The sequence below is a fragment of the Pleurodeles waltl genome, chromosome 5, assembly GCF_031143425.1.
Source record: "Pleurodeles waltl isolate 20211129_DDA chromosome 5, aPleWal1.hap1.20221129, whole genome shotgun sequence".
NCBI classification, from domain to species: Eukaryota; Metazoa; Chordata; class Amphibia; order Caudata; family Salamandridae; genus Pleurodeles; species Pleurodeles waltl.
The window spans coordinates 64,087,555-64,159,643 of record NC_090444.1 but is presented as its reverse complement, the minus strand read 5'-3'; positions in this window follow the sequence as shown (position 1 = coordinate 64,159,643).

Sequence of the window (72,089 nt, the reverse complement as noted above, 5' to 3'; positions counted from 1 at the left end):
GGGGCACCTCTGCACACAGGTACTTGCACCCTGCCTCTGGGCTAGGAGGGCCTGCTATAGGGGTGACTTACAGTGACCTGGTGCAGTGACCTGAAGTGAAAGGGTGCATGCACCTTTTCACGTAGGCTGCAAAGGCAGGCCTGCAGACAGTTTGCATGGGCTCCCAGGGGTGGCATAATAAATGCTGCAGCCCATGGGGATCCCCTGGTGCCCCAATGCCCTGGGTACCTACGTACCATATACTAGGGACTTATATGGGGGCACCGTTATGCCAATTGGGGGGTATACAAAGTCAGGAACAACCAAATTTACAGGGAGAGAGCACAGACACTGGGGTCCTGGTTAGCAGGATCCTAATGAACACCGTCAAAACACACTGACAGCAGGCAAAAAGTTGGGGTAACCATGCAAAAAAGAATGTGCTTTCCTACACACCCTGGCAAAGGTCTTGTCTACCCTTGATCCTGCAGTCTGGATGGTAAAGCTGGACCTACAGGACTCATATTTCTATAGACAAGCACCCACCTCCAGACTGTGGTGAACCTCCTCATTTCAGTGGCTTTGCTATCAATGTGCCAAAGTCGCACCTGACTTCTCCACAGGTGCTCCCATTTATCTGAGCCATTCTGGACACACTGACGCTTCAGTTCTTCCTCCCAGAATGGGATCTTCATGACATTCCAGCTATGATCCCAATGTTTCAGCCTCTGTCCTGTAACTCACTAATAACAACTCTGTGTCAGAGTCACCAGATCCTCGGGGTCTGCGCACGTTCCCAACACATCCTCTAATGAACAGCTCCAAGACTCTGATAGACAATTTACAGAGACTGTGAGAGTTCAAGAGGGGAAGAGGGGATTAGGAAGGGTACTGCTGGGAAGGAGACCTTTAATAGGAAAAAAGGTTAGAACACACAATATAACCTGAAGTAAATATTAATAAACATAGTCTTTCTGAAAATATGAGCAATCTTTAATTGCAGTTTAAAGATGAACAGATTTTGTGATGATCAGATACCTGTAATGGAATCAAGATTAATTGAAATAAAACTTTTCTTATTCAAGCATGAATTAGAATAGCAAGAATATGCATTATAGGAGCATATAATATTGCATCTAGAACTTCTGATCCTATATATATATTTTCCTTGAAATGTTTTCAACACATATTACACTTTTAAAACACTAGAGAAGAAATATGTTTCAATGGGTTCAATAGTTCAAGAAATATTTCCCATACTTGTCAACTCGAATTGTACCAAGCGTTTATCCTGGAATGGTAATATGCAGTTCACAACATAAATAAACTCTAGTAGAAAAATTGCATGTCCTGCTGACTCGAATGCCACCATGCAAAGTCAAGAAATGGTTGCAAAATAAATAGCAACAAGTTTTGAAATTATCTTGAATTTAATTATACATCGTGCCACTTCAAAACCTTCTTTTAAATGTCAATAAATAGTAGCACACAATGTACCAGAAGCTTTCAAAGCTTCATAAATGAACCGTGCCTCTTTCCGATTCGTGATCATTCATGTATGTGTCAATAAATGCCAGCGCGCAATGCAACTCAAGATTTCCAAGCTCTTCAAACGAATCGCGCCTCCTGCTGATTCATAAATATCCACGCGTGTGTCAACAAACACTGGCTCGCAATGTAACACAGTTTTTTTTTTTTTAAGCTTTTCAAACGAATTGCGCATCCTGTCGATTTGTAAACCTCAACGCGTATGTCAATAAATGCTGGCGCGCAATGTAACACAAGTTTCAAAACTATAAACGAATTGCGCTTCTTGCCAATTCATAAACATCCATGTACACACTTTAACAAAAATACTTGAGTGCACTTTTTATGACCTTAAAACAATTTGTTAACATAAATAAACGATCAGATCTTAGAATGAGATAATTCTAGAAAAAATAAACGGTGTTGGGAATAAACCCAACTACCGTCTTACCACCCAGGAACAAGATGCATCAATGAAGTTTTCAAAGCAGAGAACTGGGAGATCAAAAAGGCCACCGAAACAGGTATCTGGAAATAGCTGCTCTTCTGCACCGGGACCTCTGAATAGTGAGCACTGGGAGTTGGGCTGACTCTCCTTATATAGAGTCTTGGCCCAGCCCAGAACCACACCCAGGCATGTTGCAGGAAAAGTCTCTGGAAGGCCCTGGAAAGGGGCCACACCCTAACCCACTCTGAAAACCTGTAGCAATACCTTGCAAAGAAACAGTATTTGTAAACATATTAAGAATAAGGGGGTCATTCAGATCCCGGTGGGCGGCGGGAGCCGCCCGCCTGGAGGGAACCGCCATATGGCCGCTTCGCGGTCGAAAGACCGCGGAGGCCATTCTGGCTTTCCCGCTGGGCTGGCGGGCGGGCGACCGCCAGAAGGCCGCCCGCCAGCCCAGCGGGAAACCCCTTCCCACGAGGAAGCCGGCTCCGAATGGAGCCGGCGGAGTGGGAAGGTGCGACGGGTGCAGTTGCACCCGTCGCGAATTCCAGTGTCTGCTGAGCAGACACTGGAATTCAAAGGGAGGCCCTCTTACGGGGGACCCTGCAGTGCCCATGCCATTGGCATGGGCACTGCAGGGGCCCCCAGGGGCCCCACGACACCCCTCACCGCCATCCTGTTCCTGGCGGTCGGAACCGCCAGGAACAGGATGGCGGTGAGGGGGTCGGAAACCCCCATGGCGGAGCAGCAAGCTGCGCCGCCATGGGGGATTCCCAGGGCAGCGGAAAACCGGCGGGAGACCGCCGGTTTTCCTGGTCTGACCGCGGCCAAACCGCCGCGGTCAGAATGCCCTGCGGGGCACCGCCAGCCTGTTGGCGGTGCTCCCGCATCCCCGGCCCCGGCGGTCCATGACCGCCGGGGTCGGAATGACCCCCTAAGTGTTTAGGATTGAACTCTGCAATGCAAAAGGGTAAAATACAACATATCAGCACAATGCATGAATCATGTTGTTTTGAAAGTGATGTTTTTTTTGCATTTTTTGATGCCAATAGAGCGCGTACTGTTCTGGTGTTGACACTCTGGGACTGTTGGCTGTAGGAAGCTGGCTCTGTATATGATATATCAAAATGAGATATATTGTGCAAAGAGTCCAGGGGTTCCCTTAGTAGTGGACCGAGGTTTGCTCTAGCAATCCCACGGTGCGCTTTTAGGGGGATGTGCGGTTGAGCGTCCTTAGGCTTATCAGAGAGGAGTGGGAGACACTTGCATTTACACAGTCAATAAATGAGGCACATGATTCAAGGCAATCCACACCAATTTACAAAAATAACAAGTATCTTTATATATGTTTTGGCACCAGAATCTATACAATCAGGTGAGTACATTTTGCAAGAGAAATCTTTACAGTTGTCAAAAGTCGACAGTGCAATTTCTGAAAATCTGCAATGTTATCCTATGGAGAGAAAAACAAGTACTGCATTCAGGTTTAATAAAGAGACCTATGGGTCCAGTCTCCTGGGCTTAAGGCAAGTATCAGGCAAGGGTCAGGACCACACCAACAGGTCACCCCAGGCGTCATTGGGACAGCCAGGTGCAGAGGTGTAGTACGGGGTTGGGTGCCCAATGTTAGTCAATGGGGATCAGTAAACTGTAAACTTCGTACTTGTATAGCACGCTACTCACCCGTTAGGGTCTCAAAGCGCTGTACGCATACCACTGTGGAACCCCTCCTGTGAGGTGCCCACTCCTGGGCAACCTCCAAGATGAAGCCAGGCATCCCAGCGCTGTTGTGGAGATTAAGCAAGCTATTGCCCAGAGTCACAGAGTGGGACCCATGAATTAGATTAGGCACCGATGCGAGAATTATCAGGTCCGAGGAAATTGAGCCCAAGACCCACCGAGGCATGGAATGTAACCCTGGTCCCGGGCCAGATTTCTGCATCAGGGTCTGCCGCTCTAACCATTGAGCCACACTTCTCAGTCCGTTTGAAAAGAGGCTGCAGGTCTGGACAGAAATAACCCACAAGTTGGTTCCAATCTTGAGATGTCCAGGGACGTGGGGACACCTTCAGTCCTCTTCTCCATGGGCCAAGTGCGACAAGTGCAGAGGTGTCCTGAGGCATTGGGTTTTCTCTACCAGAGCACTCGTGGTTGAGGGGGCCTGTGTGCAGAGGATGCAGGCCATGTCAGTGGGTCCACAGTGGGCAAGTCCAAGGTGGGCTTTGTCTCTGGAGGGCTGGGGGCCACCCTGGTCTACTTTACCTCGGGCTGTGCGGCACAGATGCAGTGGACCTTTCAATTGTCAGTTTTCAGTAGACCAGAGTCCTCACTGTTCTCTTGGGGTGCCTAGAAGATGCAGGGAAGCAGCTCCACTGCTCCACAGGATTTCCTGGGTCTTTGATGAAGGTGGCAGTCCTCGTAGGCTTTTGGAGGCACAGCAGCTTGCAGGACAAGTTGACTTTGGGTCAAATCGGAGGGAACAGCAGACAGGCCAGCAGGGTTGGGACTAAGTCAGGTACTTCTTCCTCAGGCTTTGCTTTTCTGGCTCCTGAATGTCGTCCTTCTTCATATGTCAGCAGGAATCTGCTTTTCTAGTGCTTGGGGCTCTTCTAAATACTGCATTTAGGGGTCTTTCGGGGAGTGTAGGGCAGTAGACACCGGGCTACATATCCCTGGGGTCACTACACCCCCTATATGATGAACACTTCCTATGGAAAGTGGGCATAACCCTGTCCCAGATTTCCTAAATCTGCCAACACCAAGATGGCAGGTTTCTAAAAGTTGCATCCACCTTGGGGGTGGGCATACCTCCCTGAATATTAAATTTCCCACCAGTCTGGGTGCCAAATGGGCCCTGTGGCAGAGGGTTGGCATCTCTCCTGTGAGTGAAGCCAGATCTGCATACAAAGGGTGGTGGGCTTCTTTGAAGCCCCCATTGCCTTGGAATGCAAAATCACAGATCATCCTGTCGGGTGCTGTGTGTAAATACATCTCACAGAGCAGGCTTTGTGATTGACTGCCCAAGAGCACAGTCTCTCATCCTGGGGCATCGGACTCGTGTCTGGTGGTGGCAGGTTAGCTAAAACTGGTCAGTCCGTACACAGGTTTTTGGTAGGTTTTCAGAGGCAATCTTTAAGGTGCCCTCGTGGTGCATGTAATAATAAATCCATCACTGGCATCAGTGAGGGTTTTATTAATACGAGATGTTTGATACCAAACTTCCTTATTTTCAGTGAAGCCATCATGTAGTTGGGGAACTTGTATTGACCAGTGTCAAGCACTTATGCTTAAAATGGCTTCCCTATCCACTCACGATATCTTTGAATTGACAAAGACATAGCGGGGCATATCTGCTCATGCAGATCTGCCCTCACATGTAATATAAAACACTCTGCCTGAGGGCCGTAAGGCCTGCCGTAGGGGTGACATATATTACAACCAGTGTTAGGAGACATGGCACACAGGCTTTGTGCTATGTTGTGTTTTCACTTTAAGCTGCACCAAGACACACAGCCTGGAATGGCAGTCTGCATGTGCTAGGTGAGGGGTCCCTGAGGGTGGCACAATACATGCTGCAGCTCTTGTGGAACCTCTTTGGTACCCATGCCATAGGTGATTTGGGTACCACTTACTAGGGACTTACAGGGGGATCAAAAGTTTTTCCAATTGGGGAACAATTGTACAGTTTTAACGAAAGAGATCTGTGAGAAAGTAGCCTCTTTCTAGCCTTGTTACCCTCACTTTTGGCCTGTTTGTGAGTGTATGTCAGGGTGTTTTCACTGTCTCACTGGGATCCTGCCAGCCAGGGCCCAGTGCTCATAGTGAAAACCCTATGTTTTCAGTATGTTTGTTATGTGTCACTGGGATCCTGCTAGTCAGGACCCCAGTGCTCATAAGTTTGTGACCTATATGTATGTGTTCCCTGTGTGATGCCTAACTGTCTCACTGAGGCTCTGCTAACCAGAACCTCAGTGGTTATGCTCTCTCTTTCCAAATTGTCACTAACAGGCTAGTGACCAATTTCACCAATTCACATACTGGAACATCCTTTTCATTCCCTAGTATATGGTACTGAGGTACCCAGGGTATTGGGGTTCCAGGGCTGCAGCATTTCTTTTGCCACCCATAGGGAGCTCTGACAATTCTTACACAGGCCTGCCACTGCAGCCTGAGTGAAATAATGCAGACATTATTTCACAGCCATTTTCACTGCACTTAAGTAACTTATAAGTCACCTATATGTCTAACCTTTACCTGGTAAAGGCTGGGTGCTAAGTTACCTAGTGTGTGGACACCCTGGCACTAGCCAAGGTGCCCCCACATCGTTCAGGGCAAATTCCCCGGACTTTGTGAGTGCGGGGACACCATTACACGCGTGCACTACACATAGGTCACTACCTATGTGTAGCTTCACAATGGTAACTCCGAATATGGCCATGTAACAGGTCCAAGATCATGGAATTGCCCCCTCTATGCCATCCTGGCATTGTTGGTACAATCCTATGATCCCACGGGTCTGTAGCTCAGACCCGGGTACTGCCAAACTGCCTTTTCAGGGGTTTTCACTGCAGCTGCTGCTGCTGCCAACCCCTCAGACAGGTTTCTGCCCTCCTGGGGTCCAGCCAGGCTTGGCCCAGGAAGGCAGAACAAAGGCCTCCCCCAGCCTCTGGAAATGCTTTCATGGGCACAGATGGTGCCCATTTCTGCATAAGCCAGTCTACACCGGTTCAGGGACCCCTTAGCCCTGCTCTGGCGCGAAACTGGACAAACGAAAGGGGAGTGACCACTCGCCTGACCTGCACCTCCCCTGGGAGGTGCCCAGAGCTCCTCCGGTGAGCTCCAGACCTCTGCCATCTTGGAAACAGAGGTGCTGCTGGCACACTGGACTGCTCTGAGTGGCCAGGGCCAGCAGGTGACGTCAGAGACTCCTTCTGATAGGCTCCTTCAGGTGTTGCTAGCCTATCCTCTCTCCTAGGTAGCCAAACCCTCTTTTCTGGCTATTTAGGGTCTCTGCTTTGGGGAATTCCTTAGATAACGAATGCAAGAGCTCATCAGAGTTCCTCTGCATCTCTCTCTTCACCTTCTGCCAAGGAATCAACTGCTGACCGCGCTGGAAGCCTGCAAAACTGCAACAAAGTAGCGAAGACGACTACTGCAAGTCTGTAACGCTGATCCTGCCGCCTTCTCGACTGTTTTCCTGGTGGTGCATGCTGTGGGGGTAGTCTGCCTCCTCTCTGCACTAGAAGCTCCGAAGAAATCTCCCGTGGGCCAACGGAATTGTCCCCCTGCAACCGCAGGCACCAAAGAACTGCATTACCGGTACCCTGGGTCTCCTCTCAGCACGACGAGCGAGGTCCCTTGAATCCAACAACTCTGTCCAAGTGACTCCCACAGTCCAGTGACTCTTCAGTCCAAGTTTGGTGGAGGTAAGTCCTTGCCTCCCCATGTCAGACTGCATTGCTGGGAACTGCGACTTTTGCAGCTACTCCGGCCTCTGTGCACTTCTGGCGGAAATCCTTTGTGCACAGCCAAGCCTGTAACCTGCATTGCACGACTTCCTAAGTTGTCCTCCGGCGACGTGGGACTCCTTTGTGCGACTTCGGTGAGCACCGTTTCACTCCTCTTTGTAGTGCCTGTTCTGGCACTTCTGCGGGTGCTGCCTGCTTCTGAGAGGACTCCTTGTCTTGCTCTATGCCCCCTCTGTTCCCAGACGCAATTGGCAACATCCTGGTCCATCCTGGGCCACTGCAGCATCCAAAAACCCTAACTGCACGATTTGCAGCTAGCAAGGCTTGTTGGCGGTCTTTCGGCGGGAAAACACTTCTGCACGACTCTCCACGGCGTGCGGAATCCATCCTCCAAAGGGGAAGTTTCTAGCCCTTGTCGTTCCTGCAGAATCCTCAGCTTCTACTGTCCAGTAGCAGCTTCTTTGCACCCACCGTTGGCATTTCCTGGGCATCTGCCCATCTCCGACTTGCTTGTGACTTTTGGACTTGGTCCCCTTGTTCCACAGGTACCCTCGACTGGAAATCCATTGTTGTTGCATTGCTGGTTTGTGTCTTTCCTGCAGAATTCCCCTATCACGACTTCTGTGCTCTTTGGGGAACTTTAGTGCACTTTGCACTCACTTTTCAGGGTCTTGGGGTGGGCTATTTTTCTAACCCTTACTATTTTCTAATAGTCCCAGCGACCCTCTACAAGGTCACATAGGTTTGGGGTCCATTCGTGGTTCGCATTCCACTTTTGGAGTATATGGTTTGTGTTGCCCCTATCCGTATGTGTCCCCATTGCATCCTATTGTAACTATACATTGTTTGCACTGTTTTCTAAGACTATACTGCATATTTTTGGTATAGTGTACATATATCTTGTGTATATTTGCTATCCTCATACTGAGGGTACTCACTGAGATACTTTGGCATATTGTCATAAAAGTAAAGTACCTTTATTTTTAGTATATCTGTGTATTGTGTTTTCTTATGATATTGTGCAAGTGACACTAGTGGTACTGTAGGAGCTTCACTCGTCTCCTAGTTCAGCCTAAGCTGCTCTGCTAAGCTACCATTATCTATCAGCCTAAGCTGCTAGACACTCTATACACTAATAAGGGATACCTGGGCCTGGTGCAAGGTGTAAGTACCCCTTGGTACTCACTACAAGCCACTCCAGCCTCCTACAATCTGGCACTGGGAACCTGGTTAACAGAAACCTAGTGCATGTTCAGTCAGAATTGCATCAAAAAACAGGCAAAAAGTGAGGGTGACCATTTCAAAAAGGGGCACTTTCCAACAATGGCATTTTGTATCCTATTGGTCAAGCACACAAAGTGGTATTTACGGGTTCTGCAGTGGGATCTGAAGTCACAGTGGGCAAAGCATTAGGGAGACCTTTGATTACGTCCAGATTTCAGAGTAGACTGCAAAAGACTTGAAGTGGTTTGTGCTGGGCTGCAATTGGATCAGCAGGAAACCCCCTCTCTATCCCTGCCCTCAACAGAGTTAACAGTGGTGACCAATGTGTTGCTTCTGTTTTGGTGTGGCCACTTGGGAGAGGTGGATGCCTTCTGGAGCTGCAGGCCATCTCCTTGGTGCCAAAAACCTTTCTATTGTTGATCAAAGAGAGGCTTGTGCAGGTTTTCGTGGAAAACCCCTACCATGTGGTATTGCAACAAACAGGGCAGAGTGGGGCCATAGACCCTAAGCCAGGAAGCACAATGGCCCTCATTATGACATTGGGGGTAAATTCCAAATACCGCTGCGGTGACTGCCCCAACATACCACCACGGAGGTGAACATCCGTCCACCAGATTATGACACATACACACAAAACCGACAGCAAACAGCCACAAATCTTCCACACCCACTGAATGTGATAAACTGTTGGAACTACCACCCATACGGTTACGCCACCAAAACAATGCCCACCAAATAACGACCCACTTATCACCATAGCGGACATTTAACGGCGGTAGACCATTGGCGGTGCACACCGCAGTGGCGGATATGGCCACCCAAAAACAAAACAAGACAACATTGGACAGAACTACCTGACACAAATACACACACCCCAAACACCCATCAACAGCACTATAAAACACCCCCCCACATCACCCACAATCCTTTGCAATCCCATCCCCCCACTCCATCTCACACAGTGCACCACCCATTTACCAAACCTAAATGCCAAGCCCTGCATGTCATACCGACTGCATGCACATCCCTTCCATCTCTGGATGCACACCCACCACCAATGCATGCACAGCATGGAGAACTGACAATTCCCACAATCCATCACCATACTCAACCAAAGGTGGAGGACAACAGCAATAACATTGGGAAAGCTAGAAATGCAAAATATGTCACAGACATGTACCAAAATACATCACTTGCATCCCCACAGGTGCCCCAGCCAATGTCAGCGGCGAGGAGGTGCCACAGCTACCCAGTCCCCCACCAGAAGATGCCCCCAGTGAAGACAGCAACTCAGGAGCTCTGGATCTAGATGAACTCCCTGGCCCATCTGGGACCACTGGTCAGTCGGCTACCCCAACCCACAGCCAGCCCACCACAGACCCCCCCCCCTCAGAATCTAACAGCACAGCAGCCAGCCAACATCCCCAGGACACGTCAATCAGTAGTGTGCCCACCTGTACAGGGACACGAGTCTACACCACACAGGCAAGACACTGAGGGTCCTGGTGTCAGTGGGAGTAGGCACGCAGTTCAGGGGACACAGGCACAGGAGGCCAGAGACACTCGGAGGACAGCTGCGCACCAGGGGGCAGACAGGCCCAGGGAACTGACTTCTCAAGAGGCACTCACTAATGTCCTGGGGGCATACCAACAAACCCAGGACAGGAAGGGTCAGGTGATCAACATCATGCAGGAGTACCAGTGGCTGCAGGGGGTATGCCAGCAGGAGGTAATTCAGTAGTTGCAGGGCCTAAATACCAATATGTCCTCCATTGTAGGGGTGCTGGGTGACATGGCCAGCACCAGCGGGCTACTTCCACTAGCCACTCCGCCTAGAAGCCATCAACATCTGCTGCAGCTAGTGGATAGGAGGCCCTGCCACAGGACTCACAGGCCACCAGCACCCCTCCCCCTGCAGAAGGTGAACCACCACGTGAACGGTCCCTGTGACCTAGGCAGACACCAGAGACAGTTGCCAAGACCACCACCAGGAAATGAGCCCCTCCAGAATGCCCCCTTGTGTTCCACTGTGTCACCTTGTCCACTTTCAACTGCCATTGCTCCCCTTCCTGTGGCCCTTTGGACACTGGACCTGTGCAACAAACAGACTGGCCCACTACACTGGACTTCTCCCGTCCATCACCCCCACTCTATTGCACTTTGCATTGTATAATTGATCCATTAATGAACACCCTTGGACACAACTTGAGTAATAGTGATTTATCTTAAAGTAATGTACAATGTATTGAACTGTACTGAACTGCATGAACCTGAGCAAATGTCCTGTAATATGTTGATCCATGCTACATATGTGTCTCAGCATTCTGTACACATCACAGCATTACACTGTTGTAACCACACCAACATATGCAATAAGGGAAGGCATAGGTGGCAGTCAGTTGGGATGCAAAGTTAGTGACTGGCATTATGCCACAGCCACACAGCACAACACTTAAATGGAGAAATGTTTAGTTCAACAGTCTTACCTGAATGCCATTGGAAATACTGCAGGATAATATGTGTCCTGTTGTCCACATCGTCATCCTCTTCCTCTTCCTCCTCACTGTCCTCAGTGTCCACTGCTGCTACAGGTGCATTGTCACCCCGTCCTGCAGGTAGGGCACATGGTGTCTGCGGGCCAAATTGTGCAACATGCAGCACACAACAATCTTGCAGACCTTCTCAGGGGAGTAGCATAGGGATCCACCTGTCAGATAGAGGCACCTGAACATTATGAGTGTGGCGGGTTGGCCGCAGCCAACCCGCCACATCACCACTCATTCCACTATGGCGGTGTGAACTGCTGGGCCGGAGATGTGCATCTCCGACCTGGCGGACCACATATGACCGCCACCGGTATAATGAGCCGGCCTACCACCAGCAGCGCCCCGCCAACAGGACACCACTAAGCCGTCTTTTTGGTTAAAATATGTCTGGCTGTGTCCTACTGGTGGGGCCTCGACCGCCAGCATGGCTACTGCCGTATTTCCGCCCTTATTGTGGTCATATTATGGTGGGCAGAAGACTGCCAGCACTGGTGGTCTTCTGGTGCCCTTGGCATCAGCAGTTTCCTAAGGGAAACTGCCAATGTCCTAATGAGGGCCACACTGACATACATTGGGTGGGGACTCAGGCTCACCTATAAGCCACACTCTGTGTCTCTGTAGTTGTGCCGTCAGCTGTGGGACGCTGCTATTCCTGCACCCAGCAGCCCCAGTGCCGCCCGGTGTGACCTGTTGGTGTTGTTCTGATTGGTGCCCAGTACTTACCTTAATTCCCTGATATTGGCTTCATAAGTCGTTGTTAACCCTGTGTTCGCTGAACATTGTTTTTCCTCCATAGGATAATTTTGAGAGAACTCTGAAAAACGGCGCTGTCTATTTTTGAAACTGCAAAGTATTCATGCTTAAAAGTCTACTTACCTGATTTCGACGTTCTTGGGTTTTAAACATAAATAAAAAGATTTTGTATTTGTCTAAATTGGTCTCAGATTTATTCTTTGAGTGTATCTCTCATGTATTGCCTATGTGAGTACAAATGCTTAGCATTACCCTCTGATAAGCCTCTCCGCTTGCCCACACTACCACAAAATAGAGCATTAGTCCTATCTACTTTTGCCTCTGCAAACCCATTAGGGATCCACTGGACTCTCTGCACAGTCTACTTCATTTTAGTGCACTATTTATAGAGCCAGCTTCCTTCAACAGCCATGTCCACGAGATGGGGATTTTGCCTGCTCCATTCTGCAGGACTTCTTGGTTTGATCCCGTTCACAGACCCTCCACCTGGGAGGTTCTGCTTTGGAATCCATTCAAAATGTGAAGAATCTGTGGTTAGAAGTATCTAGTAGAAGAACACATTACTTACATTCAGCATTGCCTTTTCTGGTAGACACTGTATTTAACTGCAGATTCCCCACCCACCCTCCTCTTTCTGCAAACTGAACTCTTTTCTTTTCATTTTTCTTGTGCTCAAGCCTTGTGGATACCTTCCAGCCCTATTCCTTTTTTTGTCAGCACTAGTTGTGCCTGCCATCCTTGAACCTTTCATCCACCTTTTCTGTCCTGGTGACTCTCCTGTATCTGACCATATTGGACTGATAATCACTTATCAGTGTATCAGTTTTTTTTCCTGTACTTCTAAACTTTTCCTCTACTTCTGGAGCCATCTTTATAAAAGAAACTGCTCTCTGAATGTTAAAATAATTGTGTCTGACACATCCAGCCATGGATGCCCTCACTGTGTGAGATGTTCAGGTACATAAGAGAAAAGGCTCTTGGGTATAATACTGTAAAACCATTAAAAATGCTTGCCTTCACTTCGGATGTATGATGGCACTACGATTGCAATTAAAACGGATGACTTTACAACTCAGTCGCAACTACGCATTAAACAGTACCACCGACGTTACTGCCACGCATACAACGCACATAGATTAACATGAACTAAAAGACAGTGACAACGCATGTTATTACCACGCACACTATTACAACGTAAGCATATGTGCCGCATTTATACATAACGTAATAAATATTTTAGAATCCATTTTTGAGAAACAATATAAACAGTGTATTAACAACATAGATACATATAAATTTACAACATTTTTTATAAAACAAAAAAGGCAACAAAAATGTACCTTTGAACTTGAAGAGAGTAACAACAAATTGCCAAAAAAGAAAGAAAAACAGTAAATCACAGGAAAATATGTTAGTAAAATGAAGGCATTCACTTGGTGCTTACATGAGATGCAGATTCATATCAGTCCATTTTCTATTCCAATTACTTTAGACCATTCCCCCCACCAAAATGGCTGTCAAACATACACCAGAAGGTCAAACAATAATTAAATCACTTTCAAAATAAATGTTTAGTCAGGTAATAAAGTTTAAAAAAAATAAGGATTCGAAAACATATTTTAGTTTAATTTAAAAATCTCTTTTGATAAAAACTATTTAAAGTGCTATCCACCATTTTGTGAGCAGTGGTCATTTGAAGTGAGCACAAGCGACTGCAAGAACTCCGGGAAGAAATCTCGAAGAATAGTAAAAAACTGCCACCTATTGGTTTACGTAAGTTTAGTATAAGTCTGCAAACCTTTAAACAATTAATAATTAATTTAAAATGATATATTTGAAATTATTGTTTTATTTTGTCAGAGAATTCAACTCAAACTCAAAGGAAGTATTACAGATATAAAGAAATTATCTTCGTTTAACACTGAGGTAAAAGTACTAAACCATAAGTAGTAAGAACATATAGAAAAATGTTCTATTAATGAAAAAAGATTTGATAAGACAGTATAGTAAAAATCTGTTGATGTTTTTTAATATTGAATGGAGAAGTTAAAATACTATAATTACAACAAAAGACATGAAAAAAATATTCAGAAAGTAATGTTACACAGTGAACAAACAAAAATGACTATTATAAGTTTCTATAGGACTTATATTAGGTAAGGTGAAGCAGAGTAACTAATTTGAAGACATACCTAGTGTAACGTGTACTCACCTTAGTGAACTTCTAAGACAGTGATGTAAGGGTAAAATTACTATAGTAACTGTATAAGTTACTTGGTTCAGAACAGGTGCTGGATAGTGACTAGACATAGAAGGTCAGTATTCCAACTCCGCCGGGTACTTACCCCAGAGCAGGTGATGGACAGTGACTGGGGGCAAAATGAATATTCTAACTCAACCAGGTACCATTCTAAATGCGCCCTCTACTCACTGTCCAGCACCTGCCCTGAGGTAAATAAAGTTAAAAGAGTTAAAATAGTAAATTTGCCCGGTCACTATACAGCCTAACGGATCCAGTGTCTCTACTAGGGTGAAGACCTGGCTTTTCGAGTACTCCCACAGGGCCCTAAGTTTGGCTAGGCTTATACCGGATCAATTCCAAAATACCCTCCTGGGTGATACTGTAGTGTGCTCTACAAATCTGCATAACATAACATAATGCTCGTTAGCTGAAAATGTCCGTCTAGTGAGTGAAATCTTTGTTCTCTGCCAACAGGTCTTCATTATTAAATAACACTGACTTGCCCCAACTACCTGTGGGATTCCTGAGTAATTTGGACTATTATACATATAAAACTATATGTAGGTTTTTAATTTAAAAAAAGCGAATTATTTTGTAAGAAAAGTATTTTAGAACACACTCTGAAAGGCTATATTGGCTAATTTCCACCCAGTTACTTTTCTTAAATCAATTTTAATAAAAGATAGTCACTAGAAATCATATACGTGGTCATTATGACATTGGCGGTAAAAACCGCCTACCGCTGAGTTGACTGCCGCCAAAAATATTGTCACCACAGCTACCATCCATCCGCCATATTATGATCACTGCCCGACTTCTGACACAAGAAGGGCAGAAATCCGGCAGTGATCATGCTGGTGGACGGTGGTAAACTAGTGCTGCTACTACCAGCACCACCACGCCAGTAGAACACCACCAGCCATATTTTGACCAGAAATACGGCCTGGCGGTGCTCTGCTGGCAGGGCGCTGCTGACGGTAGCAGCACCCCTTCCCGTTCCCTGCCGGACGACCTCCTCGCCGGACAAGGTATGTTGGGCGCCCGACAGTAGAGGGGGAGGGAAGGGCGGGGGTGTTGTGTGTGTCTGAGTGTGTGAGTGCATGTGTGAATGCGTCTGTGTTTGTTGTGTAGTTTGCGTGGTTGTATGCATGTGAGTGATTGCATGTATGCAGTGTGTGTATGAATGCATGTATGGCAGTGTTAGTGAATGGGTGTATACGTGGTGCTTGAGTTTGTGCGTGTATGCAGGGAGGGGGGGTGGGGTGACGGGCACTGTGACTGGTGGAGATGGGGGAGGGGGTGATGTGTGCATGTGTGGCTGTGGGGTCAGTTGTGTGGTATGTGCATGTCTGCGGGGGTGATGGTGTGTGTGTGTGTGTATAGGGGAGGGGGGTGTTTGTGGATCGGAGGGGGTGGGGTGTGTTTGTAGATTGGAGGGGGTGGTGGTGTGTTTGTGGATCGAAGAGGGTGGGGGGAGTGTTTGTGGTATGGAAGGGGTGGGGGTTAGTTTGTGGATTGGAGGGGTGGGGTGGGGGTTAGTGTGTGTATGGGGGGCGGGTGGAGGAGTGAGTTTGGATGGAAGGAGGGTAGGGGGCATCAGGTGAGTGTTGCGGGGGTTGGGGAGCTGCCTACCAGTGACAGGGAAGGAATTCCCTGTCACCGGTGGGGCCTACCACCATGGCTTTCGCGATGTTGCTAATGCCACAGAAACCACAGCGGTAGGCTAGCTCATAATGCCATGGGCGGTACTCTGTGGGCTGCTGGGCTGGAGATAGACATCTCTGGCCTGGCGGCTCATACCGCCATGGCTGCATGAGTGGAGAAGTGGCGGGTTGGCTCTCATAATATGGCCGTATGTACGGCCATATTAACCCCGACTGCCAGGGTCATAATGACCACCATAGTTCTTAGAAAACTTTCACAAACCTTTTAAAGGAAGAGTGAAAGAAAAAGGGATTATTTAGTCTAATAGGCTGCAGCCTTAAAGGCTAGGAAACTGGCACTGTTACTTTGAGAAATAGCATACTGCCAGTATCCCATCATGGCCAGTTGAGTTACGTTTTTTACCCAGCTCCTGATTTTAGGGCACTGGTGCTGGAAATGTGCACATTCTGCAGATTCACGCCATTTATGTTTTTGGGCTATTTGATGGATCCGATTTTTGCTTGCTCTAGAACTCTGAGCACTTTACATCTGCTAACTAGTGGTAAAATGCTTATGCTCCTTTTTTCAGAATGGTAAAATTGGTATATTTCTGATTGACACTTTTAATTTACTCATCGGTCCCTAATATATGGTACCCATGGAATGTAAATTAAATGCTAGCAATGGACTGCAGCACTTATTGTGCCATCTGCTGCACTGACATCGTAAAGCATGTCTATTTGAGACTTCTAGCTGCAGAGTCCTTCCTTTGAATTATTCCCAGGCTTTGGACTGGATCTGGAAGATTATTTTGAGAAGTACCTCTGTGCGGCGATAGATGGCATCAATCAGCTCCACGTCTGTCGGCCGTGCCAGAAGTGACGTCGCAGTACCTATATAGGTGCCACCTAAGCATGCAAACATCAGTTCTTTTCTTTCCACGCCCAACTTGCACTAATCCAGAGAAGAGTTACCCCTCAGTAATTTTGACATTTTGTCAACAGTTTTTAAGGTTTTTCCTCCTGGGTGTCATCAGGGAAGACTGGTTTTAAACCCTGAGGAGTCTGTTCCTGCCCACTGTTGATGACGGATCTGCACCTCGTCTGTCTGTGGTGTTTGGAATGTGACCAAGACCCAAAGCTGTGCTCCGATTGCCAGGCCGTGCATCCAAAGGCTTTGATGTAGCGGTCCCTAAAGCTAATGGGAACCCAGGCATGTGACTCCACGTCAAGGGGGAGGTCCCCGGAACGATCGCAGGGTCCGAAGTAGCCTTCATCCCACTCAAAGTCCTTGGGACGATCAGGTAAGTCGAGGCACAAGAAGAAGTGCAAGAAGTGGAAGCAGTCTTCAACTTCCCCTCTGTCGATGTGATGAGGGAACACATTGGTATTCTCAGCCTTGTTCTCCGGAACCTGTGCCTGGGCCGGCTCCATGCCTCCCCAGTTTTCCGGGAGCTGGAGCTACCTCTGCCCAGCTCAAGGAGTTTTATGAGGCAATGCACGTAGTTTTTTTAGCAATCTGACCCCACTAGTCTTATGAGGATGAAATTGACTGGCAGGAAGATCTGGGTGAAGCCAGTGAACCGAATAGTTCTCCAGATACTGATATGCTACAGGGGAGGGAGCTTCCTACGCAATGGTGATGCAGATGGCGGCGAGGTCCTAGATCTTCAACTGCCCTCGGTGGCAGTCAAGACTTATCTTTTGACAGAGGTGCTACACCCAGGAGTTTCCACCACTGAAACTTTACTCCACGTCCAAATCCAGCACAGGGGCTCCTGTGAATAGGATGATTGCCCGCAACCATCAGACTGCTCTCGGGGACCCATCCTTCCTCACACAGCACCCTGCCCCTGAAAGCCTGGTGGTTGAAACCTTAACTTCCCACAGCACTTTCCCTACTGTTCCCCTGGAAAGGGACTCCAAGAGGCTGGATTAATTTGGGATGAAGATGTTTTTTTCTCCCAGCTTGGTATTGGGGTCCGTGAACACAGAAAGCCTTTTTGGCCCTTATTCCCACACCCGGGTTTAACACCGTTGCGCTAGTACTGCCATAGGTTCCGGGGGGTGGCCGGACAGTCCTCTCTCAGGCTGTTACAATGAGAGAGTTGCAGCAATGTTCAAAATTTGTTGCGGACTTGACACAACCAACTTGCTGGGTAGAGAGTGTAGGAAGCCGGCCTGATGTGTGGTGAGCACCTATGGTGTTATCACTTTATACCAGGTATCCCCTATTAGTGAAGTGTAGGCAGTGTCTAGGAAGCCAGGGCTCTCTATCTAAAGGTAGCTGTGGATAAAGAGCCAAGACGTATCTAGGAGACATGCAAAGCTTATGCAATTCAACATGGAAAAGAAAACATACCATATATCATAGAGATACAAATACAACTTCAACGTCAAACTATAAACTATGCCACTTGACAATTAACCCACCTCCTCACCAGTAAGACTGGGAAGGCATATGCAATAGAATCCAAGAGAGGGGTGGGGGACAAGGCATCCAAGTGCATTATAGGTATATGTTATGCAAGTGTGCTGGTGCAATGGAGTAGAGCATAAGTAATACGAGCTAAAGAGTGGGGTGAGCCATATCATGGTAGATAGAGCCACAGGGGTGTCAAGGTTTTCTTTACGCCGACACATTGTTAGCGTCATCTCCTGTGTGGGAGCAACAACATCCACAACAATCATTCACAGAGAGGGAATACATCTGGGGGGTGCAAGTCGTCAGCCTGCCTCAATGTCTGCGGGAGATTTAAGGTGGGGGAGTGTCGTCCCTGACCTCCATCTTAACAATAAAGGCGTTCCATATGTCTGAGCCGCCCTGCACTACTCCTCTATACGGTAAGCTGCGCAGTGTCTGAGCCTCAGCTTGGGACTGCTGTAGCAAGACCCGTAACCACCCATCCTGATTAGGGGCGTGTGGTGCCTTCCAATTGATAGCTATTTGTCGTTTGAAAACAATGTATGCCAAGTCAATAAACCTATGTAATTGCTTATCCTTACTGGAGCAACGCCTCAGTCCCAGCAGACAAGATTCAGGAGTCGGCTGCAGAGCATGGGCGGGGATGTCGGACACCACGGCAGCGGGGGACAATTCCACACCATGTGGTAAAAATCTGCCAGGGTGTCCGCATAGTGAAGGCAAACTGAGTCTGACGCAGGGAACATGCGTTTTATGCGGAGAGGGGACAGGTAAGAGTGATGTATGTAGTTAAATTGAGTGTAGCGGAGTCTAGCATTTCGAGAGATTTCGACCACGCCGCCGAGGACAGGGGGTGGGCAACGTCTCGTCCCAGAGAGACTTTGCGTAATCTAGGTCCTGGAGTGTGTCCAGTAGCAACAAGGAGTACAGTCGCGACACCGCTCTCCCAGTTCCACCCATTGAAAGGAGCAAAGTGAGGCTCTGCGACATTGGAGGTTCAACGTCTCCCATGCCCCATGTGATATGAAGGAGGTGCTGTATAGTGCAGTATAAGTTACTGGCCAGTATCTTTGTGTGGGTCGATAATTCATAGAATGTTAGTAGCATATCCTCAGAGTAAAAGTCTCCAGCCGTGACAAGGCCCGCAGCCCTCCACGGGGACATATTGTGTTGCGCCAGCAAGGTCCGGGCCTCAGTTAGAAGTGTCAGAGGGTATGGGGGAGTATGGTGTGCAAGGTCCTCCACCATGGACATAGCATAGCCAGCACGCCTTTGCAGTAGCTAATACAACATTGCTGCGTAAAGGGGGGGAAGATTTGTCTGTCAGCCAAGTCAACAATGGTGCCGGTGCCAAGGCACTGAGTAGGCCCATTTTTTCCCCTGAACAATGTTCGCCCAGCCAATCTGCTGGCCACTGTAGCTGGGCTGCTGCATAATACATTTCGAAGTTGGGGACACCCAGTCCACCCCCAATCTGCGGGTGTTGAATGGTAGACGAGGCCGCGCAGCATCTGTCTTTACCCCATATGAAGTCCATCGCCATGCCTTGTAGTGTCGGCAGGGCTGTTAAGTAGTAGAGTAGATGAGGTAGGATGATCATCTTAGTGATAGAAACCCTGCCCATAGGGGACAAGGGGAGTGCTCCCCAGAAGGGCAGAGAGCCCCTAATGGAGCAAAGAGCTCTCCCCAGATTGCCCTCCCTGAGGTCCTCAAGAGAATGGTATATCTGTACGCCCAAATATTTAAAGGTGGTATGACATCATGGCAGATGATAGTTTGGCAGTGCCGAATGGAGTTCCTAAGGCACTGGAGATAGGGGGAAATACAGGATTTAGACCTATTTACCCGCAGGCCGGAGATGTCCGCGTAGGAGACCATGTCTCCAGAACCTGACACATAGACGTCGTGTGATCACGCAGCTAGATCAGAGCGTCGTCCGCATACAAGGAGATTATGTGATATGTGTGCAGCTCTGGGATACCCCAACATTGTGCGTGTTGTCTAAGGTGGGCGGCTAAGGACTCCATAGCTATGGCAAACAACAAAGGAGATAGTGGGCATCCTTGTCTGGTGCCCCTGGAGATGGGGAATGGGTCTGAGATAATTTGCCCCGTCTTGACGCGGGCCGACAGGTTAGAGTAAAGTATCTTGATCCATGTTATGAATCCTGCACCAAGCCTCATCGTAGCGATTGATTGAAAAAGAAAGTCCCAACTCAGCGTATCAAACGCTTTTTCTATGTCCAGTGACACGGCAACTTCATTGCGGGTGGGAGTAGAATCAGTATGATTTAGTATACAGACTAATCTCCTGATATTCAGGAAAGTATTCCTGCCAGGTATAAAACCTGATTGCTCCTCGTGAATCAAATGAGGGATATAAGGGAGAAGCTGGTTGGACAATATTTTCCCAAGTATTTTGCAGTCTGTATTTAGCAATGAAAGAGGGCGATACGAGCAAACATCTAGGGGGTCGCAGCCAGGTTTCGGGAGTACCGCTATGAAGGCCACCCGCATTGAGGCAGGCAGCAGAACGCAGGACTGCGCCTCATTAAATACCTGAAGCAGGGGTTGCAGGAGGTGGGGTGCTAACGATGCGAAATACTCAATTGGGAGACCATCTGAGCCGGGAGCCCTGCCACGGGGCATTTGGGATAACGCAAGGCGTATATCTTCCACCTCAATAGGTCCATTCAATGTGTGCGCTTGTTCCGGGAGCAGGTGGTTAAGCTGTAGGGAGTCCAGGAAGCCAGTCAAACGTTCCCTTTGAGGGAGAGGGGAAGGTGCGTATAATTCACGATAGTATGTATAAAAAGCTTCATTGATCGCCCTTTGAGTATTTACTATTTCACCGGTATCCAATTGGATCGCTCCAATGGGCGAAGATTGGGGGTTATCACGTGCCAGCCAAGCCAGCAGGCGGCCTGCTCTGTCACCTTCCGCGTACTGATGTATATTGTAATGTCGATAATCATGTTTGCACAGTCTGTCATCAGCTTCTCTGCAGTCTGCTCGTAAGGATATAAGCGTAATCGCCACTCTCTCAGCTCTAGTCACTGCGACCTCTACTGTTTGTAGCTTAGTTTCCAGCTCCGACAACTCCCCGACCAAGACTCGACGGACCCCGAAGGAAGCCGCTGTGCAATGGCCTCGTATCACCACTTTGTGAGCGTCCCACTCCGTTGCCCTATGCGAAGTCGGGTTATAATTTTGTGAGAAATAAGTGGCCAGGCACTGAGCTAGCTCTGCCCGAAAAGGAGGGTCCGTCAGGGCTTCTGGCTGCAAACGGCACGTAGGTATCCAAGTCCTCGGACGGCCCCAATGCAGGGCCACCTGTAAAGGGCAGTGATCCGAATCAGTTCGTGCCAGGTAAGCGGCGGCGTTAATCTTGGGTACCACTGAAGGAGGGACAAAGAACAGGTCTATCCTTGTATGTAAGTCGTGCACCGGAGAGTAAAATGAGTATTCACGGTCTGTCGGGTGTCGCAGGCGCCAGACATCATTCAGGCCATTTTTCACGCTCCACTCACCAAACTCATTTGATATCTGCCTGCTCGGAGCAGAGGGCGGGGGGGAAAGAGCGATCGAGATGAATATCCAGAACACAATTGAAATCTCTGCCCCAAATACTCTCCACGGAAGGGTCTCTGAGTAGACCAGCGGACATTGCATGTAGAAAGCTTTTTTGGGAAGAATTGGGTGCCACAGGGGTCAAAGGCACATCATCCCGCCAACCCTCTATCAGCACATAACGACCATCAGGATCCAATTGTGTATGGGAAATCGTGTATGGTACACTTGCTGCAATCCAAATTGCTATGCCTCGAGCAAAGGACGAGGAGATAGTGCCCACCAATTGTCCCCTCCAGCTAGCGCACGTCCTCTCTATCGTGGTTGAAGATAAGTGCGTTTACAGCAGCATTGCAATATGGACTAGGTGTCGCCTCAAGGAATTATATATGCGTTGTCGCCTGCGCGTAGTGGACATGCCCCTAACATTCCATGTGACTACGCTATAGCGAGGGATGTGTGTCTGGTACTACAACTACTGCTATACTATCATGTGTGACAGCAGGGGAGCTCCCAAGCACTAACCCCCCACTGTTCGTAGGATCACAATAGGCTCATTCCCCTGGACAAGAGTTTTGGTTTGAGAACACCAGGAAAACCTCGCTCCCCTCCTGTGACTACCAGCCGTGGCATTAATGAAACAAACTGATGGAAACACAAAAAAGAAAATCCCCTACAGAATGGTGGTGGAAACAACCACACATGACAGATAAAAACAACATGCAAACATAGAACAAGGCCTGCAAGCAGGCATAATAGAAAATTGGTCCATATGGAGCGGGGCACGGTATGAGAGTTCAGATTGCGGAAGTCTTGCCCCCGGCCTTCCACGCAGCAGCACAGGCCACTACAACCTCAGATCCCATACTGGTTGTTCCAGTTGCGTGGCCCAGGACCGCGATCACCAGCTCGCCGGCACAGCATATCATACATCGAACAGATAGGCCCAAAGGGGTGAAAGAGTATCTTAGGGCTTTTCCCCATGGAGATAGCAGTAGCACGGATCATGTAGTTCAGATGTCGTCCGCCGATCGTGGGGTGAGTAACGGGCCCTGATGGGAGTCCCCAGTATCTGAGAAGTCAGCCCGGTCAGCTTCGGCATCAGCCAGTTCATTCAAGGCCAAGTAAGGATTAGAAACAAATTGCGTGGCTTTGCGCAGTAGGTGGGTACGTTCCTCCGCCGACTGCGCCTTGGTAGGTTTGTTCTCAGAGGGGGCCCGACATCCGAGTCTCCCTTTGGTGGGCGTCCAGGACTCCTCCGAGTTCCTCTGTTGTACAGGTTGGGCAAGCCCCTTAGCGTGAGGCCAGGTCCAGGCGTCCTCCGAGGAGGTACAAACGTGCACAGTAGAGCCATCCTGTATCCGCAGTTTTGCAGGGAAGAGAAGGGCATAATTAATGTTATGCTCATGGAGACGTTGTTTCGCTCAGTAGGACCAGTATGCCAATTGTGGGGCGTGCAAAGTCCTAAGCAACCAAATTGAGAGAGAGAGAAAGAGCACAGTCACTTGTGTCCTGGCTAGCAGGATCCCAGTGAACACATTCAAAACATACTGAGAGCAGGCAAAAAGTGGGGGTAACCATGCCAAAAGGAGGGTACTTTCCTACATAACCCCCACCCAAATGAAGGACAATAACACTAACCTTGGCCAGATGAGTCTTTATTGTCTAAGTGGAAATATCTGGAGAGTACCTCTGCATTGGAGTGGTTACTCCCAGTATTATTTTCCACCCTATGGCCCCCTCCATGTGGGGAGGTGGACCACCCTATCAGTTTGGGTTTTTCTCCTGTAATGTGCCTAAACTGTGAGCCCTCAAGTTCCCTAGTTGGAGGTTGTGGACTTAAGGGTATTTAAGCAGGGCAGGATTGCTGTCCCTGTGGCTCTATAGTAGGACAGGGTTGCTGTCCTAAAGGCTCTAGAGGTGGACATATCTATCTTAGGTTTTAAAGGGTGGAGCAGAGTTGCTGCTCCAAAGTTCCCCTGGAAGGACAGGATGGTTCTTCCAAGTTTTTTTAAAAGTAGATCAGGGTTACTGTTCTACCCTAGGTTCCTTCCAGATGGATTTGTTTACCCATAGGAACTCACCTGTTATAGTCTTAGGCTCCTGTGGTGTAGTTTCCTCCCCGGGAGTGGGTGCCTCCCTTAGAGGAGTGGGATCCACAGCAGGAGTTTGGACAGGAGATACTCCGTATCCTGCCTGCCTCTGTTTTTAGGAGTGTCCTGGGCCATTATTCCAGGCTCCAGGGCTCCTTGCTCTCCTTGCTCTTTAGCCTACATTGAGGTCGAGGCACAGAGGTGTTTAGCGGTGCCCAGCATGGCTGCCTGGGCTTGAAACTCTACCAGCCCAAGCTGTGGTCTCCAGGTAATTACCTAGGAGACACTCTACAGGTAAGTTAGAAGACCCTACAACCTGTTTAGGATCAGTAACCCCACCCCAACTAAAGTCTACCATAGCTATAGGGAGGCACTGAGTGGAGCTATTCACATCAGTGACTTGGTACCTGTGACCAAGTAGGTGTTGTTCAGGTGACACCAGTTTTTCAGTTACTGTGGTGAGGCTGGCGCCGGTGTCCCTGTAAGCCTCAGCCTCAACACCATTTATCAATGGGTGCCGCTTGTACTTACCATGTTGAGGGGACAAGCAGCTAAGGTAGCAATGCCAGTTCCATCCTTAGAGACAAAAACTGTCTCAGGGGTTTAGATGTCTACCCCAGGGCCCACTACAGTCCCAAAGGTGAAACCAACTATACTTTTGGGCTGACTACTGCTACCACTGTTGTTGCTACTACTAGGTGGCTGCTAGGGGTACTAGTGGTAGCAATGGTAGTAGGCGTGGTGCTGTTTTTAGGACACGTGGTGTCACCTGCCCTGTGGCCTGGCTACTTACAAATGTAACACTAAGATTTCTTGTTAGAAGAGGAAGAGGACTTAGACCCACCCCCAGAAGAGTTTTGTGGGCCTGATGAAGATCATTTATGTGTCTTTGTCCCCACCCTTGTCCTCATACTTACCTGCTTCCTTTTTTGTGGTGACCCCCTGTATGAGTTTTTCTACTCACCCTGGTGCAGACCAACTTGTCTGCCTTTTTTCCCAATTCTTGGGGAGAGATAAGATCAGAGTCCACCAGGTATCAATGCAGTTGATCTGATACACAGTTATTTTAAAAGTGCTCTCTTATAATGAAATGTTATAAGCCCTGGTAGTCACTCACTTTGCTCCCATGCAACCAGCCTTCCTGAGCTTTAACTGAGCAGTCCGCAAAATCTACCCAATCATGGGAGGACTCCTTTTTGGTTTCCCTGAACTTACTCCTATTTTGTTCAGTGGTCAAACCAAAACCATCTAACAGTGCATTTTTGAGTGCTGTATTGTTGTCTGCATCTTCCTCTCTGACAGTGAGGAGTTTGTCTCTGCCTTTGTCAGAGAAGGAGAGCCACAATATTGCTGCCCACTGCCTTTGGGAGACCTTCTGAACTTTACCGGCCCTCTCCAAAGCAGTGAACGATTTGTAAATGTCATCTCACACCTTGTAAGGTGGGACTATCTTGCTTGGGTTTCTAGAATCATAAACCCTTCCCAGATTATGGTGTCCCTAAAGCCAAGATTGCTGCCACCATGGGGTGCTAACCCCACACCCTGTCTCTCTCTTTCCACTGCCAAGGCCTCCCTATCTAGAGCCAGCTGTTGCTACTTCAGCCTCAGCATGGCCTCCTCCTCCAATCTCAATTTCCTAAGCTCCCTATCTAAGAAATCTTCCCCTCAGGTGGAGCCGTGGGTTCCCTCAGATACTGAGGAGACATATATTGACAGAGGAGAAATTATCCCTCCTCCTCTGGACTCTTTGGACCAACCCTGTTGGGGCAAAAGTGGGCTACTGACATGACCCCCCTCTCACTACCTGCACTGCTCCGAACAGGGCTTTGGTGTTCCCCGGGTTCTTCCTGACCCTCCCCAGGGTAGCCTAAATCTGCCCTGTCTAGGACTGGACGGTCAGTTTTTACTTCTTCCTCCTCCTGGCTTCCTGCATTATCCTGGTCAGCCTGGAGGAGTAACTCTAGAAGCAGACTCTTATTGGGATTTCTCCCTGTCTTCAGTTTTCTAGAGGCACACATTTCCTTCAGCTCTTGGAAAGTAAGACCCTCATAGTGAGAGTCTGGGGCCTGAGAGTTGTGCTCTACTGAAGATATTCCTGCTAGAGTGGTGTAGCTGTACCTAACCTAACAATTAAGCTCCATAGGAAAGTTTGGAGCAAGTGCTATTCTAGACCCCTAGCTTACCCAAACTTAGGAATCTAGAAATCCTGACAACTAAGTGTAGTATGTACCTAAAAGCTATTACTAGCCTATCCTGTGGAAAGTGACTAGTGACAGAGCGGTAAGGCAATTGCAAGTGCTTAGTCCACAACTGCACCACCAATGTAGGAAGATGGCCTTGTGTGTGGTGAGCACCTATGGTGTTATCACCTGGTACCAGATTCAGGTACCTCCTATCAGTGAAGTGTAGGCAGTGTCTAGAAGCCAGGACTCTTTAGAGGTAGCTGCGGATGAGCAGCCAAGACTTATCTAGGAGACATGCAAAGCTTGTGCAATACCACTATAGTCACACAGCACTCACACACATGAAAGAACCACAGTGTTACAAAAATAAAGGTACTTTATTATAGTAACACAAATACTAAAATACTGTAAAGGCAATACCCCAACTGGAGGTAAGTAAACACACTATTATACACACATTAGCATTCAGGAAATAGCATAGAATGCAATAGGAATTGGTAACAGCAGTAGGAAATAGTGATGGCCCTAGGGGAGGGCCAAACCACATACTAAAAAATGGAATGTGAAAGGCAGTGCCTCACCCAAGGGAGTGGAATCAGTAGTGGGGAGCAGGAGGAACTAGGAACCCGGAGAGGTGAGAACCAGGATGACCCTCAGCAACCACGCAAGCAGAGGTAAGTACCTGGTTGTACTCAAAACCAATAGGAGGAATTTGGAAATAGATTGTGCAAGACCCAATCAAGACTGGAAAAACCCAAAGGTGGATCCTGACAGAAGAGGACCTGCAAAGAAAGGGGACCAAGTCCAGTTTGAGATTCAGTGTCCGGTTGTGGCAGGAGCCACTACAGACCCTTCTGTGGTTGCAGACCAGGTCGACGTGGGCGAAGAAGGTCAGTCGTGCAGCACAGGAGCAGAAGAGGAGTTCCAGAAGTGATGCAAATGATGTCCTATGTCTGCGGTCACGTTGCAGTCAGTAAGTGGTGCTGGAAACCACAAACAAGTCTTGGTAAATGCAAGAGTTGGAGAAGAAGGTTTTGCAAGGCTGAAAAGGTCCAGCAAGGTCCAGGGGACTTGACCCAAGGAGTGGAGTCCGAGGGGACCCTCAGTAGCTGGGAGAGTCAGAAGAAGAAGAGGCAGCCCCCACTGGTGACCCACTGGCAGCAGGCACAGGATCCGTGGTGAGGCCAACTCAGCACACTTGGAGGAGTGTCCCATGTCTCTGGAGCAGCAGGCAGGAGACTGTGCATTGCAGGAAGAAGTGCTGGGGGCTGGCGCTACACAGAGCCTGAAGATCCCTTGGAAGAGGAACAAATAAGCCTTGGTCTCTGCAAGTGTTGTGGTACACAGGGTTACTTGCAGGACAGGCCCTTGCCTGTCCTGCAAGGACAGGCAGGGGCTTACCATCTCCAAGTTGGACAGCTGGTAGAGAGGACCAAGGGGGCCACTACAGACCATCACTGTGATGCAGGGTCCACGCAGCTCAGAAGGAGAGGAGATTCACGCAGTCAGTCGTCTTTGTAGTTGGTGCCTGCAGATGCAGGGGAGGGACTCCTTCACTCCAAGGGAGATTCCTTCTTACTTCCTGTGCAGGTTGAAGACTCGTCAGAGGATGCACAGCTGGGAAAATGTTGCAGTTGCTGGAAGGAGCCAGAGAAACAATGTTTCAGAGCAGAGTCATTGCTGTAGTTGCAGATTGTCAGTTCCTGGAAGGTCAAGTTGCAGTCCCAGTGGCCAGAAGATGAAGTAAACAATGCAGAGGAATCCTGCTGGAATCTTGCACATCAAATCTGCGGTCCCACCCAAAAGGGAGACCCTAAATAGCTCAGGAAAGGGGATTGGTCACCTAGCAGGTTGACCACCTATCAGGAGGGGGCTGTGATGTCACCTGCCTGACCTGGCTACTCAGATGCTCCCAAGGGCCTCTGCCCACCTTGGATTCAAGATGGCAGAATCAAGTGGCCTCCTGGAGGCACTCTGGTCACCACCCCTGGGGTGGGGATGGACAGGGGAGTGGTCACTCCCCTTTCCACTGTCTAGTTTCATGCCAGAACAGGGATTAGGGGTCCCTGGACTGGTGCAAACCAGTTTATGCAAGGAGAGCAGCAAATGCGTCCTTCAAAGCATACCAATGGCTTGGGGAGGCTACCCTAATAGGCTAACACCTATTTCCAAGGGTTTACCTCCCTCTCCCACAAGAAATCCTTTGTTCTGCCTTCCTCTGCCTGAGCTGGTCAAGCAGCAAGAGGGCAGAAACCTGTAGTGAAAGGATGCATGCATCTTTTCACGCAGGCTGCAGTTGCAGGCCTGCAGACACATTTTGCATGGGCTCCCATGGGTGGCACAATACATGCTACAGCCCATGGGAAACCCCTGGTGCCCCAATGCCCTGGGACACTGTAGTGCTTTCCTCTTATCTAGTTTTTAAAGCACTAACATAACACACTAGAAATGCACTTGTGAGGTCAAAGAAGACTTTTATTGTTGTTAATTCTTCCCCAACCCCAATTTTTATGTATGACGAATTAGTAGCTTTCAAGTCCGCGTTAATCAAACAAAATATATCAGTTTGCAATATACACAGCAGGTTATATTTATAAGATATTGAATGCAAAGCAAAACAAATACTTCACCGTGTGGGAACTATCTACAGCTTCATCTTTCTAAGGTCTGCAAGCTGATGACCCCTGTCAGCCGCGAGAAAGAGATTCATCTACCCACACGGGATTGCTGGCAGCTGGCGCCAAGCTCCAGCACGAGGTCCGGCAGATTCGAATCTGACCCTCTGCAGCCTGTTACATTCGTTACAAAGGTGTGCCCCCTCCTCTCAGACCTGGGAAACTGAGCAAGCCTTTTGGAGACTGGCCAGGTCTCCAAGACTACTCCTGTTCCCAAGCTCAAGCGAAGAAAAAACAACACCCATGTACTCTCTCTTATCATGTCTAGTCTACTGTGAGAAAAACATCTTGGTTCTCTGGTGCAAAAACACAGCTTGGAAAAATACAGCTTGGATTCTCAACTGCAATGTCTAACTCCACGTTAAAGGCAATGGGCAGCTAACCTAAATATCAAATGCAATGTCTAGTGTCATGTCAAAGCCAATAAGCATCTAAGCTGAATACAAAATGCAATGTCTTATATCATGTCAAAGCCCATAGGCAGCTGAGCTGAATACAAAATGCATTGTATAATATCATGTCAAAGCCAATAGGCAGTTAAGCTGAATACAAAATGTAATATATGATATCATGTCAAAGCCAATAGGCAGTTAAGCTGAATACAAAATGCAATATATAATATCATGTCAAAGCCCATAGGCAGAATATCTAATAGCATGTCAAAGTTAATAGGCAGCTAAATTGAATACATCATGTCAAAGTCAATAGGCATGCAATGTCAAAGCCAATAGGCGGCTAGACTGGATACAGCATGTCAAAGCCAATAGGCAGAATACAGAATGTAATGACTAATGCAATGTCAAAGCCCATAGGCGGCTAAACTGAATACAGAAAGTAATGGCTAATGCCATGTCAAAGCCAATAGGCAGAATACAGAATGTAATGACTAATGCAATGTCAAGCCCATAGGCGGCTAAACTGAACAAAACATACCATGTGCTACTGGTGAACATTGAGCAACTAATATGCGCAGTGGTGAAACACAAAGTCATTGGTCAAAACAAAATTTAACAAATGGCAGTACATTCCGCCCTTTGACCAATGAATTTTTGTTTCACATATCTCTTGTTTCAAACAAAAACAAAAAAAAACATCAGCACAAAAAAAACATTATCAGCAAGTCATATCAAAGCAATCCCTGTAAAGCAATAGAAGTGAATTAACACATTCATTTCATAACCTTTCACATCAGATACATCTACATAGAAAAGACTGGGCAATTTTTATACTCTGAGTGAGTCTCTAATTCAACAGTGTTAGCAATTTGATGTGGCATGAGTTCTACTCATGTAAAGGTGCACGGTCCACTTGAAAGGTTTTCTGGAAGATAAGCAAAAGTCAGAGTTCCATACGAGAGGGAAAAAAAAAAAAAACACAGCTTAGTTCCAGTGGAAGAATGCAATCAAACAAGTTGAACTTGAACTGAAGGCGCAGTTTGCGCAAAATGGATCCATGGTGCTGGCACTTTACTCAGCCAGGTTCAGGTTGGGGATTCGGTCCCTTCCCCGACCCCACACGCACACACCGGAAGGGGGACCACACAGCACACTCAGGGACAGTGGCGAAACGTGGTAGGATCTGCAAAAGAAACAAGTATGACTTTTCTTGCAAATAACATTTTTCATTTAAACTGCACCCTTCCTCTTTCTTTCCCTGTTTTATAATCAGCAGGACGTTTTTGAGGCCCTTTGTTATATTTACTGCAGGTTCTGGAGGATCCCCTGGGGCTTCAACCCACACATCAGCACTGAGGTTTTTATCTGCTGCGCCACAGCTTCCCTTTTCTTGCACTGTCAGAAGGGCTGGGGCAGACTCCTTCTTTAACAGACCTCCATTCACTGCACTTTTGCCAATTTGGGCCATTCTGTCTCCAATTTGTATGAATGAATCAGATTCTTTTCTAGGTATCAGCATAATTTCGATTTTTCCTTGGTAATCTGCAGCAATCACTCTCCCTAAAACCTGATCACTTTGCCATTCCTGTCCTGGTAACTTTCCTCTCCCCAACTGCTCTGTGACTGCTTGCATGACAGATTGCTTTTGTGCGTCCTGCACAGTTTTTATCAAATCTAGGGGAATGTGCATCTCTCTCATCTCTGCCCTCCTGTAAGTGGCTTTTTCTCTCAGCTGTTCACATTTCTGGGGCACCCACTTAGCCATCCCCACTAAGGCAGAATTCTGGGTGTACACTTCACTCTCTGAATTTTTCTCATTAACATCTGCAAGGTAATTGAACCAGTTAGGTGCTAAAACATTAGCAATGAACCAAAAATCAGCGTAAAAATGACACATCTCACGTAGCTCTTGCTTTAAAATCTGACACACATTATACAACTCCATTCCTTCTACTGTGCCAGAAAGCAACATTTCAGTCAATGAATCATTAGTAAAACAAACATGCTTTTTATCTTCAGTGGACACGAATTCAAATGGTGCACTCAACTTCATTGGTAACTCTTTTACCTGTGGTACTCTAGCCCTGTCTTGCAAGTACCAGATCCATTGTATGATTCTAGCTAGGGGCACTATTTTCTTCCCTTGTTCTTGAGTTACATGTACATAAGTATTTCCTTCTTGCACTGCGCAGAAACCTAAAGTCTGCATTATTTCATTTGCCAAATCACAAGCGCGCAGCTGCATATTATTTTTCACAGTGACCATATACAAAAGTGTTAGGATTTCACTCAAATGAGGGCTATCCTTTTTCCAAAAATCAAACAAGCTAATGAAACTCGGTGTCTCTTTCTCTAAAATCTTTCGTTTTACTTGTGCATTTTGCAATGGTAACTCGTAAATCACATTCCGAGCTCTCTCGTCCGTGTTATCAGTTAAGGAATGCATTTTGTCTGCCAAAAACCCTGGCTCACACGAAAACTCAAAGCAGCTCGAGCTGTCTTAACCCCCTCATTACTGGAATGGGACAAGAAAGATTCTTCAAAAACAGCCTTTTTATAACTTTCAGTCGGGCTAATTTGCTCACGTAAATTCCTATTTTCATGTTCCAACTTCCTACATTTCTCCTGCATTTCTCTGTAAGCAGATAAAGGTATCCAGACCTTTCTGTCATCATTACTTCCAAAAGACACTTTTTCTACATATGTACAACAGAAATTATTTCTCAAAACACTATCAGGCATTTTAGCTACACATGCATTTTCAACAATGGTCTGCTGTGCTTCTGTAACTCTCCAAACAGAAAACAATTCACAGTTTTTCTTAGCACCATCAGGCAGTTTATCAACACATGTATTCTCAGACATGGTCTGCCGTGCTACTGTGATTCTCCAAACAGAAAACAATTTCTGTAATTCTCCAAACAACAAAAAAACAATTACACTTTTAAAGTGTGCACTTAGAAATCTACCAACTCGTCAACACCCTCTTAATCACCTCTTAATGACCGACCCCACTCCTGGTACCAATTGTAGTGCTTTCCTCTTATCTAGTTTTTAAAGCACTAACATAACACACTAGAAATGCACTTGTGAGGTCAAAGAAGACTTTTATTGTTGTTAATTCTTCCCCAACCCCAATTTTTATGTATGACGAATTAGTAGCTTTCAAGTCTGCGTTAATCAAACAAAATATATCAGTTTGCAATATACACAGCAGGTTATATTTATAAGATATTGAATGCAAAGCAAAACAAATACTTCACCGTGTGGGAACTATCTACAGCTTCATCTTTCTAAGGTCTGCAAGCTGATGACCCCTGTCAGCCGCGAGAAAGAGATTCATCTACCCACACGGGATTGCTGGCAGCTGGCGCCAAGCTCCAGCACGAGGTCCGGCAGATTCGAATCTGACCCTCTGCAGCCTGTTACATTCGTTACAAAGGTGTGCCCCCTCCTCTCAGACCTGGGAAACTGAGCAAGCCTTTTGGAGACTGGCCAGGTCTCCAAGACTACTCCTGTTCCCAAGCTCAAGCGAAGAAAAAACAACACCCATGTACTCTCTCTTATCATGTCTAGTCTACTGTGAGAAAAACATCTTGGTTCTCTGGTGCAAAAACACAGCTTGGAAAAATACAGCTTGGATTCTCAACTGCAATGTCTAACTCCACGTTAAAGGCAATGGGCAGCTAACCTAAATATCAAATGCAATGTCTAGTGTCATGTCAAAGCCAATAAGCATCTAAGCTGAATACAAAATGCAATGTCTTATATCATGTCAAAGCCCATAGGCAGCTGAGCTGAATACAAAATGCAATGTATAATATCATGTCAAAGCCAATAGGCAGTTAAGCTGAATACAAAATGTAATATATGATATCATGTCAAAGCCAATAGGCAGTTAAGCTGAATACAAAATGCAATATATAATATCATGTCAAAGCCCATAGGCAGAATATCTAATAGCATGTCAAAGTTAATAGGCAGCTAAATTGAATACATCATGTCAAAGTCAATAGGCATGCAATGTCAAAGCCAATAGGCGGCTAGACTGGATACAGCATGTCAAAGCCAATAGGCAGAATACAGAATGTAATGACTAATGCAATGTCAAAGCCCATAGGCGGCTAAACTGAATACAGAAAGTAATGGCTAATGCCATGTCAAAGCCAATAGGCAGAATACAGAATGTAATGACTAATGCAATGTCAAAGCCCATAGGCGGCTAAACTGAACAAAACATACCATGTGCTACTGGTGAACATTGAGCAACTAATATGCGCAGTGGTGAAACACAAAGTCATTGGTCAAAACAAAATTTAACAAATGGCAGTACAGACCCTAAGTACCATATACTAGGGACTTATAAGGGGGCACCAGTATACCAATTGTGGGGTGTGCAAAGTCCTAAGCAACCAAATTTAGAGAGAGCGAGCACAACAACTGGGGTCTAGGTTAGCAGGATCCCAGTAAACAGTCAAAACACTCTGACAGCAGGCAAATAGTAGGGGTTACCATGCCAAAAACAGGGTACTTTCCTACCGAGCGGTTTCCATGACAGTGGCCTTGAGGTGCCACACCTCACTGAGGACATTTGGCTTTTCAGAGAACATCCAGGCTTTCCTTAAGGACATGTCCTTCAATGGCACCCGACTCTTTGGAGACTCGCACTTGAGTGCTTCAAGACTCTCAGGCTACGGCCAGGACCTTGAGCCTCACGGTGGCCCCTCATCCCCGCAATCTGCCTTTTGCTCCTTTCATGGCTGCAGAAGGGGCTTCCAGCTGAGCCAATTCCCAGCCAGCCACCGTGCCGCACATGCTTCCCTACCTCTGTGTGGATGAGGGCACAGTACCCACAGACCTCGTAAGACAGGTGGCCAGCAGTCTGGGTAGTTCCTCCAACCCCACTGCAGCAGCCTCCAAACTCTCTTAGTCTGCCCCTTCACCACCATGAGCACTTAGTTAGAGGCAGGATCACCATCACTGGCACTCTTAATCATTTCAACATCACAAGACAAAATAAAATGATCGGCGGAGTATTGAAACTTTTCACCCCAGTCATAGATTCAGGTTTAATCCATCATTCTTTTGCTCACCACGTTGTCCTAGTTTGGACCCAGCCATATGCAAATCAGTCCTGACCCTATTCCCCATGGGTATAGTCCAGCCCTAACTGCCAGGCCAGGTCCTCCCTGGACAAGAAGCAAGCATTCTGAGTTACTGTAGAAAAGTGTGACAAGGAGGGCAAGAAGAAGGATGGTAAGTCTTCAGACAAGGGTGGGGACAAATCTAAAAATGAGTCTTCATCAGGCCCACAAAAACACTCTGGTGGGGGTGCTGGGTCCAAATCCTCTTCTAATCAAGTAAAGAAACCATGGTGCTATTTTTGTAAAGTAAAAGGCCATTGGACAACTGATGCCAGTTGTCCAAAGAAAAGCACCAAGCCTCCCACTACCACAACCCCTACTGCTACACCTAGGGGGTCATTACAACATTGGCTGTAAAATGCGCTTACCGCCGTGCAGAAGACCGCCAATAGACCGCCGCGGCCGCGGAATCCCGCCACAGCTATTATGACCCACATCTCGGAATCCGCTGAAATTCAGACACCCACACAACACCGCCACACCAAAGGTCAGAGATAAACTGGCGAAAACAAAACCTCCACCTCCACTCCAACAGAAACACGCCCATGCTATTACGACCCACGAATCCACGCAGCGGTCTTTCAACCGCGGTATTCCATTGGCGGTACACACTGCCGCGCTCAAAATACACACTCATCTCCAAAACACCGCCACATTGGACAATTCCAAATACACACACCTGACACACATACAAACATCACTCCCACACACCCAACACTATATAAAACACACACCCACATCACCCACAAACCCCTACGACCACAAATTAGAGACGAAGGCCAGAGAGACTGCACAGCCAAGACAACACCACCATACAGAGGCACACAACACCATCACCCAACCCACATCCACGCACAAAACACCACACACCACTACACATCACCACACACATCAACACTCACACCGCCCCACACATCACACACACCACCCCATGTCACGCCAAAGACACCCCCGCTTCTCCGAGGAGGAGCTCAGGGTCATGGTGGGGGAAATCGTACGGGTAGAGCCACAGCTATTTGGCTCACAGGTACAGCACACATCAATAGCCAGGAAGATGGAGCTATGGCGAAGAATCGTGGACAGGGTCAACGCAGTGGGACAGCACCCAAGAAATAGGGAGGACATCAGGAAGAGGTGGAACGACCTACGGGGGAAGGTGCATTCAACGGTTTTCCAGGCACAACATCGCGGTTCAGCGGACTGGCTGCGGACCCCCACCTCCTCCCCCACAACTAACAACATGGGAGGAGCAAGTCTTCACCATCATGCATCCTGAGGGCCTCGCAGGAGTCGGTGGAGGATGGGACACTGGTAAGTCAAATCTTAACTATCATATCCCCCACCCTATCTGCATGCTATCACCCCCCCAACCCTCACACCCTCCCCTATCACCCCAAATCCTCAATAATTTACTAATAACACAAACCACACATCCCAACACCAAGCCCTGCATGACAGAACTAAGCATGGACACCCAGCACTAAAGCATGCCCACTGCACACACCTATACAACCCCCTAAACCACCATCACCCAAGCTGCCACACAGGAATGCTTGCACTGGGGTACACGCTCACCCACCCATTGCACACCATTACACACACACATATAATAATCATGCTCTTATGCCCCTGCAGGAACCCGAAGGACCATCACCACACCAGAGGGTCCAGACAGCACCACTCCACCCCCAGAAGAGGCCCACAGTGACGATAGCAGCTCTGCCCTACTGGATCCTGATGACCAGCCCGGACCATCGTGGGCCTCAGGACATTCGGTTCCCCTTGCACAGGCACAGCCCAACACCGACCTTCCACCCTCTGGTAACACCAGCACAGCACCCACCCAGCGGGACCAAACCTCCCTACCCAGGACAGGTCAATCAGCGGTGTGTCCACCACTACAGGGAACCCAGGCTAACCCACCACCCCAACAACAACAGGGACCTGGGGGCAATGGTAGTGGGCACACGGTCCAGGGGACGGAGGCACAGGAACACAGGGGAACTGGGAGGGCTGCTGTGCGACAGGGGGCGGACAGGCCAAGGGAACCCACTCTCCACGAGGCCCTATCCTCCATCATGGGAGCATACCACTACTCCCAGGAGACGATGGAGACAGTCCTGGACAAGTTGCAGGAGACCCTGCGCCTGCAGGAGGAACAGTATTTGGGGTTCAGGGAGGAGCTCAGGACCATCAACTCCACCCTGGGCACCATCGTAGCGGTGCTGAAGGACATACAGCAGACCTTGATGGACACCGTGGCACTCCAAGGGGCCCCTGACACTAGCCAGGACGATGAACTGCCCACCACCTCCGCCGGCACTAGTGGATAGGACGCTCCGCCACAGGACCACCACACCAGCACCCCACCCCCTGCAGACGGACAACCACCACGCAAGCGGTCCCTGAGATCCAGGAACAGGACAGAGCAAGATGGCAAGCCCCCGCCAGGAAATGAGACCACCCTGTTTGTCCTCTCACTGTCCCACCTTGTTACCCTGTCCATTCTGAAACTGCCCCAGCTCCACTTCCTATGCCCAGATGGGCAGTGCACCTGTGAGACTAATAGACTGGACTCTGCCATGGACATTCCTCCACCATCACCCATCACCATTTTACCACCCCCTCCAATAATTAGCACTTCAATAAACACCCTTGAAACACAAAACAATCTGGAGTCAGTCTGTGATTTAGTAAATATGTATTATCAATGACAGTGTGATAATGCGTTTCCTATTGTAAAGCTAACATACCTATGTCACACATCACAAGTACTTGAAGGATGCAAGCAGATGACACGTTGGTAACCACACCTGTGAAACAGTAATCGAAAGGTACAACTCAGTTACCAAATAGTGGTTGAAACCGACAGACAGGATAGAGGTAGACCTGTGAAAGTTAATGTAATGTCAAACATGAAAATGTTCTCACCTGAGTGTCACTGGAAATATTGCTGTATGACTGACTCCCTGTTGTCGTTGTCTTCTTCCTCAGCTTCCTCCTCATCACCGTCCACAGGCTCCACAGCTGCTACAACACCGTCATCTGGATCATCCTCCTGCAGAAAAGGCACCTGGCGTCGCAAAGCCAGATTATGAAGCATGGAGCAGGCGATGATGATCTCGCACACCTTCTTCGGTGAGTAGAATAGGGATCCACCTGTCATATGGAGGCACCTGAACCTGGCCTCCAGGAGGCCGAAGGTGCGTTCGATCACCCTCCTAGTCCGCCCATGGGCCTCATTGTACCGTTCCTCTGCCCTGGTGCTGGGATTCCTCACTGGGGTCAATAGCCAGGACAGGTTGGGGTAACCAGAGTCTCCTAATAGCCATACACGGTGCCTCTGGAGTTGCCCCATCATATCAGGGATGCTGCTATTCCGCAGGATGTAGGCGTCATGCACTGAGCCAGGGAACATAGCATTAACCTGGGAGATGTACTGCTCTGCCAAACATACCATCTGGACATTCATTGAATGATAACTCTTCCAGTTCCTGTACACCTGTTCACTCCTGTGGGGGGGGACCAGAGCTACATGGGTCCCATCAATGGCACCTATGACGTTGGGGATATGTCCAAGGGCATAGAAGTCACCTTTCACTGTAGGCAAATATGCCACCTCAGGGAAAATGATGTATCTCCTTACGTGTTTAGGCAGGGCAGACAGCACTCTGGACAACACGTTGGAAAACATAGGCTGGGACATCCCGGATGCCATGGCCACTGTTGTCTGAAAAGACCCACTTGCAAAGAAATGGAGCACTGACAGCACCTACACGTCAGGGGGGATTCCAGTCGGATGGCGGATTGGTGACATCAGGTCTGGCTCCAACTGGGTACATAGTTCCTGGATTGTGGCACGGTCAAACCGGTAGGTGACGATGACATGTCGCTCTTCCATTGTCAACAGGTCCACCAGCGGTCGGTACACCGAAGGATTCCGCCATCTTCTCAACTGTCCCAGCTGACGGTGCCTACGAAGGACAACAGCGATGAATCAGTCATTATTCCTCCAGGTATGTACCCACAGTTACACACAAGACTACACCACTCACAAAACCCTTCCTGTATGTGTGTTGAGTGTAGGCCTAGCTATGTGTGACGCAGAGGTAAATTAGGCCATGTGGGCCCCTGAAATGGCGGCTGCCTGACCTCTAAACTGGGACAATGGGATTGTGGGGTAACTGCCCTGGCGTTGCACACCGTCGCGGTAGGCGGTCGTAGACCGCGGCGCAATGCTGCATTGGTTAACATAGGACCCTATGGGTCCCAAGAGCCAATGAACAGGTGCGCCGGCGGTGATGATGCGCACCGCCGCGGACATCACCGCTATTTTCTATCTGTTCAATCACTAGATACCTGACCTTCGACAGGAGAGGACCTACACTGCAAGTGCTGCTGTGACCTCGGTCTGGAAGCGACGATGGCTGCTGCGTCTGGGGAAAGGGCCCCTGCCTTCACTGCACAGGAGTTGGAGAAACTGGTAGACGGGGTCCACCCCCAGTACACGCTACTCTACGGTCCTCCAGTCCAACAGGTTAGTACACAGGGAGCACGTTGTATGGTCTAGGCCTGGGTGGAGAGGGCTGGTTGGAAGAGGGAAGGGGGCAGAGTTCATAGAACATTAATGCATGGGAATGAATGGGCCACATGGCCAGAGTAGGGAGGGGGCCACTCACAACGACGGTGCAGTTGGTAATGACTGTTACTCTTTCCTTGTGCATGTCATGTAGGTCAGCGCCCACCAGAAGAGGGACATTTGGCGTGCCATCGCCAAGGAGGTCCGGACCCTGGGGGTCCACCAGAGACGGGGCACCCACTGCCGTAAGAGATGGGAGGACATTCGCCGCTGCAGCTAGAAGATGGCGGAGGCTCAGCTGGGGATGGCCTCCCAACGTGGGAGGGGTGCCCGTCGCACCATGACCCCCCTGATGTTTCGGATCCTGGCGGTGGCCTACCCGGAATTGGATGGGCGCTTGAGGGCATCACAGCAGACACAAGAGGGTGAGTACACTCTCATTCTGTGGACTTTTCGTGCAGTGGAGGTGTCTGGGTGGGGGAGGTGGGCTGTGGGTGTCCCTAGGCAGGGCGAGTTCGGTAGGCAAGGCCCCTCTGTAATGTAGGCCATGTGGCACTCTACCCCACCTCAGCAGAGTGCCAAGTCGAGGTATAGTTGCTCCTGTGGCATCCATGTGCGCAGATGTCCACCATTGCCATGTAGGCCATATCCCAGAAATTGCATGTGCAGAGGGCAGGAGCACGGCGTAATGCAGGGGGCTGCTGTGTCTGTCTTGTCCGCCAACGGTAGCGGTATGCCATGCACTAAAACTCTCTTTCTTCTGTCTCCCCCCCTTTTTCTGCTCTCCCTGTCCTTTTGTACATCAGCATCATCAGACGGAGGTACAGTGGCACCGGAGCACGAGGGAGCTGCATCCCACATGGCCATGGAGGGCCACACCACGGACTCTGAATGCACCAGTGGGACGGAGGGCGAGGGGAGCTTCACGTCGGTCACCGGATCACCAACCAGCGACACGGACTCGTCCGCCGTTGGGAGCTCCCTTGTGGTGGCAGCACCATCTGTGCCCCACACTTCTACAGGTACAGCCGCCACCTCCCCTACCAGCACCGCCCTCCTAGCAGCCCCTCAGCCTTCGCCCCGTGCCCGCTCACCCAGGAGGGTGGGCATCACCTTCGCCCCAGGCACCTCAGGACCTGCCCCTGTCACCCCTGCTGTCCTCAGTGAGGAGGCCATTGACCTCCTCAGGTCACTCACTGTTGGGCAGTCTACCATTGAGAATGCCATCCAGGTTGTAGAACGAGAGTTGCAACACGGTAATGCATTCCTGGAGGGCATTCATTCTGGTCAGGCTGTCCTTCAGCGAACCCTGCAATCTCTGGCCTCAGCACTGATGGCAGCCATTGTCCCTGTGTCTAGCCTCCCCCCTCCAACCTCCTCCACCCAGACCCAATCTCCTGTACCCCAGCCCATCCCAAGTACACCTACAGACCAGCATGCACACAAGTCAGCACACACAGGTAGCTCAAGCAAACATAGGCACCACACAACCCACAGGCACTCACGCAAGCCTCACCCACGTACAGACACAGCAACATCCACTGCCTCCACTGTGTCCCCCTCCTCCTCTTCTCCCTCCTCCCTCCCAGTCTCGTCTACACACACACCTGCATGCACCACATCTACAGGCACCATGAATCGCACAAGGAGACCCAGCACCACAAGCCGCTCACCTGCACTCACCACCTCCACTCCCATTAACACGTCCCCTGTGTCCTCTCCCAGTGTGTCTGTGACGCCCCCTCCCAAAGTACACAAACGCCGGCAATCACTCACCCAACATCCATCCACCTCACAACAGCCTCCAGTACCTGCACCTGCACCCAAAACACCTAAAGTGACACCTCCGACAACCACCTCCTCTTCCTCCACTCCCAGGCCCCCTCCAACTACCCATCCCAGTGTTCGTCAGAAACTGTCCCTCTGTAAAGTAGACCTTTTTGCCCCCCCCCCTGTAAGAGGCTGGACTGGCTTGTAGTGAGTACCTAGGGGTACTTACACCTTGCACCAGGCCCAGTTATCCCTTATTAGTGTATAGGGTGTCTAGCAGCATAGGCTGATAGATAATGGTAGCTTAGCAGAGCAGCTTAGGCTGAACTAGGAGACGAGTGAAGCTCCTACAGTACCTCTAGTGTCATATGCACAATATCATAAGAAAACACAATACACAGATATACTAAAAATAAAGGTACTTTATTTTTATGACAATATGCCAAAAGTATCTCAGTGAGTACCCTCAGTATGAGGATAGCAAATATACACAAGATATATGTACACAATACCAAAATATGCAGTAATAGTATTAGAAAACAGTGCAAACAATGTATAGTTACAATAGGATGCAATGGAGACACATAGCGATAGGGGCAACAAAAACCATATACTCCAAAAGTGGAATGCGAACCACGAATGGACCCCAAACCTATGTGACCTTGTAGAGGGTCGCTGGGACTATTAGAAAATAGTAAGGGTTAGAAAAATAGCCCACCCCAAGACCCTGAAAAGTGAGTGCAAAGTGCACTAAAGTTCCCCAAAGGACATAGAAGTCGTGATAGGGGAATTCTGCAGGAAAGACACAAATCAGCAATGCAACAACGATGGATTTCCAGTCGAGGGTACCTGTGGAACAAGGGGACCAAGTCCAAAAGTCACAAGCAAGTCGGAGATGGGCAGATGCCCAGGAAATGCCAGCTGTGGGTGCAAAGAAGCTGCTACTGGACAGTAGAAGCTGGAGATTCTGCAGGAACGACAAGGGCTAGGAACTTTCCCTTTGGAGGACGGATCCCCCACGCCGTGGAGAGTCGTGCAGAAGTGTTTTCCTGAAGAAAGACCGCCAACAAGCCTTGCTAGCTGCAAATCGTGCGGTTAGGGTTTTTGGGTGCTGCTGTGGCGCAGGAGGGACCAGGATGTCGCCAATTGCGTCTGGGGACAGAGGGGGCGTCGAGCAAGACAAGGAGCCCTCTCAGCAGCAGGCAGCACCCGCAGAAGTGCCAGAAACAGGCACTACGAGGATGCGTGAAACGGTGCTCACCCGAAGTCGCACAAAGGAGTCCCACGTCGCCGGAGAACAACTTAGGAGGTCGTGCAATGCAGGTTAGAGTGCCGTGGACCCAGGCTGGACTGTGCACACAGGATTTCTGCCGGAAGTGCACGGAGGCCGGAGTAGCTGCAAAAGTCACGGTTCCCAGCAATGCAGTCTGGCGTGGGGAGGCAAGGACTTACCTCCACCAAACTTGGACTGAAGAGTCACTGGACTGTGGGAGTCACTTGGACAGAGTTGCTGGATTCAAGGGACCTCGCTCGTCGTGCTGAGAGGAGACCCAGGGTACTGGTGATGCAGTTCTTTGGTGCCTGCGGTTGCAGGGGGACGATTCCATCGACCCACGGGAGATTTCTTCGGAGCTTCTAGTGCAGAGAGGAGGCAGACTACCCCCACAGCATGCACCACCAGGAAAACAGTCGAGAAGGCGGCAGGATCAGCGTTACAGAGTTGCAGTAGTCATCTTCGCTACTTTGTTGCAGTTTTGCAGGCTTCCAGCGCAGTCAGCAGTCGATTCCTTGGCAGAAGGTGAAGAGAGAGATGCAGAGGAACTCGGATGAGCTCTTGCATTCGTTATCTAAGGAATCCCCAGAGACAGAGACCCTAAATAGGCAGAAAAGAGGGTTTGGCTACTTAGGAGAGAGGATAGGCTAGCAACACCTGAAGGAGCCTATCAGAAGGAGTCTCTGACATCACCTGGTGGCACTGGCCACTCAGAGCAGTCCCGTGTGCCAGCAGCACCTCTGTTTCCAAGATGGCAGAGGTCTGGAGCACACTGGAGGAGCTCCCAACACCTCCCAGGGGAGGTGCAGGTCAGGGGAGTGGTCACTCCCCTTTCCTTTGTCCAGTTTCGCGTCAGAGCAGAGCTAAGGGTTCCCTGAACCGGTGTAGACTGGCTTATGCAGAAATGGGCACCATGTGTGCCCATGAAAGCATTTCCAGAGGCTGGGGGAGGCTACTCCTCCCCTGCCTTCACACCATTTTTTAAAGGGAGAGGGTGTAACACCCTCTCTCAGAGGAAGTCCTTTGTTCTGCCATCCTGGGCCAAGCCTGGCTGGACCCCAGGAGGGCAGAAACCTGTCTGAGGGGTTGGCAGCAGCAGCAGCTGCAGTGAAACCCTGGGAAAGGCAGTTTGGCAGTACCAGGGTCTGTGCTACAGACCACTGGGATCATGGGATTGTGCCAACTATGCCAGGATGGCATAGAGGGGGCAATTCAATGATCATAGACATGTTACATGGCCATATTCGGAGTTACCATTGTGAAGCTACATATAGGTAGTGACCTATATGTAGTGCACGCGTGTAATGGTGTCCCCGCACTCACAAAGTCCGGGGAATTGGCCCTGAACAATGTGGGGGCACCTTGGCTAGTGCCAGGGTGCCCTCACACTAAGTAACTTTGCACCTAACCTTTACCAGGTAAAGGTTAGACATATAGGTGACTTATAAGTTACTTAAGTGCAGTGTAAAATGGCTGTGAAATAACGTGGACGTTATTTCACTCAGGCTGCAGTGGCAGGCCTGTGTAAGAATTGTCAGAGCTCCCTATGGGTGGCAAAAGAAATGCTGCAGCCCATAGGGATCTCCTGGAACCCCAATACCCTGGGTACCTCAGTACCATATACTAGGGAATTATAAGGGTGTTCCAGTAAGCCAATGTAAATTGGTAAAATTGGTCACTAGTGACAATTTGAAAGAAATGAGAGAGCATAACCACTGAGGTTCTGGTTAGCAGAGCCTCAGTGAGAAAGTTAGGCACCACACAGGGAACACATACATATAGGCCACAAACTTATGAGCACTGGGGTCCTGACTAGCAGGGTCCCAGTGAAACATAACAAACATACTGAAAACATAGGGTTTTCACTATGAGCACTGGGCCCTGGCTAGCAGGGTCCCAGTGAGACAGTGAAAACACCCTGACATACACTCACAAACAGGCCAAAAGTGGGGGTAACAAGGCTAGAAAGAGGCTACTTTCTCACACAACCCCCCCCCAAACGAAGGACAATAAGGCTAACCTTGGCCAGTTGAGACTTTATTGTCTAAGTGGTGATAAGTAGAGAGTAGCTCTGCAATAGACTGGTTACTTCCTTTATCATACACTATATCGTTACTTCCCTGTGGGGGATGTAAACCACCCTGTTTAAAGTTTTTTAGCTAAGCAACAATGTTAAGATGTATTTTCAGAGTTTCTATCAGTAAGTTTTAGTTTAGAGCAGTGGGAATTGTCCACTGAATCTATTTGTAATGATGGAAATGCCAGACAGGGATGCTGTCTCAGTAAAGCCATAGCTGGGCAAAAACTTTGTCCATATGGCTGGAAGAGAGAACAGGGATGCTGTTTCTCTTGAGTTGGAGCAGGGCAGGGATGCTGTCCTATGAGCTCCACACTAGGGCAGGGATGCTGTCCTAAGTGTTGTGAGGCAGTGCAGGGTTTCTGCACTAAAGTTTCTCTGGGAGGGTTGGAGGGATGCTCCATGTTAACTAAAATGGTGCTCTTTTTCTCACCAATTTTAGTTATCCCACAGAGAGGTACTTCTACCTCAGGGAGTCTAGCTTTGCCAGCTGATGATTCCCTTGGAACAGGTGCCACCCCAGGAGAGGTTTCTCCCACCACAGGAATGGTATCCTGAATGGTAGGGTGGTTAGGGGATACTGTGATACCCTTTTTACCTGTTGATGGAGAGGGATCCTGAGTTTTCAGGCCTTCTCTCCTTTGCTTTTTCATTTCAGTTGAAATGAGAGGGAACAATTCCTCTGGGATGCCCAGCATGGCTGCATGGGCATAAAATTCTACATCAGCCCAACCTGAGGCCTCTAGGTCATTACCTAAGAGACAGTCTACAGGTAAGCTAGGTGATACTACCACCTGCTTAGGGCCAGTAACTCCACCCCAACTAAACTGAATTATAGCTAAGGGAAGAAACTTAGTGGAGTTCTGGACATCAATAATCTTATACTGTTGTCCAATGATGTGTTGTTCAGGAGCCACTAGGTTTTCAGTCACCAAAGTGATACTGGCACCTGTGTCCCTGTAGGCCAAGGCCTCAACACCATTTATTGAAACTGTCTGCCTGTACTTATCCTTTGTAAGGGGACAAGCAGCCAGTGTGGCAAGGCCAATGCCACTAGGTGTGACAGAAACTGTCTTGGGACTGACTACCCCAGTTTCTACTATGGACCCATAAGTGAACCCAACTACACCCTTAACTTGACTGTTGCCAGCAGTCCCACCACTAGTACCACTACTGCTAGGGGCACTAGAGCTTGATGTATTAGTGGTGGTAGGCTCAGGGGGTTTACCTGGACAGGACTTATCCCCTGGCCTATGGCCTCTGTTTTTACACACAAAGCACCAAGGCTTTTTAACTTGTGTAGGTTGAGAAGAAGAGGAAGAATTTGTTTTATCCCCACCCCCAGAAGAGTGTTTAGGATTAGAAGTGGGATCTTTGGTTTTACCCTTATCCCCATGCTTATCTTGAGATTTTTCACCATCTTTCTTCTTGTTGCCATCTTTGTCACCCCCTGTATGAACTTTTCTGTTCACCCTTGTTCTGACCCATTTGTCTGCCTTCTTTCCCAATTCTTGGGGAGAGGTCAGATCAGAGTCCACCAAGTACTGGTGCAACAAATCAGACACACAATTATTAAGAATATGCTCTCTCAGGATCAAGTTATACAGGCTGTCATAATCAGTAACTTTACTGCCATGTAACCACCCCACCAAGGCCTTCACTGAATGGTCAATGAAATCAACCCAGTCTTGTGAAGACTCCTTTTTGGTCTCTCTGAACTTTATCCTGTATTGTTCAGTGGTTAAGCCATAACCATCCAGGAGTGCATTCTTAAGAACTGTAAAATTATTGGCATCAGTTTCTTTCACAGTAAGGAGCCTATCCCTACCTTTTCCACTAAATGATAGCCATAGGATAGCAGCCCACTGCCTTTGAGGGACATCCTGTACAACACAGGCCCTCTCAAGTGCAGCAAACCACTTGTTAATGTCATCCCCCTCCTTATAAGGGGGAACTATCTTATGCAGATTCCTGGAATCATGCTCTTTTACAGGATGACTATGGGGAATACTGCTGCTGCCACCATGGGTTTCTAAACCCAACTTCTGTCTTTCCTTCTCTAGTTCTAAGGACTGTCTATCCAAATCCAGCTGTTGCTTCCTAAGCTTCAGTCTGGTTTGTTCCACTCTCAACTTATTGAGTTCCCTTTCTAACATTCTGTCATCAGGGTTGGTGGGAGGGACATGTCTTGAAACAGAAGTATGGTGAGAATGGACAGAAGGAGACCTGTCCCTTACAGAAGGCACCCTAACAGCTTGGTTAACAGAAACATCACTTCTACTGTGGTGAGAATGAATGCTCTTGCTATGATGTGAGACAACACTATCTGTATGGTGTGACTCAACCTCAGTACCAACTATGCTAGACTGTCTAGTAATGGGCAGGCTATGAAGTTTCTTTCCTGAATCTTTTCCTAGGGGGGTCCCTGGATCAGATTGGGAACCATTAGCTACTTTTTCAACAGATGGGGCCCTTTTGGCCTTATCTTGTTCTCTAAGCATGTTAAGCAATAATTCCAAGGAAGGATTCTTCCCTACACTCAAACCTCTTTCTATACTGAGACTCCTTGCTCCTTTCCAGCTAAGGTGGTCATATGCAAGTTTGGACAGATCAACATTTTGGCCTGTGCCAGACATTTTTAGAAAGAGTTTAAGTGATAGAAAAAGAGAAAAAAGTTTTCAGAACTTTTAGAAAGACAGAAAAAAAACTTTTTAAACTTTTAAGAACTTTTAGAAAGTTTAGAGGTACTTTTCAGCACTTTAGAAAAGAGGTGAGAAAAGAAATGCAAAACATTTTGGTTAGGTGTACATACACTGAACTTGTTTTGTATATTTTTCTCTTATGAAAAGTACAATGACAAAAGTGGTAAGTAGTCTCAAAGCACTTATCCCACCGCTGCACAACCAATGTAAGAGGCTGGACTGGCTTGTAGTGAGTACCTAGGGGTACTTACACCTTGCACCAGGCCCAGTTATCCCTTATTAGTGTATAGGGTGTCTAGCAGCATAGGCTGATAGATAATGGTAGCTTAGCAGAGCAGCTTAGGCTGAACTAGGAGACAAGTGAAGCTCCTACAGTACCACTAGTGTCATATGCACAATATCATAAGAAAAAACAATACACAGATATACTAAAAATAAAGGTACTTTATTTTTATGACAATATGCCAAAAGTATCTCAGTGAGTACCCTCAGTATGAGGATAGCAAATATACACAAGATATATGTACACAATACCAAAATATGCAGTAATAGTGTTAGAACACAGTGCAAACAATGTATAGTTACAATAGGATGCAATGGAGACACATAGGGATAGGGGCAACACAAACCATATACTCCAAAAGTGGAATGCGAACCACGAATGGACCCCAAACCTATGTGACCTTGTAGAGGGTCGCTGGGACTATTAGAAAATAGTAAGGGTTAGAAAAATAGCCCACCCCAAGACCCTGAAAAGTGAGTGCAAAGTGCACTAAAGTTCCCCAAAGGACATAGAAGTCGTGATAGGGGAATTCTGCAGGAAAGACACAAATCAGCAATGCAACAACGATGGATTTCCAGTCGAGGGTACCTGTGGAACAAGGGGACCAAGTCCAAAAGTCACAAGCAAGTCGGAGATGGGCAGATGCCCAGGAAATGCCAGCTGTGGGTGCAAAGAAGCTGCTACTGTACAGTAGAAGCTGGAGATTCTGCAGGAACGACAAGGGCTAGGAACTTTCCCTTTGGAGGACGGATCCCCCACGCCGTGGAGAGTCGTGCAGAAGTGTTTTCCTGAAGAAAGACCGCCAACAAGCCTTGCTAGCTGCAAATCGTGCGGTTAGGGTTTTTGGGTGCTGCTGTGGCCCAGGAGGGACCAGGATGTCGCCAATTGCGTCTGGGTACAGAGGGGGCGTCGAGCAAGACAAGGAGCCCTCTCAGCAGCAGGCAGCACCCGCAGAAGTGCCAGAAACAGGCACTACGAGGATGCGTGAACCGGTGCTCACCCAAAGTCGCACAAAGGAGTCCCACGTCGCCGGAGAACAACTTAGGAGGTCGTGCAATGCAGGTTAGAGTGCCGTGGACCCAGGCTGGACTGTGCACACAGGATTTCTGCTGGACGTGCACGGAGGGCAGAGTAGCTGCAATAGTCGTGGTTCCCAGCAATGCAGTCTGGCGTCGGGAGGCAAGGACTTACCTCCACCAAACTTGGACTGAAGAGTCACTGGACTGTGGGAGTCACTTGGACAGAGTTGCTGGATTCAAGGGACCTCGCTCGTCGTGCTGAGAGGAGACCCAGGGTACCGGTGATGCAGTTCTTTGGTGCCTGCGGTTGCAGGGGGACGATTCCGTCGACCCATGGGAGATTTCTTCGGAGCTTCTAGTGCAGAGAGGAGGCAGACTACCCCCACAGCATGCACCACCAGGAAAACAGTCGAGAAGGCGGCAGGATCAGCGTTACAGAGTTGCAGTAGTTGTCTTTGCTACTTTGTTGCAGTTTTGCAGGCTTCCAGCGCAGTCAGCAGTCGATTCCTTGGCAGAAGGTGAAGAGAGAGATGCAGAGGAACTCGGATGAGCTCTTGCATTCGTTATCTAAGGAATCCCCAGAGACAGAGACCCTAAATAGCCAGAAAAGAGGGTTTGGCTACTTAGGAGAGTGGATAGGCTAGCAACACCTGAAGGAGCCTATCAGAAGGAGTCTCTGACGTCACCTGGTGGCACTGGCCACTCAGAGCAGTCCAGTGTGCCAGCAGCACCTCTGTTTCCAAGATGGCAGAGGTCTGGAGCACACTGGAGGAGCTCTGGACACCTCCCAGGGGAGGTGCAGGTCAGGGGAGTGGTCACTCCCCTTTCCTTTGTCCAGTTTCGCACCAGAGCAGGGCTAAGGGGTCCCTGAACCGGTGTAGACTGGCTTATGCAGAAATGGGCACCATGTGTGCCCATGAAAGCATTTCCAGAGGCTGGGGGAGGCTACTCCTCCCCTGCCTTCACACCATTTTCCAAAGGGAGAGGGTGTAACACCCTCTCTCAGAGGAAGTCCTTTGTTCTGCCATCCTGGGCCAAGCCTGGCTGGACCCCAGGAGGGCAGAAACCTGTCTGAGGGGTTGGCAGCATCAGCAGCTGCAGTAAAACCCCGGGAAAGGCAGTTTGGCAGTACCAGGGTCTGTGCTACAGACCACTGGGATCATGGGATTGTGCCAACTATGCCAGGATGGCATAGAGGGGGCAATTCCATGATCATAGACATGTTACATGGCCATATTCGGAGTTACCATTGTGAAGCTACATATAGGTAGTGAACTATATGTAGTGCACGCGTGTAATGGTGTCCCCACACTCACAAAGTCCGGGGACTTGGCCCTGAACAATGTGGGGGCGCCTTGGCTAGTGCCAGGGTGCCCTCACACTAAGGGCCTGATTCTAACTTTGGAGGACGGTGTTAAACCGTCCCAAAAGTGGCGGATATACCACCTACCGTATTACGAGTCCATTATATCCTATGGAACTCGTAATACGGTAGGTGGTATATCCGCCACTTTTGGGACGGTTTAACACCGTCCTCCAAAGTTAGAATCAGGCCCTAAGTAACTTTGCACCTAACCTTTACCAGGTAAAGGTTAGACATATAGGTGACTTATAAGTTACTTAAGTGCAGTGTAAAATGGCTGTGAAATAACGTGGACGTTATTTCACTCAGGCTGCAGTGGCAGGCCTGTGCAAGAATTGTCAGAGCTCCCTATGGGTGGCAAAAGAAATGCTGCAGCCCATAGGGACCTCCTGGAACCCCAATACCCTGGGTACCTCAGTACCATATACTAGGGAATTATAAGGGTGTTCCAGTAAGCCAATGTAAATTGGTAAAATTGGTCACTAGCCTGTTAGTGACAATTTGAAAGAAATGAGAGAGCATAACCACTGAGGTTCTGGTTAGCAGAGCCTCAGTGAGACAGTTAGGCACCACACAGGGAACACATACATATAGGCCACAAACTTATGAGCACTGGGGTCCTGACTAGCAGGGTCCCAGTGACACATAACAAACATACTGAAAACATAGGGTTTTCACTATGAGCACTGGGCCCTGGCTAGCAGGGTCCCAGTGAGACAGTGAAAACACCCTGACATACACTCACAAACAGGCCAAAAGTGGGGGTAACAAGGCTAGAAAGAGGCTACTTTCTCACCCCCCCCCTCCAATTCATCAGTCCCGTCGTAGCGCCTCAGCCAAAAAGCCTCCAATACCAGTGGGGCCTGTTCACGGTTTGTGGAGTGCACCGGCCACCAGGGCAGGCAGTGTGACCCGGAGCCAAGGCACTGGCAGCCCACCCTCTGTAAAGGCTCTAAAATTGGAGAGTGGACGACGGGACCGTGTGAAGACTCCTGGTGGGAAAACAACTCACATGGATTCCAAGGGGATTGGAGAGTCAGCTGTGACTCCACCAAAGGTGGGGAAGGGCCAGAGGAAGTCTGCCCAGTCTGTTGTGAGTGTCACGGCGGAGAAGTGCGCCATCATTTCCGGCAGTCGAGACACAACCGCCAGCACTGTCGTCACTGGTCCAGAGACCACCGCCGGAGTCACAGCCCAGGAGGGCCCAAGTATCGTCACTGGTCCAGAGACCACCGCCAGAGTCATTGCCCAGGAGGGCCCAAGTATCGTCACTGGTCCAGAGACCACCGCCGGATTCACAGCCCAGGAGGGCCCAAGTATCGTCACTGGTCCAGAGACCACCGCCAGAGTCATTGCCCAGGAGGGCCCAAGTATCGTCACTGGTCCAGAGACCACCGCCGGAGTGACAGCCCAGGAGGGCCCAAGTATCGTCACTGGTCCAGAGACCACCGCCAGAGTCATTGCCCAAGAGGGCCCAAGTATCGTCACTGGTCAGGAGAACACCGCCGGAGTCACAGCCCAGGAGGACCCAAGTATCGTCACTGGTCCAGAGACCACCGCCAGAGTCATTGCCCAGGAGGTCCCAAGTATTGTCACTGGTCCAGAGACCACCGCCAGAGTCATTGCCCAAGAGGGCCCAAGTATCGTCACTGGTCCAGAGACCACCGCCGGAGTCAGTGCCCAGGAGGGCACAAGTATCATCACTGGTCAGGAGACCACCGCCGGACTCAGTGCCCAGGAGGGCCCCGGCTGCCACAGCCCAGGTGGGCTATGATGGAACGTCATGCCACACACCAATGCCAAGTGTAGGGAACGTCATGCCACACACCAATGCCCAGTGTAGGGAACATCATGCCACACACCAATGTCCGTACCAGAACCGCCATGTCATTCTGAACAGGGCAAAGACCACCATGGTGAAGACCGCTGAACAGGGCTAAGACCGCCATGGCAAAACACCGCTAAACAGTCCAGAACCGCCATGGCAAAGCACCGCTGAACAGTCCTGAACCGCCATGTCAAAGCACCGCTGAACAGGGCAAAGACCGCCATGGTGAAGACCGCTGAACAGGGCGAAGACCGCCATGGCAAAACACCGCTGAACAGTCCAGAACCTCCATGGCAAAGCACCGCTGAACAGTCCTGAACCGCCATGTCAAAGTACCGCTGAACAGGGCAAAGACCGCCATGGTGAAGACCGCTGAACAGGGTAAAGACCGCCATGGCAAAACACCGCTGAACAGTCCAGAACCGCCATGGCAAAGCACCGCTGAACAGTCCTGAACCGCCATGTCAAAGCACCGCTGAACAGGGCAAAGACCGCCATGGTGAAGACCTCTGAACAGGGCAAAGACCGCCATGGCAAAACACCGCTGAACAGTCCAGAACCGCCATGGCAAAGCACCGCTGAATAGTCCTGAAGCACCATGTCAAAGCACCGCTGAACAGGGCAAAGACCGCCATCGTGAAGACCGCTGAACAGGGCAAACCGCCATGGCAAAACACCGCTGAACAGTCCAGAACCGCCATGGCAAAGCACTGCTGAACAGTCCTGAACCGCCATGTCAAAGCACCGCTGAACAGGGCAAAGACCGCCATGGCAAAGCACCGCTGAACAGGGCAAAGACCGCCATGGCAAAGCACCGCTGAACAGTCCAGAACCGCCATGTAAAAGCACCGCTGAACAGGGCAAAGACCGCCATGGTGAAGACCGCTGAACAGGGCATAGACCGCCATGGCAAAGCACCGCTGAACAGGGCAAAGACCGCCATGGCAAAGCACCGCTGAACAGTCCAGAACCGCCATGTCAAACCACCGCTGAACAGGGCAAAGACCGCCATGGTGAAGACCGCTGAACAGGGCAAGCACCGGGTAGGAATGAATAGACCGCCTTATCAGGCATCCTTATCCCATGTGCAGCTGGGACAGTGACAGGACAGGAACTTTCACAGGGAGACTCATCCAGTCTGGGCACCAGTCCCCCTCCAGAACCAGTGGAGACCTGCATCCACTCTGTCTGTCCTGCACAGGATGAAGCACTCTGGGCACCAGTCCCCCCTAGTACCAGTGGAGACCTGCATCTACTTGAGAGACTGTGGTTTTGCACTCCCCAGGATGGCACGGTGGGCACCCCACCCACTGTAGACTTGAAAGACTGTGGCTTTGCACTCCCCAGGATGGAACAGTGGGCAACCCACCCACTGTAGAGACTTGAGAGACTGTGGCTTTGCACTCCCCAGGATGGCACGGTGGGCACCCCACCCACTGTAGAGACTTGAAAGACTGTGGCTTTGCACTCCCCAGGATGGAACAGTGGGCAACCCACCCACTGTAGAGACTTGAGAGACTGTGGCTTTGCACTCCCCAGGATACATCAATGGGCATGGAGCCCCGTCGTGGATCTGGCTTTGCAGTCATCCGGCTGAGGTGCCCCCCCTTCCCTTCCCCCTGAGGTGCCTGTAGTATTTCTATCTGATGCCCCGGCAGTGTTCTCTCCGATTGTGGTCAGGTATCCTTTGTGGGCCTCGCCCATGCATTTTTGGACTGTAGGTGCACGGACATTGTTATGTAGATATCTGCACTACTTCTCATAATGTGTATAATTATGACTGATTTTCATATATATCTGTATATTTTTGTATGACATGTATATTGCCACATTACAATGTTTGACCGAATTTCGCTTTGTCTTTTCATTCTTCCGGGGGGATTGTGGGTTGTTACTGTGATTTTTGTGAATGCATTGGTGTGTATGTTGTATTATGCGAGGTTGGGGGTGGGGGTGGGGGTGTTTGGTGGGTGTCTCCCTAACTTTTGCCTCCACCCTCCCCCATGTCGTAGGTGCAGTACTCAACGTTGTCTTCGGCGCCTACGTAGATGTTGGTCGTAGAGTAGCAGAAAGACAAGGGCAGGGAGTATTTGGAGTTCCGGGTCCTTGGAGTCCTCGTTCCTCGTGGGATGTGTTCAGGTGAGTGTTTTCCCATTGCAAAAGCTGTTTCCGCCGTGTTTTTATCCACGGTGAATCCGCCCCGGAAAAGGTGGCGGATTGGCGGGTTGTAATACTATGGGGGGTACATTGTGTTCCGCCTGTCTGTTGGCGGTGACCGCCGCGCTGCTTGTCTGTACCGCCGTGGCGGGCGGTGTGTTAAAGTGGCTGTCTTTGTTGGTGGTTTCCACCAGGGTCATAATTCCATTTTTTTATCCGCCGCACTGTTTGTGGTATTACCGCAGCTTTAACACCGTCCGCCAGGGTTGTAATGACCCCCATAGTGCCACTAGCAATAGCAGTGGTGGTGGGAGCAAAGCTACTAATAGCCAATACAAGGGAGTAGCTGGGCTCACTTTTGGTAATTTAGTTGGGGTTGGTCTTGTTAGGGAGACCACAGAGGCTGTGTTAGTCTCTGAAGGTGCCATTGATTTGGCCACCTTGGTTGCTTGTCCCCTTAATATGGATAAGTACAAGCAACTTCCCCTAATAAATTGTGTTGAGGTTCAGGCCTACAGGGACACAGGTGCCAGTGTTACCATGGTAATAGAGAAACTGGTAAACCCTGAACAACACCTACTTGGTCACCAGTACCAAGTGACAGACGCTCAAAACAACACTCTTAGCAACCCCATGCCTGTTGTGAATCTCAACTGGGGGGGGGGATTGTGTAGGAAAGTACCATCTTGCCTGGCATGTTACCCCCATATTTCACTGTATATATGTTGTTTTAGTGTATGTGCCACTGGGACCCTGCCAGCCAAGGCCCCAGTGCTCATAAGTGTACCCTTTATGTGTTCCCTGTGTGATGACTAACTGGCTCACTGAGGCTCTGCTAACCAGAACCTCAGTGGTTATGCTCTCTCTGCTTTCTAAATTGTCACTAACAGGCTAGTGACCAATTTCACCAATTCATATTGGCGTACTGGAATACCCTTATAATTCCCTAGTCTATGGTACTGAGGTACCCAGGGTATTGGGGTTCCAGGAGATCCCTATGGGCTGCAGCATTTCTTTTGCCACCCATAGGGAGCTCTGACAATTCTTACACAGGCCTGCTAATGCAGCCTGAGTGAAATAACATCCACGTTATTTCACAGCCATCTACCACTGCACTTAAGTAACTTATAAGTCACCTATATGTCTAACCTTTACCTGGTAAAGGTTGGGTGCTAAGTTACTAAGTGTGTGGGCACCCTGGCACTAGCCAAGGTGCCCCCACATCGTTCAGGGCAAATTCCCCGGACTTTGTGAGTGCAGGGACACCATTTCACGCGTGCACTATACATAGGTCACTACCTATGTATAGCGTCACAATGGTAACTCCGAACATGGCCATGTAACATGTCTAAGATCATGGAATTGTCACCCCAATGCCATTCTGGCATTGGGGAGACAATTCCATGACCCCCTGAGTCTCTAGCATAGACCCGGGTACTGCCAAACTACCTTTCCCGGGGTTTCACTGCAGCTGCTGCTGCTGCCAACCCCTCAGACAGGTGTCTGCCCTCCTGGGGTCCAGCCAGTCTTGGCCCAGGAAGGCAGAACAAAGGACTTCCTCAGAGAGAGGGTGTTACACCCTCTCCCTTTGGAAAAAGGTGTCAGGGCTGGGGAGAAGTATCCTCCCCCAGCCTCTGGAAATGCTTTGATGGGCATAGATGGTGCCCATCTCTGCATAAGCCAGTCTACACCGGTTCAGGGATCCCCCAGCCCTGCTCTGACGCGAAACTGGACAAAGGAAAGGGGAGTGACCACTCCTCTGACCTGCACCTCCCAGGGCAGGTGCCCAGAGCTCCTCCAGTGTGCTCCAGACCTCTGCCATCTTGGAAACAGAGGTGCTGCTGGCACACTGGACTGCTCTGAGTGGCCAGTGCCAGCAGGTGACGTCAGAGACTCCTTCTGATAGGCTCTTAGCTGTGTTGCTAGCCTATCCTCCTTCCTAGGTAGCCAAACCTCCTTTTCTGGCTATTTAGGGTCTCTGCTTTGGGGAATTCTTTAGATAACGAATGCAAGGGCTCATCAGAGTTCCTCTGCATCTCTCTCTTCACCTTCTGCCAAAGGATCGACCGCTGACTGCTCAGGACGCCTGCAAAACCGCAACAAAGTAGCAAAGACGACTACTGCAACCTTGTATCGCTGATCCTGCTGCCTTCTCAACTGTTTCCTGGTGGTGCATGCTCTGGGGGTAGCCTGCCTCCTTCTTGCACCAGGAGCTCTGAAGAAATCTCCTGTGGGTCGACGGAATCTTCCCCCTGCAACCACAGGCAACAAAAGACTGCATCACCGGTCCTCTGGGTCCCCTCTCAGCACGACGAGCGTGGTCCCTGGAACTCAGCAACTCTGTCCAAGTGACTCCCACAGTCCAGTGACTCTTCAGTCCAAGTTTGGTGGAGGTAAGTCCTTGACTCTCCACGCTAGACTGCATTGCTGGGTACCGCGTGATTTGCAGCTGCTCCGGCTCCTGTGCACTCTTCCAGGATTTCCTTCGTGCACAGCCAAGCCTGGGTCCCCGACACTCTAACCTGCAGTGCACAACCTCCTGAGTTGTCCTCTGGCGTCGCGGGACTCCCTTTTGTGTCTTCGGGTGAGCTCCGGTTCACTCCTCCTCCAAGTGCCTGTTCCGGTACTTTTGCGGGTGCTGCCTGCTTTTGTGAGGGCTCCCTGACTTGCTGGGTGCCCCCTCTGTCTCCTCATCCAAGTGGCGACATCCTGGTCCCTCCTGGGCCACAGCAGCATCCAAAAACCCTAACCGCGACCCTTGCAGCTAGCAAGGCTTGTTTGCGGTCTTTCTGCGTGGGAACACCTCTGCAAGCTTCTTCACAACGTCGGACATCCATCCTCCAAAGGGGAAGTTCCTAGTCCTCTTCGTTCTTGCAGAATCCTCAGCTTCTGCCATCCGGTGGCAGCTTCTTTGCACCCTCAGCTGGCATTTCCTGGGCATCTGCCCACTCTCGACTTTGTCGCGACTCTTGGACTTGGTCCCCTTGTTCCACAGGTACTCTCGTCCGGAAATCCACTTTGGTTGCTTTGCTGGTGTTGGTCTCCTTGCAGAATTCCCCTATCACGACTTCTGTGCTCTCTGGGGAACATAGGTGCACTTTACACCTACTTTTCAGGGTCTTGGGGTGGGCTATTTTTCTAACCCTCACTTTTTTCTTACAGTCCCAGCGACCCTCTACAAGCTCACATAGGTTTGGGGTCCATTTGTGGTTCGCATTCCACTTTTGGAGTATATGGTTTGTGTTGCCCCTATACCTATGTGCTCCTATTGCAATTCACTGTAACTATACATTGCTTGCATTACTTCCTTTTGCTATTACTGCATACTTTTGGTATTGTGTACATATATCTTGTGTATATTTGGCATCCTCATACTGAGGGTACTCACTGAGATACTTTTGGCATATTGTCATAAAAATAAAGTACCTTTATTTTTAGTATATCTGTGTATTGTGTTTTCTTATGATATTGTGCATATGACACCAGTGGTATAGTGGGAGCTTTGCATGTCTCCTAGTTCAGCCTAAGCTGCTCTGCTATAGCTACCTTCTATCAGCCTAAGCTGCTAGAAACACCTCTTCTACACTAATAAGGGATAACTGAACCTGGTACAGAGTGTAAGTACCCCTTGGTACCCACTACAAGCCAGGCCAGCCTCCTACAGTTACTCTATAACATTGGACAGGTGGGCTTGGCTGATTGTCCAAAGGAGCTACTTCCTCCCCTTCGACACTACCCCTCCACCTATGCCACCATCTCATGACTGGCTGGCAGAGGATCATCTGTTCCTTTTCTGCAATGTTGCAGCCTCAATCCTGGATTTTGGTGAGACTGACTGAGGCTGCTGGAGCTCATGGCCTCCTGCTTCCTGCTGGTGACACATGCCAGATGACGTATGGGGTCACTGCAGTGGGATCTGAAGTTTCAGTGGATGCAGAATCAAGGAAATCTCTCTGACATGGTCTAGATCTCCGAGGGAACTTCAAAGGACCTGCTGTGGTGGCTAATGAACTGTGATTGGGTCAGTGGCAGATCCCTCGCCATTCCCCAACCAGATCTCACAGTAGTGACAGATGCGTCACTTCTGGGATGGGGCTGCCATCTGGGAGAATTGGAGATCAGAGGACTCTGGTCTCTGATGGAATCTGGACTGCACATCAACCTGCTGGAGCTCCAAGCAATCCGACTTGCATTGAAAGCCTTTCTACCCTCCATCAAGGGAAGGCTATTGCAGGAGTTCATGGACAACACCACCGTCATGTGGAGCTGCAACAAACAGGGTGCGGTTGTGAACTCTTTATCAAGAGGATCTGTGTTTCTGGGCATGGCTGGAACAGCAGGGCATATCCCTGCTGGTTCATCATCTGGCGAGCTCTCTGAATGCCAGAGCAGACTAATTCAGCCGAAGATGCCTAGTGGATCATGAATGGTATCTCCATCCCAGGGTGGGGCATGGTCTCCATAAGGCAGTGGAAAGAGCCGTGGTTAAATCAGTTCACCTCTGCTGAGAGCGTCCAATGTCAGCAATTTTGTGCACTGGAGTTTTCAAGGCGGCTCTCACTCGAAGATGATTTTCATCTCGAGCGGAACTCAGGCTTCCTGTATTCCTTTTTGCTCATACCACTCCCACCCACAGTTCTCATGAAGATCAGAAATGACCAGGCCCAAGTCAACCTTGTGGCTCCGGACTTGGCATGGAGAATCTGGTATCATGAGCTACACGGCAGTGCAAACAATCCTCCAATCAGACTGCCTCTTCGGGAAGATATTCTCTCAGAGCAGCAGGGGACAGTTCTTCATCCGAACCTGTCCACTCTCCACCTTCTTATGTGGAGATTGAGCGGCAGCAGTTGGCAGCTTTTGACCTTCCTCCCGAATTCTGTAATGTCATCTAGGCAGCCAGGCATCCCCCCACCAAGATAGTATACGCCTACCGTTGGAAGAAATTGTGGCATGGTGTGCAGAAAAATCTGTTGATCCTCTTTCTGTCACTGTTTTGGGCGGGTCTGATCAGTACTCTGGTTGGGACATGCCTTGAGGTCACAGACTATCCTAAAGAGGTAGTGCACTGGGGCAGAAGAGCAGCTAAAGGTATACATGGGAAAGGACAGCTATGGAAGGCACAGGAAACAGGAAAGTAAAAGCAGAGCAACCTTAGTGTGAACAAACAGGAAACGGATTACTATTGGACAAACACGCTGGGGTTGTACACAGAGTAAGGCGCAGAACCTCCCACAGTGACAGGGAATGTCAATGCCTCTGTGCAGTTTGCTCTTACAGATAGTCACCCCCGCCAGCCCCATAGAAAGGAGGCAGCAGAAGTGATTCTGTCTTTGGACCCTTGGAGCACAAACAAGGATTGTACTTACATACACAAGACAAGCCCTTGTGGGTCCAGCTGGAAACACAGTGGCGATTCCTGGAAAACAGCAATAGCACACTGTCACTGTCAGGCACTAAAGACTACATATAACACCAGACAAAGGATGGGGGCTGGAATTGCCTCCTGGAAACCAGGAGCCAACCCCAGTACAAAGGAAAACACTTCTACACAGGTGAAGACTGATAGAACACTTGCCAGACACAGATACCCAAGAGGAAACGGAAACAGAAGGAACACAATAGGAGGCAGAGGCAGGAACTGGGAACAGGCTCAGGCTGAAGCAAAAGCATGGAAAGGACTGGAAAACAGAGCACAAGCTCTGGCTGGAACAAACAGAAAAAGGAATGGGAAACAGAGAGCAGGCTCTGGCTGGAGCAAGCAAGAACAGGACTGGAATACAGGGAGTAGGAATAAGCAGTAAACAGGACTGGGAAACAGAGAGCAGGTTCAGGCTGAAACAAGGCAGGAACCGGCCAGAGAAACAGGGAGTAGGCTCTGGAAGAAACAAACAAGTACAAGGCTAGGAGATAGGGAGCAGACTCTGGCTGGAACAATCAGGAACAGGGCAGAGAAACAAGAAACAGGTTCAAGCTGAAACAAGACTGTAACACCATCCGATAAGGGGTCTGTAACACAAAGGAATCAAACTCCAATGCACAACGAGAATCTTTAGGAAATGGCTGCTTATAAGCAGTTCCAAGCTGCAGCAAACCCCAGGTGGAATCACATGACTGGGCTGCACAGGAGAGGTCTCAGGTGTGTGTAGTTTCAGACACTCGCAAGCCCTGGAGGAGAGGATCCGGTGAAAAGGAGCAACTGGACTTCTCCCATAGAAAACAATGTAAAACAGAATCCAGGCTTTCCTGACTACCAGGCTGTGCATTATGGGATTTGCAGTGCCAGGAAACAAATGGAAGACTACAAAAGCATACCATGGCGAAAAGAGAAACAAACGGGAGTCAGCAAGGGACTCTAGATAAGTGTTCAAGGTGATTCCCAGGCTTCCGAAAGCCCCCTTACAGCGCCCCCTAGAAATGGGACGACCGAGTCGTAACACTTTCTGCCCCTCTTTCTGAGGTCCTACTTTTCACTGTTTCCCTTGCGCAGCAGGCACCAGCTTTCAGCACTCTTAAGGGCTATTTATCTACCATTAATTCCTTCTTGTGGTGCCGGATCAACCTTCTTTGTTCAAGCCCCATATTGTACATAGGTTCCTTAAAGGTCTTACTCATCTATTTCCTTCTCCATTCATTATGGCCCAGTGGGACCTTAATTTGGTTCTAACATTTTTGATGTGTGCTCCTTTTGAGCCTCTCCACAATTGTCATCAGGCTTCTCACACTGAAAACAGCCTACCTTGTGGCAATTACATCTGCGGCTTGAGCTGCAGGACTTTTCATCTAAGCCACCTAACCTCTCTATATAACCAGACAGACTGGTACTTCGCATGGGCCTCTTTTCTACCAAAAGTAGTCACACCTTTTCACGTAGGCCAATCTATCACCCTGCCTACTTTGCCTCTTGAAGGTGTGTGAGCTCATTCCACCAGTGCTAAAGCTGTGACAGCTGCAGTGGCACATGGAGTTCCAGTCCTGGCTATTTGCCAGACAGCAACTTAGGCATCTCTGCACACAATTACCAAACACTACTGACTGGACAGTCAGGTCTGTAGGGATGAGCAGTTTGCCAGTTTGGTCATGCAGGACTTCCTCGTTTGGAATTGGTTTGCAGAACCACCTCCAGGGTTGGTATTGTTTGGGTATCTATTCAAAGATAAGGAATATGCAGGTAGAGGTCTCTGTCAGATGAGCAACTTGCATACCTTTGGTTACACCTTACCTGGTAGAGACTATGGCGGTCATTCTGACCTTGGCGGGCGGCGGAGGCCGCCCGCCAAAGTCCCGCCGTCAGGTTACCGTTCCGCGGTCGAAAGACCGCGGCGGTAATTCTGACTTTCCCGCTGGGCTGGCGGGCGGTCGCCTTCAGACCGCCCGCCAGCCCAGCGGGAAAGAGGCTTCCACGATGAAGCCGGCTCGGAATCGAGCCAGCGGAGTGGAAGCTGTGCGACGGGTGCAGTTGCACCCGTCGCGTATTTCACTGTCTGCACAGCAGACAGTGAAATACATGTAGGGGCCCTCTTACGGGGGCCCCTGCAATGCCCATGCCAGTGGCATGGGCACTGCAGGGGCCCCCAGGGGCCCCGCGACCCCCCCTACCGCCATCCGGATCCCGGCGGTCGGACCGCCGGGATCTGGATGGCGGTAGGGGGGGTCGGAATCCCCGCGGCGGTGCAGCAAGCTGCGCCGCCGTGGAGGATTCAATGGGGCGGCGGTACACTGGCGGGAGCCCGCCAGTGGTGCCGGTCCGACCGCGGCTTTACCGCCGCGGTCGGAATCCCCATTGGAGCACCGCCGGCCTGTCGGCGGTGCTCCCGCGGTCCTCCGCCCTGGCGGTCTTTGACCGCCAGGGTCAGAATGACCCCCTATATCTAGCTGCAGATTCCTTCCTGACCTACGCATCCTCCCCATTCTGCCGAATGGGTTTCTAGGGACAGGGATGACTGCTTTCAGTGCCCTAGTTTTGACTAACCAGTGATCACTTTTTTTCATGGCTCTGCACTTTTGACATAGAAAGTTGTGAAAAGAAATGGACATCAGCATGCATGTATAGGTACCCCAGCGTCACTTCCTCATTGACTGATGACAGACGCAGAGCTGATCGACGCCACCTACTGGCTGCAGGGGTACTGCTCATGGAAAATCTTTCGGATCCAGTCTGACGCCTGGGGAAAATTCAAAGGTAAGGAATCTGCAGCTAGATAGTCTCTACCAGATAAAATTGAAGGTATGTAGCTCAGTAGTATATCCAACCCGGGCTCCATCTCGTTCATTGTCAAATTGTTCTTAGGTGCTGTTCTACTGCGACCATTGACTTTCCTTGGTTCATTTTAGTGTCATTTTGTTTATTGCATTTTACTCCTTTTCTAATCAGTTTTGAAGTTTTTACATTGTTTTGCATTTCGACTTTATTACTGTTTTATTACTGCATAAATACCGTAGGCGTTGCTTCCAGGTTATGCATGTCTGCTCTGTACCATATGTACCTGGGGTTCAGCTCAGCCACTTATTTGGTGACTTTAGTGGTTCACCCTGGTAAGGACAGTGATTATTATTAGATGTGGGTACTCAACACCTCTCAACTAATAACCAGTTTCTTGCACCGAGTTCGAACCCTAATCTTTGGCCCTTTCGGAAACTGTAGGAAAGTGCCTCTTTTCATATGGTCACTCCTAGCACTTTTTGCTTGGTTCTGGCGTCATTTTGGCTGAAAGACCACTGGGTTCCTGCCAACCAGGTCCCCAGTGCCAGATCTTTTTCCTCCCAAAACTGCACAGTTGTTGCTCCCAACTGGCAAAACCTTTAGCACCCACTGTAATACCCTAGTAAACGGCACCCCTGATATCTAGGACCTCGGATACCCAGGAGGGTCCCTAAGTGCTGCCCCCATAAAGCCTACCAGGTACTAGTGTGTTGACTGATTGGTCCTAACTAGTTCAGCCACCTTAGACACGTATCTGGCCCCCTAAAGGTGAGAGCCAGCGCTCTTGAGGGCCAGAGACAAAAGCCTGCACTGGGTGGGGGTGTTAGTACCTCACCCAGGCAGGATGGACATTCCAGGGCAGGGAGCTTCAAAGGCCTTGCCGCCTTTGTAATGCGACCCAGGTCTCCCCAGGTGGCGGAGATGATCCACCCCCCCCTGTCCTGACCCCACTTTTGACAGCAGAACAGATGGGAAACTAGACAGATTAGGAGGTGTGCCCACTTCATGCCAGTCCCACCCCAAAGGTGGAGGAGCTGAGCTTGGTACTACTTTTTAAACGCCTCCATCATTAGGCCACCAGGGTTAGGGTTATGCCCACTTTGCAGCAGAAGTGGTCATAAAAAGGGTGCAATCACCCAAAGGTGGTCAGCCCATTGGCTACCAGCTGGCACTCCTTCTAACACCCCTAAAGTGAGTATTTAGGTGGCACCCCTGAACCCTAGAACTCAGATCTTGACAACCTATGAAGACAATGACACAAAGGAGTTGTGCCTGCAGAAGAGGAAAAGAAGAAGCAGCTGACTTGGTACCAGCCCCACCGGCCTGCTGACGTCGACAGACTCTGCCCAAAAAGATGACTTGTCCTGCAGCTGTAGCTCCAAGAAACCCAGGAGGACTGCCTGCCTTCCACAATGACTCAGGCTCCTGTGAGCAGCGGATCTGCTCTGCAAGAAGTCTCATGAAAGGACTCTGAAGCTTACAGAACAGCAAAGACCCTACACCTGTAGTCATCACTGCATCCGACATCCTCTACCCGAAGTGAAGCAAACCAACGGTGCCAGCAAGGCTCCCCAGCTGTCCAGAGTCCCAGTCTTTCTGGGTTTTACCCCTCTTAGACTCCCCCAAGTCACCTGCAGCCCCTGCACTTAGACCCCTCTCCCACGACCTAGTGGTGTGAGAAAACCTGACGCCTCCAGCAACCACTGCACCTGTCTCCCACAACCCAATCTGAGGTGGGTCACTGGTGCCAGCAATGTCCCCCGGCTCCCCTGAGCTTGCATCTACCCTGGTTTCACCCCTGCTGGCTCTCCGAAGACTCCTGCAGCCGCAACACACAGGACCTCCTGATCGTGAGTGTTCATAGACAGAGAAACCCGATGCCTAAGGACACCCCTGCAGCCGTCGCCCCTGGTCCCTGGAGAAAAAGACCAAAGGTGCACCTACATCCCGAGCACCCCATGTCTACAACCTACCTGTTTGTTGTCCCCGACTGGCTTTCCAGCCCAAGCCTGTAGCCTGTTTGTCACAGGGCCAAACTCCCAAAGGAAACCATTGGGCACCCGACGCCTTACTGCACCTCTGCACCCGGCCATCCCAGTGCTGCCTGGTGTGACCTGTTGATGTGGTTCTGATCAGTGTCCAGCATTTACCTTAACACTCTATGATTGGCTTTGTAAGTCGTTGTTAACCCTGTGTTTGCTCAACATTGTTTTTCCTCCATAGGATAACATTGAGAGAACTCTGAAAATTGCACTGTGTCCACTTTTGAAATTGCAAAGTATTTATGCTCAAAAGTCTACTTACCTCATTATGAGGCTCTTGTGTTTAAAACAGACATAACTGTTATTTTTCTAAATTGGTCTTTGATTTATTATTTGAGTGTGTGTGTCATTTATTTCCTCTCTGAGTACAACAAATGCTTAACACTACCCTCTGAGAAGCCTAACGTCTCGTCCACACTACCACAAAATAGAGCATTAGTCCTATCTACTTCTGCCTCTGCAAGCCAAGTGGAGATCGAATTGACCCTGCATGTTGTGCTTCTTTTTAGTGCACGATAAAGTGAGCCAGCTTCCTACAGAAACCTTTAAAGACATTTAAAGGTATTTTTCAGAGACTAGCAGTGCATTTCTACTGTGTTCAAAGGGTAAAATGTATCTTTCCTTCACAAAATGGTGTGTCTTTTTGTAAAGTGTCCCACATCTGGGAGAAAGTATAACAGACGCTCACACAGTCTGCACTGGGCTCCTATCTGGTTCACATTGTCCTTACTCCTGTGAATGTTCCAAGTACTTATCCAGGAGAACATGAAAGGACAGGGAAAAGCGAAGCTGCGTGGACTTCAAGAGGACCTACGTATGTGTGAATAAAAATCTGGAATTCCTGAGTGTTCTGGAAAGCATGCTTCCCTCTACCTGTGCTCTTTCCAGTTTTCAAAGACCCTCTGGGGTACATCCAGGGAACAATCTGAGGAACAAAAGAGAATTTCAGTAGGTGTCAAGGGACCAGGGTGTCAAAGGTTGGGGGTGTCACTGCCTGTTCTCTGCCAAGAACTGGCTGGATGTCAAAGACTGATTCACCATTGAGATGTTTCTCTTCTAGCAGATCATTCCCTCTATCTGCTAAATTGATCTACAATCTGAAAAAGAGGAGGGTATCACCTTTGCCCACTCCAAAAACCCCTACATATCTCCTACCAGAAAAGCATCTTCTGCTGTGACACTTTCCTCTGCCCTGTCCTAGTCACTTGAACATGGACCTTCTCTGATTCCAGACCTTCTGTGCCCCATTGTCCATTATCCTTACTGTGTCTGCACCATCGGTAGCGCCTCAAACAGCTGCAGTGAAACCTCGAGTGCCATACTTTATTTGATTTTTATGACAGATCCTCGTGGGACACACTTCAAGGCTTCCAGGAAAAACTTCCTCAGGAAAACAGGCTAGTTTTCTGAGGTCCTACAATAGGGGATGATGGTGTCCAATCAGATCTTTAGTGCTACTGCTGATTTGGTCCTTGGTGGTTCTTCATAGCTCCATCTTGCTGACCTTAACCCTGAAGCCAGCAGAGAATTGTAAATCTTATGCGTATGTGAATGATTAGGTGCAGGGTATCAAGTCCTAACTGGAGACACTGAAGGCTGTGGGCCTTGAAAAGCATAAGTAGTTCCGAAGCACCACTATACACCTTACAACAGATGCTACCAACAACGCAGGGATCTTGCTTCTCAGTGGTCAGACGGTCTAACTCTCCTCTCCTGCCCAGACTGCAACTACAAGAGCTCTCCTGCTCTCCACAGCTCTTGGATGTTCAGCTCTTGAATAAGGTTTTTAACTGCCAGTAAACCTATTGCCTCTGAAACTTTTGCCTATCAAATACCATATTGTTGAATAGGCCCTGGAGAAGTGAAAATCTGTTGCAAAAATAAATATGAAAAACACATGTTGGCTGATGTAATTCTAGATACCTTTTCTTTTCTCCTTATGCTACAGAAGTGTTAAACCTTAAAATGACTTGATTTTTGTTGACTATGATCTTTTGACCTCAACCAGCAGTCCTCTAGAAATCCCAGTGATCTTTCCGCTTCGCAAAACAAGAAGACTAGGTGGACAGCAGCTGCTGCAGGAAATCCAGCCCAGCATGTTCTCCCTTCTTCTGACTGTTCTTCCCCCCTCTTCCGTAGGGCAAAGCATCAGCAATCTCCTGGACCGGTAGAAGAAAATTACTTTAGACAAAAGGATGCTAACTATTGTAGAGAATGGCTGTTCTTTCAGGTTCCAATTATCTCCTTCTATTCCTTCCAAGAAAGCATCTAAATGTAATCTAGTATTGCTTTGTTTGGAAGTCAGTACCCTCCTGTTCAACGAGGCATTGAAACTGGTCCCTCCTTCTCAAAAAAAAAGAAAGGGGGTATATATTCCTGCACCTTCTAGTTCAAAAGAAAGGACTGAAGGTGAAATGACACTTTATTCTAGATCTCAGGGCTTGTACAAGTTGATAAAATAATAGAAATGCTGCATGTTCACCAAATATACCACCAGCTCCATCATGGGGGATTGGATCTGTACCATTGATTTACAAGATGCCTATTTTCATATCGACACCATTGAGAACCATGACAATTTTTTTAGATTTCTGGTTGAAAATGTCCATTATCAGTATAAATTCCTGATTTATGGCCTCATGTCTGCATCACAAACTTTTTCAGACTGCCTGGTGATATTACAGATGGAAGAAAATAAATGTCAATTTTCATCTAACCCTACATAGACCTCAGACTCAATGACGTAAATACCTCAAGTATCCCCACCTCATTACAACATGACACACTCTATACTTCAGAGGCTGGGATTTCAAGTCTGCAGAGTCTGGTGCACTCCATCAATTACCTGAGAGCACTCAGTCACTATCAGCAGCAGTGAATCCGTTGGAGGAGAGACTGTGTTCTATCCCTCTGCTGTGTCAACATTCTAACAATGAAACATCCAACATCCTGTCAGATTTCATCCCTTCTGGACTAAGTGGCCTCCTGCATCTCTATTGTTCCGCACACATTGATAGATGAAACTATTATAACAGCGCCTTGACAATCTGTCGAGTCAGTTCTCTGCAGTTGATAAATAGTTAACTCTCACATGGAAGTTAACTTTCACATGGGCTGCGATCAATTCCCTTTGTCGGTGCTAATTGACAAACCTCCTGAATGATGTCCCCTTTCCAATTCGAGACCACCTCAGACGTTTGTGACAGATGCATCATTGTTTGGTTGGGGAGGCCACATGCATAGTCTGCTGGTCCAAGGCATGTGTTCGAAGAAAAAAGGCTTACGACATCAGCTCTCTAGAGTTTCAGAGCATCTTCTCAGCTTACGGCCAATACAACAACAATGTATTACATCAACAATAGGGAGACATGAGATCCAGAGCTCTATCTCTAGAAGCTCAAACAATTTGTAAGTGGCTGATTGAGAGGCACTTGCACATCACAACAGGTCACCTGCTTTGCATCCTGAAGGCAGAAGCAGATTCTCTTAACAAAACAATGCAAGTGACACATGATTAGGTGCTGAACGATGAAGAGCTGTGGTGGTACACTGACCTTCGGCATTTATCAGAATGGCCACAAGAGACTGCTGCGCAGAGAAGATCTTGAGCGTGAGTTAAGTCAAGAATCCAAATAATCTCTCTCACACTTCTGGTTTTACCTAAAGGACTTGCCATTGATTTACATGGTGTCTGAAGCAGTTCTTTCTGATGAAGTCCTGGTCAAAGGTAAGCCCGTATGGGATTTGGAGCAGGATCAGGGCGTGAAGCAGCACTGAGATCTGAGCACGACATCTTCCCAAACTCACATTATGATGTCTAGTCTCTAGGGCCTTGTTATGCATGATGTTACATTTAGCACACAAATTAAATTGTTTAGGCACCAGAGACTGATGTTTCGGGGGTTGGGTGCAAGAGTAGCATCTTGTTCTGACAATAGCAACATGACTTAAAGCCTGACATTTTGAGGGGAGGCATCTATGAAAACACTGCAAAGGTGAATTTAGTTGAAAGATATTCAAAAGAGAGCAACTCTACATGCTTTGAATGACACTGATAAAAAGGAACTCGTCAGTTCTGTGGGTTGGTGCCTTATTCGGCTCGCTCATATCCTCTTTGAGGCTGGATCCTGGAGCCAAGACTGAGCCATTGCACCCCTATGAGCACAAACAAACTATTTCAAGTTTCCAGATCCTTCTGGTTCCTGAAGAAGATTCAAATGGTGGGGAATCTGCAAGTAGTTCATATTTGTTTGTTGATTAAAATCATACAATAGAATAAAAAATGACAATCACATTTAATAAATTACATCCATAAAAGAGAAGCATATACCTCCTACTTTCACCTTAGTATTGGCTCTGTAGAAAATGTGGGCACTCTAGGGCGGCTAGTAAACCCAGGATCAAGGGAAGGGCGAGTAGGTATCTCAAACGTAAAAAAGGGATGGGCAACATGACATTGCAGAACTAAATACGCTTTTACTCGACAATTAATCTAGATTGAACCTTGAGATCTCAGAGACACTCACCCGCCAATTGGACATAGACAGGAACGCACTACGACAAATACTCTCATGTAAGGCACACCATTGTTGGAGGGTAACCACCCAATGCATTAATGAACTTAGTGACAAGAACGGGGCATTTTTATACGGACCTACGACTCAAGACATTGCTTCCCACTTTATGCCCGTGGTGATGGGTGACTCGGGTTCTGTGGTCCAGACAGCCTCTGAAATTGCGGCAGTGTTTACATCCTACCACTGACAGCTTTAGGTTTGTGACCCACGACCTCACATAGAGCGTATTTAACCGCTACTCAATGACATTCTGCTTCCTTCTTCGATGGCGGCCCAATGGCAAAGCCCTAGAGGAAACAATCACAGAGGATGAAATTCACGCAGCCATCAGGGACCTGCAAGCTGGGAAGACCCCAGATGGCTTCCCTCCTGAATATTGTTCCACATTTAGAGACCAACTGGTTACCAACTTGCTTCGTCTCTTCACTGAGGCCTTTCAAAATGACCTAGACTTAGCAGCTATTCTCGTTATTCCAAAAACCACCTGCCCTTGCTCGAACATGGGTCCTACTGCCCCATCTCCCTGCTTAATACAGATAATAAAATCAGTGCAAAACTTTAGGCGACCAAGCTTCACTGGTTCTTCCTGCCCTGATCCATCTTGATTAATGTGGCTTTGTGCCAAACCGAAGTACCGACACTGTATCCGGTGGCTTCATTGTGCCCTTGCCCCTATGGGGAATCTGACAGGAGACAGCTTTATTCCTTGCTGACTTTGAAAAGGCTTTTGACATGGTTGACTGGGACTACCTGGCGGCAGTCCAGCTTCACATTGGCTTTGGACATTGTTTCCGCATGATGACCTCCCTCCGGTACTCAGCCCAATGGCTCAAGTCCGTCTCAACAGGACGCTGTGGCAAATTTTGGATTGTAAGGGGCACCTGCCAGAGGTGTACTCTTTCCCCCCTACTTTGTGCTCTGGCGTCGAGCCTCTACCCGGGTTGGTCCACTATGATGCACCAATTGAGGGGCGGTGCTGGACAAATGCCTTCGAGGACAAGACCTTGTTATACATGGACGATGTCCTCCTCTACCTCACAAACCTGGAAATCTCCGACCCTCAAACTCTTTCGTCTATTTGAGAAGGCCTCCGGCCGGTGCCTTAATAAGACAAAATCCCTTCTTGTTCATCTGTGTGGCAATACTGCTTCAACCGGTTGTATACTGAGCATCCCCCTTCGTCAGCTCAGCTTCAAATTTCTAGGGACACATATGGGGACTACACCAGAATTTACACAAGCATTCAATCTGACTTCCCTTCTGAAGAGCACTAAGGCTAGCCTGACTCCATGGTGCGACCTCCCCTTAAACTGCTGCGGTAGAGTCGTGCTGAAGTTTTCTTTCTACAAAACTTCCCGCTCTATATTCCTAATACCTGGTTCACGGAAATAGCGTAATTGATTTGCATTTTCCTCTGGCATGGGCACCCACCCTGGATAGCCCAAAATACTTCCCCACTCTGTTTACAAAAGAGGACCCGGGGCAGTGGACCATCATTTATATTACTGGGCATCCCATCTTCTTCTTGTTAACAACTGTTTGTCGGGCAGCTGGAACAATCTAGCGTATTAGCTGGAACTTAGTGACTCCCCTATGGAGAGGCCGATAGCCAGACTCGAAGGATTCCACCATTGGGATCTCATTGCCATCTCTACCCTAGCCGATGTTTGCAGCGAGTCCACTCTGTGTTCTTTCACCGAAGTTCAGGACAATTTTATTTATCGAACACCCAATTCCACTGATACCTCTAGGTGCACCACACCCTTGACTCTTACAAGGAGGAACTGCACAACCTACCAGACTTTAATCTCCTCGAAGCCTGGCTGAGGTTCAGGGGATGAGGTAAAGGGGGAGTTTCCCAATTCTATCAGGCATTGATGAGCAACACCCCAGGATCCTTAGACTCACTGCGCCGGAGGTGGAAGGGTTGGATGGGGAGTCGGACAAGGTTGACTGGCGAAAGACCTGTATTACCCATAAACAGCTGGTGATATTGGTCCGACTCCTGCTGATCCAGATGAACTACCTCCACCACAACTATATGACTCCCCAGAAGTTGGGACGGGCACAAATCCTTACTGATCCCAGGTAGTCCCTGATGCCAATCCTTGGAAGCTGACTTCTTTCACATGGAATGGCTGTACCCACAAACTGTATCATACTGGTCCCAGGTTGACACTACTGTGTTGGTGGTCCTGGGTACCCCCATAAACTTATCCACTATGGTGGCAATACTGGGTGTGCTTGATGGGCTCGGTGAGCCTCATGGGGACAAAACATTAATTGGACTAGCAACTCTGATAGCCAAAGAAGACATTGCTTATGCTTCAAAAAGACTTTCCCACCAACACTGAAACAATGGTGCACTGGGATGGGCTGTTGTACTAAACTGGAAGAACCAATTTACATTACCCGGGGTTTCCCTGCGAAGTTCTCCAAGATCTGGGGAAAATGGTGGGACTTTTATGGACTATCTTCCACACTGGAGTCCTTGGCGAGTCATGTAAGTTAAACTCTTGTGGGGAAGGAAGGGAGGTAGGGACGGGACTGGCTTGAAGCTTTATTATTGGTGCTTCTGCTTCTTTTTGTTCTTGATTGCTCTATTTACTTGCAGAAACTTTATAAAATCTGTTTATTAGACAGGAGAAGCACATTTAATGCAGAGTGTAACTTATAGTTACCATCATGATGTCATTCAAAACCCTGCATATTATGATTTAGAGACAGTGAAATGATGGATAAAAAATCATAGCTGCTCAGCCAGAGGCAATACATATATGGAGTATATGAAGGCATTCAGATGATCTGTTTTGGTGTTAACAAATGTCATTAGCTCACTCCTGAGGTGAAGCGGAGCCAGACCACACATTTTTCTACATTTGCAGTCACGTTAGGATCATTGACACTCAATGAAAATCTCAATGGGGTTGTAGGACTTTACAACACAGGACTTTACCAACCAGATGCCTTTATCGCGCATTGCAAGTATAATTAAAGTAAGTAAAACCTGTATCTGTGAATAGATGCAATATTTTCTTTTTTTGGGGGGAGGGACTCCCTCAAAACAACACCTTTCATTTACTCTTGAGTTTTTTTTTACCATTACCCACCCCTGAACCCTAGAATTACCCTTACCCCCTTTACCATTACCCATCCCTAACCCCCTCTCTGTCTCTCTCTCTCTCTATATATATATATTCCATATATATATGCAGATTCACTTAAAACCAAAGGTTACAGGGATGTTATAGTTGTTATAGTTAGGCTCACATTTCAAACTTACAAAACCATAGAAATTCAGCTTATAGAGTTATCTCATGCAAGTATAACTCATGCATTAAGGTAGCTATAACTCTCTCCCCCGCAATGCACAGTTTTTTCATCCAAAAATTTACTGCAAGTATTACTTTGATATTATCAATGATGTTATTAAAAATGTCAAGATGTCACGAGTGCCGTAATTTGTGGGGTAATTAGCAGTGCATGGCGAGGGCGCGAGCTATAGTTACCTTAGGGCACGAGTTATAGTTACTTGAGATAACTCTGACTAACAGGTGAATTTCAATGGTTTAGTACGTTTAACCCCTGGCCGATGCCCGCACTACCTCACTGGTGCGGGTCACAGCCAGTGGCCAACACCAGGGAGGGGGTTGAAAAATCATCTGATGCATTACATCGGAGGATTTTTTTTTAATAAAAACAACGAATACCCGCCTGCACCTTTGTGACATCAGCATGCCGCGAGGCAGGCTGACATCACTATCTGTTTTCCCCATGGCCGCTTCCTGCTCCGGTGAGGAAAACACGCCCAAGCGGGCCTCCCCGACATTCAGAAAGGCCTCGTTTGAAAGGGGAGATTCTCCCCTTTCAAACTAGGCCTTCTTGAACTGGCTTTCTGCCCC